Raw genomic sequence first — 69,470 nt, 5'->3', positions numbered from 1 at the left:
CTCTTAACTAGTTAACGTTGTTTACTATTTTTCCGTGTTTTATTATCAGTATTCAAATTGTAACGAGTCAATCGTTGACGAATACTTCCATCTTGTTCTTATTTCTTCGTAGCTATTTTTAAACATTAGATGTTATTTATTTCATAACGTTTGTGGTGGTGGTGGTATATTTAAAGTATGCGAAATAATGAATAATATTTTCATCTAACACTTCTACGTAATCTTATTTACATTTTGTGTTTTGTTACTCGGGGTGTATCGGCTGTCGAAACTCAAAACACAGTAAGGGACATTTTTTTGTAGTACGTTTTTTAGCTTTTTTGGACGAAGTAGATTCTATTTAGTCCAAAAATGCAAAAAAACGTACTGCAAAAAAATATCCCTTGCTGTGTTTTAAGTTTGGACAACCGTGTTGTGCATGGTTAAAATTACTGTAAGGTACAGACTGCGACGTCGACTGTAAATGACAACTCCACCGGCCCGTAAAAGCTACCCGGTGCACTCTCACCCGCCCAGGGTGGCGATGCCGCCATGGTGCCGTGGAATTCTCCGCTTTTCTTTCCCCGCTCCGCCGCGCCGTTGCGTTGGCCAGAGGTCCCTAACATTTTTACCAACGTTTGATAATTTTACCGCGGCCCGCTAAAGGGGGCGTTGGTTGTTCATAGTTCATATTCTTTTGATCGAATAATTAAAAAAATGTTTGATTTAAAGATGCCTTAAAAATTTCATTTGGTTTCACCATAAATTAATATAAAGTGATTTAACATTTGAACACTAAAACGCTTAATGAATAAGAACCCCGAGCTCGTTTCTTTGCAACGAGACGGTTTCATCTGGGGGATAATAGTAGACAATGAGACTCGAAGTTTATTGCTTATGTCCAGTTTATTCCGATATTTTGTTTTGGTCGCTATCACTGCATAGAGTTTGCTTCTTATTGATAAGATGTCGGAAATAGCAATAAAGATTTGAGTGCTGTGGTGGCAATCTCAAGGTAAACCGCCATGACTATAATCCAGAACACCGGCAGAATTATTGTCGCGAACGTAGTTTAAAGGCTGCCGTCATTTAAAATCTCCAGCATTTGATCATCTTCTTGCACAGACATGCTAGTTTCGTCTGGTTTGTTGATAAATGGACAGCAGGTCCATTTCTTACCAGTTTGTGGGTCTTTTGTGGTTGGGATTACCGCTCGAACTCTTTTAAAAGCAAAGATCGTGCACCTAGCTGGGCCTCAGACAGTCCGGTATCATTTGATCCACAGACCGAGAGTTGGGGACAACTGGGGAAGGCGATAAATGTCGATATAGTTTGTATTTGAACCGACAACTCGGTCATTCAAAATATGCGGAATTTCCACTCGTTTTCTGGTCAGACGACAAACATGCAATAAATTACGAGTACGTACATACATACACACACGTAATGTGAATTGTCAAGCTACGTATCTCTGTATTGCGTTGTAATAACTCAAACATCAGCTTAAGTACGCGCTTACCGCGTCATGTTTATTGAACTTTATTTTCACGTTTGAATGATTGATGGCAGTTAAACATCAGATTTACTCGCGGCAATTGGCTTTCGTAGGTTCTTTGTTTCAGTCGCTGCTTTGCGCGCAATACTTAAATTTAAAAAATCCCTAAACAATCCTTAATGCTCATTTTTTTATACAATACTGCACAAACTGCGTACGTACAGAGTAATAAGGGATTCCATAAATTCGTTTTTCAGGCGCCTACTCGTAATTTCCCATAATACACTTTATTTGTAACACGTAATACCTATAATTACGGTTTTAGGGTCGTCTTAATTATTGAAAAGAAAACATTATTTTTTAATTTCGAAAATATGTCAGTTACGACAGTTAGTCAAGAGAACCACGTATGCGGCAAAACGTTATATGATAGACGTTCGAATGGTGATATAAGGAAAGAATGCAAGGCTGAGATAAGCATTATCGATCAAATTAAGAAAGGTGTGTTTAGATGGTTTGGGCATGTAAATGTAATTAGTGAAGAATGAATAGATAAACAAATCTATTAGGCGAATGTGGTTGGTAATAGAAACAGGAAGATCGAGGAAAGCCTGGCGTGGTCAAGTATTTCGAATACTCTGATGTGGTCAAGCCAGGAGTTGGAATAATCGGCGTGTATGTATGAGAAGATATATAAATGTGGACGAGGCAAAGATTATGTGCAAAAACAGATTGGTGTCGCGTTCTATTCTCTCTGCCTACTCCTGCAAAAAGCGGCGTGACGGTTAGCGAAATGTTTGTTCCTCAGACTAAGTGGATGGGTATTGTCAGTGGCGTGCAGAGTTTTTAATCAGGGGTTGGGTAAGGATAAGGCATAGTAGGCACTGGTCGTGTTTCTATATGGAACGTGAGTAATCTAAGGTAGGCACTGCTTTTTTGTCTATATAGAATGCACGCCTCTGGGTATTGTGTGTACTAAGAAAATGTATGAATGTGTGGTCCACTTTAGGTAAAAGTCATTATATTATTATACACGTAGTGATTTCTCGCCAACTAATGGTGCTTATTTTATTAAAATATATTCGTTTATTTTTATTCATTATTCTTAAAACTGATATAATTGACGTTAAATTGGTCGAGTTTAAAAATCCATATAATAATGAACAAATTATTCAATTTATGTGTCTACAGCTGTTAAATGAGATACCCGTGCTATTATTAGGTGTCGGTTATCGAGTTACCATTCAACTAGTTACAAGCATTCATTTTACTGCAAACAATAGCAATTTCATTAAGTTTCTTCAAAACCCTTATTCGCACCCCAATGGTACATAGGGCACTGCATCATATGAACGCAGTGTTATCTTGATCGTTAACACATGAAGGAAAGGTGATCAGCCATCCACTTCAGGTACCAGTCCAGGGTAATATTAAATAAATATTAGAGTGAAAAAATCATTACTTTTACATATCTTTAATATATTTTTAATCTCTGATCGTGTCTGACCCCTGTCTCTGTTTGAATAATTCCTGTAAATCTAAATTAGGCAACTTTTTTAAAAGTATTTAGTTTGGAGTTCTAGCTCGGCTACATCACACAGACTCTCATTCCGTCTGCGGAGCACTTGTCATGGTTGTATATATTACCTACAATAAATAACACCGCCTATCTACAAAGTTTCTCACTGCTCTTAGTGTATTTTTTTTAAGTATTGTTCATTTATTATATTCATCACTTTGTGTAATGAATACGCGACGATTTATCGGGTAAATTTTCTTAGAGGGGGCTGAGACACGAGAAACCCCAAAGTATAGATATTATACTTTGCAATTATGAGATCGTTCAATGAAGAATTGTACAATGTGTCGATAATGATGCTCACAACTTAATTTTCTTTAAATTCAGGTAACATTTGAGGTAATTGATTTTTTGCTGAAAGTACCGTTTTTGTAATGCAAAAAAAAATCCAAAAAAAACATATGGTGTTGAGAAGAATATAAATATATATACAGTCAAACCTCTATCTATCGTTCCTCGAATAATCGTTTTCCCGGATGTGTCGTTTATTTCTTCTATACCGACTTAATTTCATACTAAACTAATCGGCATCGATCGTTTCTCTATCACCATTTACCGCATTTATCGTTCGAATTAAGCTGTATATTTGATACATTTTGTCTGTTTTTTTTACATTATTTCCTATTTTCTTACATTCAACGGCAACGTATGGGATAGAAACTATCGAAAGCTTGTGTAACCGATACCAGAAGCCGAAAATATACTATTGACTTACGAAAATAAAACATTTAAAAAACTAAAGTATTTTTCAAAATTCTATTCAGGTTTGTATTTTTTTTAAATAAATACATTTGCATCTGAAACATGTATTCTTCTTACAATTTCAGCCTACGAAAGGTTATGCAGATTGGGAGGACGGTATCTTTACTCGGTCGTATCTATTTGCGTATTGACCTCTTAATCCCGCATTCATTGTTTTCCCGCATTCATAGTTTATTTTAATAGGTCCCTTTAAAAACGATAGATAGAGGTTTCACTGTATATATATATATATATATATATATATATATATATATATATATATATATATATATATATATATATATATATATATATATATATATAAATATATATATATATGTATATATATATATATATATATATATATATATATATATATATATATATATATATATATATATATGTATATATATATATATATATATATATATATATATATATATATGTATATATATATATATATATATAAATATATATTCTTTTTTATGCCACACGTATACAATATACTAGAATTTATCAACAATTAGGTTTAATCTTAATAAAAAAAATTGTATCATCTCCAATTAGGAGTTATTTTTAACATCTCAACATAGATAAAGAAGAATATGGAAGTCTGGGCATTTACAAGACTTTAATTAAATTAAGTGGTCATATTATATGGTAAGCGTAAGTAAAAACTGAAAATGATGTTTCTCAAATATGTGAATATAATCCGAAATTCGGAACTCGCATACAAATGAAAAAGTTTTTGCTTTATAGAAGCTTTCCTTAAAAAATCCGCCATAGATATCTCTAATGAACTTTCGCATACTGTTTTTCTGGTTTGATCAATAAATCTTGAAGTTACAATTTTTTTAGTAGTGTGGTTGTCAAGCATGAAACCAGCCTATGACGGTCGTAATCCCTGCAAATGCCCAGACTTCCATATTCTTCTTCGTCTATGTTGAGATGTCAAAAATAATGTAGGTAATAAAGGATAAAATTTGACACCATACAATGTATATTATTTTACACATAGACACACATTACACGAAATAGTGTCTAGATTGGCCAAGGCTACTTGGAACAATTGGCCTACGACCTCATGCCCATGGTGGCATTATCGTTCTTTCTTCTCAGGGTCAAATCAGTTTAATACAGATACGAAATATTTTATCTCGTTCGGAGGTAACTAGCTGTGTTACTGGATATTTTACATTTGTTACATTTTTTTACTACAATTTTTTTTCTCCGGCTTTGTCTTATCCACAACACAACAATTCGCTCACTCCTTTCAAGAACGTCATAAATAAAAAAAACTTGATTTTTCAGGAGAACTTTTTTTATGTTTAAAAATATAATACAAAGTATTAAAAATAAATATCAAGCCAATTATTGAACTTTTTACTGTGCAACAGATCTTTTTAGGTAAAACCTGAAGGTTTTTTCTCCATTTGAAAAATATTTAGTTTATTCAAAAAAATAATTAAACTATACCTTTTCTTCAAAATGCAAAAACAACACTTTCTGACCTGTAGCGGGTAAATATTAAGTTTAAAATATGCCTCTTTTGCTGGGATATAGTACATTTTCTGGACATTCCGAAAACATGCACAACTTAAAATTGACGATTTTTGATTTATGACGTTCTTGAAAGGAGTGAGCGAATTATTAAGTAATCGCGTGTCCAATTAAACTATTGTAGATACATACATCGGATGATGTGACAGCCTCTTGAGATGAAGAATCCACTAGCGGCGATTAAAGGAATAAATGTATTAAATCGTTATAATGTGCGGCAAATGTATGACAGATGTTAGAATGGTGAAATAAGGAAACAGTTCATGGCTGAGATTATGGATAAAATTGAGAAAGGTTTGTTGAGATGGTTTAGACGTGTGGAATGAATGAGTGAGGAAAGAACGGTAATACGAATTTATGAAGCAAATGTAGTTGGAAAAAGGAGCAGACGATGACCGAGAAAAACTTGACATGGTCATGTATGTCTAATACCTGAAAGTGGTCAGGTCAGGAGTCGAAATAAGCGGCGGGTATGTATGAGGAGATGCATGAATATGGAAGAGGCGAAGAAAGTTTGCCTAGACAGACTGGCGTGGCGTTTTATTATCTCTGCCTACCCTTCAGGGGGAAGCGGCGTGATGGTTAGTTAGTTAGTTAGTTGGTTAGTTAAATCGCTATTAATCTTCATATTTTGAAAAAAGCTGTTAACTAATAATTCCTGAGGAAAAGTTTGTTGTTTTCCCTTTTTTGTACTCGGGTTATTTCTCCAAGAATGTAGCGAGTATGAATTTTTGTATTTTTCTTGTAAATTATGAAATTTAAAAGCGGTTCTTATGGTACAGAACTCATTTCATAACTTGATGTTTTCAAAAGAGATGTTTTTATGAACTCTTAAAATTGAAATTCTTTAAAAAAATTGTTGGCTAAAAAGTGTTCAGTTCACTCAATAAAACACGCTTTTGTTGTTTGCTGATTAATTACACTAACGGGCTTTTGATTACAAACTTAATTTGGAAATTCTAAATATAATAATTGTTCACTGTTTTAGTTTTATGTATTGAATGTTAAAACTGTTCATGAATGTTGTAGTTAGTTTCGCCTCCATATGAAGTCACCAAACATTCCCCACTAATTTTAATTTTAATTTTATTTTATTTTATTTGGAAATCCAACAGAACTGTTACATAAATCCACTTACATTAACGAGTAACACGAAACAGGTATTTGCACCATTCCAGTTACAAAATTTCACATTTGTTATTTAAAATAAATACCTGGAAGAGGGACGGGAGTAAAAGGGGAAAAGGGGAAAAGGGGAAAAGGGAAAGATCAAATACTCAAGTCAAAGACAAATTATGTGAAAATAGGGACACACCACGATATGAATATCGACTTATATCGACTTACTATGTAAGCGATCTTAGTGCTGGCATGTCGAGTAGAAAATTCCCATATTCATCGTTGACCAATTTTGATGAACGATGAATATAGAAACTTTGTTTAGAGTTTGTTCTACTCGTGGGAAGCGCTAAGGTGTCTGTTTAAACTAACCTTTAGTTCAAAAATCAATACGTTTATAGTATTATTACAGCTTATGGATCGGTAATTATAACTCAATTAAAAATCAGTCAGTTTCAAGTCGCTATGACAGTACAAGAACAAGTGTATTCAGTCTCCTTTGTATCAATCTCAAAAGGGTTGGGTTCCCGCGTACACCCCTACTCTGCCCTATAACAGCGTTTAGGGTCATAGTTGAAGTTGAGAGAAATATTGCGCCGTTACAATATTTTTCTAATTTATCAATCATATCATATTGACATTCTGTGTTACTAATTATAATTACATAGTTACATAGTTATATGTTGGCTTGTAATATCGCCTAGAAACGTTTGCTTGTACCGCTTTCGGTCTTCCCTTAATGCTGATTACCACTAATGATTTCGCCAATACAGCCTATAAATTAAGTTTATTTGAGATACATAAATATATTAAGCGACTGATGCCTACATTATGATTACTATTACCTGCACGAAATAGTGCCGTATATCAATCATTCGAACATCTTACAATTTTGAAGTTAGGTAACAAAATTTCCCGTCCTGGGGCTGTGTATTCCAATTTGGGAGTCGAGAGATGCGAGCGCTCATCGCAAAAAGGTACTTAAACGTTGCGTAACCGCTGTAAGGAAAATGTAGCTGATGAATAGGTCCTTCTAACGATGTTCCGAACAATTAATGGGCTTTGGAAGAAGTACGGACGTGAAATGTGGCTAGAATTCCAAACCACAATTATTTGAGAAAAATATTGCGGGCGCGGCGTTTGACAATAACCCAGTGGACTAATAACTCGTAAACACAAAAAATGGAATAGCTAACTTAACTATTGAACGAAAGTTATCAACAACATTTTGAGTATGTCTAAATACTTGTTCACAAAATCTGGATTATCTCCAATTACAGGAGTTATTTTCATATTATTTTTTGACATCTTTGATGATATGTCAAAAAATAAAGTTATCAATCTAATGTATTTCAGTGCTACATATTTAAGCTGAGATAAGCATTATCGATAAAATTAAGAAAGGTGTGTTGAGATGGTTTGGACATGTAGAACGAATGAGTGAGGAAAGAACGGTAAAACAAATTTATGAGGCGAATGTTAGCGGGAAAAGAAGCAGACGAAGACCGAGAAAAACATGGCACGATCAGGTATGCCAAATACTTGAAAGTCAGGTTAGGAGTCGTAACAATCGGCGGGTATGTATGAGGAGATGCATGAACGTGGAAGAGGCGAAGAATGTTTGCAAGGACAGAGTGGTGTGGCGCTCTATTCTCTCTGCCTACCCCTGCGGGGAAGCGGCGTGATGGTTAGTTAGTTAGTTAGTTTTTAGACAGACTTAATATTAGATGATTACTTTTGGCAGACTGTGCGCAAAAGGTATCATCATTCGTCCCATATTTATAGGGAAGCCGATCATACCTTAACATAAAGCACATAATTTTACTTTTATATTTTTTTACAAAAAAATTAATAATATATAAATGTTAGTATTAATATATGACCACTTACTGAGATTTTTATGTCTACCTGTTTCGAGACGGACCCGTTTCTTCATCAGGACAATCACTACAACAACATGCAAACAATACTACCCATTCACACACTTACAACTACGAAAAATGTTTATCACATGCGATTTTGGTTTATTTTAATCTTTGGGTGAACTTTTGGTAAAATATAATAATTTTTATTTACGCAATGTTTAAGATTTGAGCTCTGGGTTTTGATCACAACCATATCACGCAACGATATGAACTTATTCAATCCGATTTTTTTTTTCATAAAGCTTAATCCTGAAATTGACGTTCTTAGTACAACTTGACATATGTACAGATGTCCTAAAGGGTTATGACAAACTGATCTTCCCTTTTTAATTTTACACATATTATTATAGTTGAAATAGATTGTAATATTTATCTTTTGGTGGTAATTCACAATTACATATAACATGCAGCGGTAAAATATATTCTCATTAACATAGAAATCCACTGAAATTTTCTAAAAGTCTTATCCAAAAATTGAGGCTGTTATTACAATGGTACAAACAGATATTCTAAAGAGTTATGATGTTCAGACAAGCCGCTCATACCTTAATTTTACTGAAATCATTATAAGTTACATAGATTCTAAAATTTCAATTTGAGTGGCAATTCATAACGATATCATGCGGTGATAAAATATAAACACCTTAACCCGGAAATTCACCGAATTTTTCTAAAAGTCCAATCCGAAAATTGACGCTCTTATTACAGCGGTACTAAAAAATCCCAGTTATGTTCCATATATCGCTATGTAGTATGATTGTCATTGAGCTCGTGTAACGCCATTATAAACATATTGTTTGAGGATATGAACTCAATAACATAGTAAACTACTAACTTTTTATACCTCAAACTAAATGGAGAGGCCTACCAAAAATGTGATATAATAAAATCAGATTTGAAAACCATTCCTTTAATTAGGTTTTTAGCAAATTTCGCTCATTTTCCAAGTTTTTGGGCTTAGATAGCTTTTCATAAATTGAATCACTAAAAAATCAGACAAACAACACTTACTCAAATTAAATGCTGAATTATTTTGATAGAAAATATCCTTGATATTATAGAATTTCTGAGAAGACTTTCCACCAAAAAAAATCGTTTAATTTTTTTGCAATACAAATATTATGCCAAAAATATTATTTTTAAATATGCTAAAAGAAGCTACGTGTAATAATGGTAAACTTAGTTGTTTTTTAAAGTAATTCTATGGGAAACCACTTAAGAGCTACACGTGTAGACTCAATTCAACCGTCAAGAGATTTTTTTGGAGAATTTCAAATCAAACATTTAAAACGTACTTAAATAGATAAAAAATTAAGAAAATTATATCAATTTACAAACGACAATATATGAATATACACGTTTTCCTCCGTGGTGTAGCGATCAGCGCTTTTGGCTTCCGTGGTAGACATCTCGGGTTCGATTGCAAGAGGGGGGGGGTCAAATTAATATAAGCATTTTTAAGCTCCAGTTCTCTCTTCTTCTCCGTCTTATTCCTCATTGCTGAGGGTTGTGACCCTTGCGGTAGTAATGACTCTTCTACAGTTATCACTTGACTGTGCTGCACATAGCGCTCCAACCACTGAGGTGCCTGCTGCTGCCTTAATTTGATTGGTCCATCATGTGGGCCAATAATTATTTTATGTTTCCCTAGACTGGTGTCTGAAACGTAAGACTGATTACCTCGTTTACACACAATAAAAAACGATCAAAATAACTCTGCTTATAAACGATGCAGTGCCCTATGCACCATTAAATGTGGTTAAGGGTTAGAGAAATAGAGAAATATATAAATAACATAAATAAGAAATTATTTTTTGACATCTCAACATAAATGAAGAAGAATATGGAAGTGTGGGCATTAACTGGGCTTTCGACCATCATAGGCTGGTAAAAGTGATCACTTTACACGCGTGTAACATTCATCAATGAAACCCATGATTGACAACTACACTACTCAAATTCTTGGAACTTCTATAAATGTACACATATTGTTCAAATTCGTAACAAAGTGCTTGAAATCACTAGAATTTCACTAAAGACATCAGTAATGAGATTTAGAAAAGCTTTTAATTAAGCAAAAACTTTTTCATTTTTATGTGAGGTCCGAATCCTGAATTATATTCACATAACCGAGAAACGTTAGATAATATGCTTTTTAATTTAAATTTTTAGCTTATAATTTGACCAGTTAATTGATAATAAATTAAATAAACACGAATATTACTTACCATAAATGCATACGTTAATATATAAAAAAAAATCCCTTACCGCACCCCAATGGTGCATAGGGCACTGCTTCATATGAACGCAGTGTTATCTTGATCGATTACACATGAAGGAAAGGTGATCAGCCCTCCACTTCAGGTACCAGTCCAGTGTAATATTGAATAAATATTAGAGTGAAAAAATCACTTATATTTATTTAACCACCCTGGGAATCGAACCCGGGACCTCCAGAACGGTAGCCGAGCATGCTGACCATTACACTACGGAGGCGGACGTTAATATAACAGAATAAAAAGTATTCATTGCAAACTATTATTGGATTAAAAGTTCTATTTTTAGTAAAACTGAATAGTGTGATTGAATAAATGGGAAGAGATGAGTTCATTCAAGACGTAGTTACGTCTTGAAAAGTTAAGCTAAAGATGCCTTTTAGAAGGAACAGAGGGTTGGGCGAATCTAATATTTCTTAAAATTAATGAGAGAAGACAACCTCACACCTCGGTCATAACGAATCGATACAACTTCTTGAAGCTCTCTCCACAAAACAATGAGACAATTGGAGAAGAAAAAATTAAGTGCTTTTATTTTGAGGCGGAGAAAAGTTTTGGGAAGAAAAATGGATTTACAGCACTTAACGCGTACATATATCATGCTTTCCTAAGACTTATTTTCGTATTCGATTTCACAAATGACACTTAAAGTGCCAGGGCATGTAGTGATGATTTGAATATATTGCTAAACAGGATTTATTAAGTTCACTGAGCGATATTTCTAAATCTCAAAAGTATCATTTAGTTAGATTTTTCAAAATAAATTTGTTCTACTTCTATAAGTGATAAACGCGAATATTTTTTATTTACAACATTTTGAGTATGTCCAAATACTAAAACCAGCCTATGACGGTCGTCAGCCCCGTAAATGCCCAGACTTCCATATTCTTCTTCATCTTTGATGAGATGTCAAAAAATAATATGTTTTATATTTTAACAGCAGTGTTAAATTTGTGGTATGGTAATATAACACTCTCCTTATCATTCATCGTTCACGTGTAATACCACTTTAATAAACACTATTTATAGTGTACGATGAATGATAAGGGGAGTGTTACACACATATATATTAAATAATTTTGCTGAAAAGGTTACCATGAAGATTATTCTTAATTACCAAAAAAATAATTTTACAAAATATTTGTGTATTACATATAACTAAAACGAATTTTAACTAAATAACCATCATGCTGCTTCCCGCAGGGGTAGGCAACACCAATCTGAGTTTGCAAACAATTTTCACCTCTTCCACATTCATGCATCTCCTTATACATACCCGCCGATTATTTTTAATCCTGACCTGACCAATTTCAAGTTTTTAAATTACTTGATCATGCCACCTTTTAAATCGAATTTACAATCAGTATGATTCATGTTTGAATGATGAAATAAGGAAAGAATGCAAGGCTGAAAGCATTATCGACAAAATTAAGAAAGGTGTGTTGAGATGATCTGTGTTAGGAAATATGGTAAAACGAATAAATGAGTCGATTGAAGATGGAAATAGAAAGACAGGTCAGAAGACTGAATAATTGGCGGATATTTATAAAGAGATGCATAAATATGTGTGAAATCATAATCTTTCTGCCTTCTCCTACAGCGGCGAATTGGCAAGTTTACATATCGCTCACTCCTTTCTAGAACGTCATAAATCGAAAATCGTCAATTTTCAGTTGTGCATGTTTTCGGAATGCCCAAAAAATGTTTATATTCCAGCAAGAGCGGCATATTTTTAACTTAATATTTACCCGCTACAGGGCCAAAAGTGTTGTTTTTGCATTTTGAAGAAAAGGTATTGTTTAATTATTTTTTTAAACACACATTTTTTTTTTCAAATGGAGAAAAAACCTCCAGGTTCTACCTAAAAAGATCTGTTGCACAGTTAAAAGTTCAATAAGTGGCTTGATATTTATTTTTAATACATTGTATTATATTTTTCAATTTTAAAAACGTTCTCCTGAAAAATCAAGTTTTTTATTTATGGCGTTCTTGAAAGGAGTGAGTAATATATATGGGGTGTCCCATAATCCTACATATTCCTTTTAAGGGGTGTTAGGCTAGCTTATGACTCACCAAAAAATGAAAATATGAGCTCGGTAAAAGTGCATTAGTTTTCCAGATATTTCCATTTTTATGAATTTCCCGAACATCTACGCCTTAGATCAGTTTTTTTAGTGCCAATTTTAGAATTTTTCATATTTTGTTTCATTAAACTGAATAAGTATTCTTTTGATCATATAAAATAGAAATACTTAAATTAGACAATTTTAAACAAACCAATTTTATTACTCAGCATTTTGAGTACCTATATAAATATATATTAATATGTGTTTCTGTATAAACGATAAGGAGAGCTTATATTACGTATTTTTGGTTGACGCAATACGAACGCCATGATTTCAGAGTGTGGCGTCCCGACCCTCGCGTCTCGGCCGGAAACGAGGATCGTCGGAGGGAAGGACGCAACCTTCGGCCGCTGGCCCTGGCAGGTAAGGAGGAGCCTATATAGCCTATTGTTCTCTTATCGGTATTTTTTTTCAGCGTCGATTTTCCCGCTACTCTTTCCCGAGCAGGAAATTGGATTTTATATTTCATTTTCAATAACAAAATAAATATGTAAATACGCACCGACGGGATGGGCTATTGGGATAATCCGCAAATTCAAAATTCAACAGGAGAAAAACCTTTTCCAGTCGAATTATTTGTTGATTGAGATGCTGTTTATTTTGTATACGGTAAATAAGGAAATGAATAATATAATATAAAACTAGGTCTGGGAAAAAGTTAATGGCCTTTTTTAAAGTAAAATTTAACTGTGTTTCTTATGGTGTGAAAATTAATCAATTTAACTTCTGTATATTGAGAGATGCCACCGTATTTGATCTGATGATAGAATGGTTATTCTGAAACCGGTAGTCATAAAGTCGTATTTTTTAAAGTGGTATTACACATAGTGAACTATCAATGATCAGGAGAGTATTCGACACAGGAGAGCGTTTCGGAATAACCATTCCATCATCAGGTCAAATGAAGACAAAAGTGAAATTTTTACGGTCTGCCATTTATACGAAACTAAAATTTGAAAGAGAAAGAAAAGACAAATGAATTGCAACTAGCTATATTTTTAAAAGTGGACCTTAATTTGTTTAATAAAATGGAGAGTGTTTAATTTATTTTAACCAAATATGCTTCATTATTATTGACAAAGCTACGCTTTTTTTCGGGTATAGCCATGATGCTATCAGTGAAAAAGTTCCGTAGATTTTGGTTGGAAAAAAGAGGTTTTCATAGGCTTCTTTTAAAAGTAGCTGAATTCCATTTAAAGAGCTCTGCAGAGATCGGAACACGCGATAGTCAGAGGATGCTGTGTCTAGACTTTACGGTGTTTGCATCAAAACTTTCCAACTAGACTCACCCATTTTTTGAAATGTCATTAAAGAAACGCGTGGTCGGGCGTTGTCATGATAACACTTTGTCAACAGATTATGGCTTCACGAAATAACTCAATTAAATTAATGTTGTATTTTCATAAAAAATACTCTTTTTAATTTTTTTTTAAATGTAAAAAAAAAACCAATAATCTGAGTAACGTGACAAATACATAAATATCAAACAAATACGTATTGAATCAAAATCATACCTCGTTTGGTTAAAGTAACATCATAAATAAACCTTTATAAATTTCTTCCATTATCCACAAAGTCATTTAATAATCAAACTTTAAAAATTTTTTTTTCTTACTTTATTATTTGTGTTCCAGTCTTGTTAACCTTAATCCCATGTCCTAAAATGAGAAATTAAAATCACTCATCGGGAATATTATATGTATATATGATTTATGTATGTAATATGTTTTGAAATAAATAAATAAATAACTTTCTATGAAAATAAAAGCTATTCTATGAAAATAATAAATATTAGTGATTTTTTCACTGTAATATTTATTCAATATTACCCTGGACTGGTACCTGAACCTTTCCTTCGTGTGTAAACGATCAAGATAACACTGTGTTCATATGAAGCAGTGCCCTATGCACCATTGGGGTGCGGATAAGGGTTTTATTATTATTATTATAATTGTATAATGAAAGAGAATATTTGAAATAAATTCTAAATTAAAAGTACATATGCGATTGCATGACTCATTTTAGATAAATTATCAATGAGTTATCAAATAATTTGATAAAAAAAGAATTTTAAATGTACCCTTTGGTAGGGTTAAATCAGAAACGACATATACATTGCAAATCGTAAATATATTTTGTAGATTAAAAGCATTGTTAACATTGTGGTATGGTAATATAACAATCTCTTTATCCTTATCATTCATCGTTCACTTTGTGTCTTACACAAACAAAACGATGAATGATAAGCAGAGTGTCTAATTGTGAATTTGTTTAAATATCAATAAATAAATGCATATTTCCAAATTCAGATATGATAATTTGAACACATCTTTAATTTTTAAAATATGTTTTCCAAGTAACGTTTTATGTATGTAATAAAATATCACAGTAAATATATTGTAAAGTAATAAATCTATAGATAATAAAATATTGATGCTCTCCTGGAAAACATCGTTAACATGGTTTGTTTAAGTAAATCTTCTTAATTAGATTTTAGCTTTGTACTGACCATATAGTTTTGTTTTATATAATAAAACAAAACTGGCTTTTTTGGTGTTCATTTTGTTTGACCAGTGACCGGGTTATTTATTAAATGACATTGTTTGGTTTATTCTCAAACTCATTAGTCAAGAAATATGCATTGTGGTGATATCATAAAATGGGCAATTAACATTTGAAAAAGACAACCGGACATTGAAAGTTTTGCGCACATGTGTGTTTTTAATGTAATTTATACCTCATTCTCATGTGATTTTCATAAATTAAGTTTTTGTTTTTTTATTGAAGTTTTTAAATCATTAAAGAATTTTTATTTTCTAAGCTCAGACATTTGTAACATAAAAAATATTATAATAATTTTTACTGTCCCCATTTTAATTTATGTAGATCGAATAATTTATTTTATATTTTCCCTAATGTCAGTCAATTATTGCTTTTGTTTTTATCCTTTCTCCATCTCCTCTTATATTCTTTATGTATTGTTATTATAATGTGTTTTGTTTGTTAGAACCAAAACCATTTGTAAACGAGTGAAGGCTTTATAAAAAAAACTCATAAATAAAATTGCTATCGTACCGAAGGTCCTATGTTTGATTCCTAGATCAAAATAAAAATAAGTGATTTTCCAAACTGATAATTATGTAATACAATGCTGGACTGGTACCTATAAAAATGCTGATTGTTTTTCCTTCGTGCATTTGACGATCACGTTAATATTACTTTTTAACTATGCAGTGCTCTATGCACCATTGAGTGGGTTAGTAGAAGAAAAACATTAAAATAAATATTTTCACCAAACAATATTCGGTGAGGTGTAGAATAGGACGATTCAAGTTAATGAAAAAGAAAATGCATAAAATGAATAAATAAATTACACTTATTTATTACCATACGTAAGTAGTTGACATTTGAATAAAAATTATATTGAAATTCTCTACTATTTGATTATTTATGTATTGTATAATTAATGCTGCCTGGTCGTTCAAATTCTTTCAAAATTGAATAAATAATGCACAAAAACTCGTACATATGTTTTAAAATAAAATAAGATGTTTTATAACCTTCTTTTCGTGATATTAAATTGATGTATTTATAAACCGTTTGGAAATTTATTAGTAGTATAATGAATAGGCTGATTTTGATGTATTTTTATAACATATATATATATATATATATATATATATATATATATATATATATATATATATATATATATATATATATATATATAATATAAATATATATATACCCGATGTAGTGCCCTATGCACCATTTGGTGTAGATAAGGGTAAGAAAAAGATACGTTGCAGTGCCATAAGTACCATTAACCAGAATTAGTTAGGAAAAAGGGTAAACAATTATTAAGACAATCTTATTCTTAAGTTTCACCGAACAAAATTAAAAAAAAAAAAAAAGTCGTTACAATAACTACAAAAAAATATCCTTGAGTGCATCCAATGTAAGGAAATCAACACTTACTAATCTACTTCAAATTTTTAATAAACAAGAATATTGTAAAAATGCTTAAATATAAGTGATAATGAAGGGTGTAAATCTTAATTACTGATATATGAAAGTATTAAAAAATAGCAAGGATATTTTGGACTCACTCAAAATGTTATGTGTCGGGTTGTGGTCTCGTGGTTAGTGTCGCGGACTCCCAAGTCAGAGTTTCTCGGCTCGAATCCACTCTACCACAATTTGATACCTATTTCTAATAATATAAGCTCACAGAAATAGTATGAAATTGAAATATTTGTGTAAATAATAAAAACACAAAAATATTTCTCTTTTTATAAAAAAAATTGGTTTGTTCTATCACGAAATCGTCTAATTTAAGCATTTCCAAGCAAAGCATATTAAGTTTATGCATTACTCGTTAAATCGACCTTTAGTCTAAAGGCATGTTATTCAGAAGAACGCCTCAGAATAGCCATAAAGTGATCGCGGGTTTGATAATTTGGAATTAATTAATTCTCCTGGATCTTCGACGATGATTTCGGGATACGTAATAGGCGAGTGAAGGAGAGTATTGTTCAGCCTTCTAGGGACTATCTATCGATTACCTGTCTCGGCCAGAATGACGAGTATTGCTGGAATATATTTTAAGGACTTTCAGTCGAGTATTTGTAGAAGGCAAACAGAACTTAATTGAAGTTGAATGAGTCTATGATTCTTTGGCCTCTATACAAATATAGAATGAAGTACTAGATTAAAACGTATTTCAATGTGAACGTAAATTTTAGTGGTTGTTGTTATTTATAGATCCAATCTCGTTTGAAACCATCACCTCTATTGTTATATGAAATTAAAAAAAAAAAAAAACTCCCAAGAATGTTTTGTTAAAGACGATTAACGTTTCGACCTTTAGGACTTTTGTGTACTTTAAAAAAATATCACTTAAACCAGCTTATAACATGCCAGCTTATCTAAGCCCTGTAAACGCTCAGACTTCCATATTCTTTTCCATTCATCTTGATTTTTTAAAAACATATATGTTTATAAATAAGTCCTAAATGGAGCGACTTTTAAATCCCTCATAAACGCGTGGAAGCTTATTAAACAAAGTAGAGTGATGTTGTGAATATGATAAAAACAAGAAAACATCTATGTAAGTTAAAAATAAACCTTTTCAGTGAATGTAGTACGTATATAAAGTGATTCGGGAAGATTCTAATATGCATTTCATGAACGTTTTTGCTGATAAATCTTACTGATTTTAACCGTAGTCAAGCCTAAGAAATAGAATGTGCAAGATATTTTTAATTATAAATACGTATAACCGAAATTTGAGTTGTGTGGTTGTCAATTATGGGTGTAATGGTGAATATTACACGCGTATGAAGTGAACAGTTAAACCACCTTATTACAGGTTGTAAGCCCTTAAATGCCCAGGCTTCTATATTTTTCTTCATCGTTGTAGAGATATCAATAAAAAATCTTGGTAGCAAAAGAGTGTAACCTGTATAATTCGGTGACGTCTATAGGCGTTTTAATAAAATAAAGTAATATACCCATGATGTGGTACTCTTGGGGAATATTAAGGACAGAAATATAAAGAAATGAAAAAAAGTTGAATATTAGATTGTGTATTTATATATAAGGCGCCGTGGCGTAGTTGAGTAGACGCTGGACTGAAAAACTGGCGTCGCGGGTTCGATTCCCGCCAATTGCAAAATGTATTCAAGAAAGATTTATTTTCAATTGGTCTAGGTGTTTGTGATGTATTTTTCTCATTTACCTTCCCTGTCCTTATTATCCTCCCTGCAGACAAGCATCTAAAATAGACGCTTTGCGGGTTATTCCTTAATATTTATATATATATTTGTATATATATATATATATATATATATATATATATATATATATATATATATATATATATATATATATATATATATATATATATATATATATATATATATATATATATATATATATATATATATATATATATATATATATATATATATATATATATATATATATATATATATATATATATATATATATATATATATATATATATATATATATATATATATATACGTAGATATTTGTGTGTGTGGAATTCATTTCAATAATGTAACTTTATTTGTAAGTTAATTAGAATATATTATTGTGTGTAGTAATAATAAACAACAAATATTATTTTAGTTGGATAGAACTAACAAAGTTGGCAAAATATCCATTCCAAACATAGCATAAGGGTTTTAAACGTACAAAACAATTTTACAGAAATACCTAGCTTAGCTCTGCCAAAATTTCAGACATTTATAATCAAAGTTACAACGAAGTACCAAGCTACATAAAACCTTATGTGACACTGTGTACCTCTAACCGCACATTACTTTCAATATAAACTAGCAATATTACTCCAGACGCAGAGGTTTTCTTAATATTTTAAGACTTTTACAGTAGGTAAGTCTACAGTCTACATAATATTTCTAAAAGGATTTTCTAACACATGTACCTAGATAGAAGGGTATGCATTACCGAATTTCGGCAAACCGGTAAATATGACTAAATTCCATTACCGATTTTTATAGAAATAGTTATATGTTGCCTAAAAATTCTCCTTGCCTATTAGGTACAAGGATTAAAAGAATATTCATTTCACATGTATTTCGTCAAAATAATAGTAAATGTGGATAGTAAATGATAAATAAATGATGTTATTCTCTAGAAATAATACAATACAATAGACGCATTCGATTCAATATTTTATTTCCATCAAGATTTGCCACATTGGTCATTGATTTGTCTTATTCTTCTTGTCATTTTATAATAAATAAGATACTACTAAACAAAATAGATATTTATTATTATTATTATTGCCTAAGAATTTTTTGTCAAACCGCATACCCTTTTCTGCACATTGTTTAAAATCTTTCTTTTTCAAAAATTGGACATTTTGTGATGACGGCTCATCACATTCACAAATAGCTTTTTTTATATTCTAAAATGGAAGAGGTATTCTCGAAATGCTCCATGACCCGTAAAAATTTCGGTCAATGCATAATTTAATTTAGGTTATTTATGAAAATGCAGACAATTTTGTATCTTTGGGAACAAAATTTTTCCCTGTTACTCGTAAATATAGAAATGTGTCCTAAATACTATGGTTTGAATTTCATACTTCTAATTTTAAAATGAAAACCAGTGCATGAAACAGAAAAAATATTTAAATAATACAAAAATTTAAGAACGCATGAAAAATAGATATATGTAAAATTTTTCGATTAATTTAACAGTTTGAATATAAGTATGGAAATTTTATTAAGACTAAAATTAAATCAATATAAATTTGACAAAGATTGGACAAATACAAGCAAGGCGGAAAGTCATAAACCGATACGATACTTGATTTATTATTCGAAAATAAATAATCAAATATAAATTATGTTATTATCATTGGATAAGAAAAACAAATATAATTTTAGATTTAAAAAAAAAATGAGATTGCATATTCAAAGCGTTTTTCAAAGCTTAAATTCAGAGGTGTAGTCCAATTGCTTAAAATTTGCTAAATATTTAAAATCGAAACTTAAGTATCCGTAGTGTGAATTTTGTAATATTTGCGATAATTTCTGACGAAGTTATGATTCGACTCGTATCTATCATTTTATAAAACTAAAAATGTTGATGTTCCATCGATTCAATTTTATATAAATCTTAAAGGGAATTCAGACAGTTAATTTGATCAGTAAAAGAATTTTAGTATCATTATATTACAAAATAATATCATTATTTAGACATTTGACTCCTTCATGAATAAAACCGGCATTTTTTCAATTTTTTTACTTTTGCAACGCCATATTCCGGTATTTTTGCATGCCCTGTTGTATGGTTTATATAAACAGGTAGATACACATGACGAAATACTCGTGTTTTCATATTAAATAATCTAATTCTCTTTGTAGTAAGGTGTACGCTGTAGGTTTGACACTTAACGTAATGAATTTAGAACCAGCGAAGGGAATAATTTTATTACCCCTGACTTTTGATGATGTCGGTATAATTTTTTTTTAAATGAGCAAACAAGAGCAGGGTTGCCGTGCCGTGGTTAGTGTCTAGAACTCTGAGTCGAAAGTTCTTGGTTCGATCACTCTGTTAAAATTTAGTTTGTATCAAATGCATAAAAGCATGTGTTACAATAGATTTTAAGGCCCAGCATTTGTTGCGTTAAAACTGAATTTTCTCTTAAACCAGGTAAAATTTTACGTTATCGATTTTTTTCTTAAAACGCCGTTTTTGCATTGAACAAAATAATTTTTTTTAAAGATAATTATGTGGTTTTGAAGAGAAAAATTTATTGAATACCATTTAATAACTTTTTGGAGTTTATATATTTTTTTTCTATATTCTGCGTTCTACAATCTAAAAAGCAAAAAATCCAATTTACATTTTTAAAAAAATCGGTCGTGGGCAGACATGTGACCTCTCCGATGGTCTCCGGTGGCATAAATGCGACTTAAATGCTGGGTATTTAGAAATAGTTAAACCCATTTACTGAGTATAATTTAAATTGGATAGATTTTACTACAAAGTGACTTAACAATCATTTGATGAAAAAACGTAATTAATTTGTTTGTGAATGTAAAATATTTATAAAAATGTACATCCTGAAAAATTTACCCATTTCTGTTTGTTGTTACCCACAGATATCGTTAGGGGAGGAAAATATTGACATTAATTTCAATACACAATCAGCCTGTTTCTTTGAACTACGTAAATAAACCCACAAACAAACATAACATGAAAGTAAAAATGGCAGAAAAAAAGATTAAAGGTCCATATGAAAACTGAATAAATATTTAGGAAAACATTCATGATTTTACCAGGGGATAAATGTATTGGAAGGCTTTTTAAGAAAGATCAATCCTTTTAAGTATTTCCAAAAAGGAAATTGGATTTCTTAAGAATCTATATCAATCAAAACTTACTCTTAAAATATACAAATATTTTTTATCTCATTTTCTTGACATAAGTTTTTTATTTATTTATCAATGAATTCAAATATGAATTATTCATATTAATTAACCATCCTTTGATCATATATGGCTATTGTGAACTCATTGGTTTTAGTCATGCGATTGATCATACATCTACGAGTTCCAAAAATTTGAGTTGTGTGGTTGTCAATCCGAGGTAAAATGGTGAATGTTGCACGTGTGTAAAGTGATTACTCAACCAGCCGATGCCAGTTCATGAGCCCTGTAAATACCCAGACTTCCATATTTTTCTTCGCCTTTGTTGAAATGTAAAGTTAGGAAAAATAATTCTTATGTGGAGAGAAACTAGATTTGTGAAATTTAAACACACTAAAATTCCTACCATAATTTTGGTTTATTTTTCTTGAAAAAGTGTCATTAAAAAAACTGACATCTGATTTGACCCAAATAAGTGTAAATTATTCAATTTAAATTTTAATCTATGGAAAACATCTACTACTCCTATATTTATACATGTACTTACGTAAAAGTTCTCGAAACATCAAAATTTCAAAGGTATCAAGAATATTCTTTATATTCGCGGCAAATGAAAGAATTAGGGAAAAAATGTTATTGAAATGTTTTCTCGAGACATTTCAAGGCTTCGTGAAAAAGTGTTTAGGTATACATACATAGTAATATTAGACTGTTAAAATAGACCTGGTATATATTTCATAAAGAGCTCACTGAGAACTTCGAAAATAAAAACTGTTTTAACGTTATCGAAAATAATTTCTTGGCCTTTGGTATTAGTTTACTAGATCACATATTTCATATTTGTACCAATTCAAATGAAAATATAACGAATAAAAATAACAAATTTTAACGTGATACATATTTTTAATTCAACTGAAAATACATATCGCTTACTCCTTTCAACAACGTCGTTTATCAAAAATCAAAATTTTTCAGTTGTGCATGTTTTCGGAATGCCCAGAAAATGTACTATATTCTAGAAAAAGCAGCATATTTTTAACTTAATATTAACCCGCTACAGGGCAGAAAGTGTTGTTTTCGCATTTCGAAGAAAAGGTATTGTTTTATTATTTTTTTAAATATACAAAATATTTTTCAAATGGAGAAAAAACTTTCAGATTTTACATAAAAAGATCTGTTGCATAGTAAAAAGTTCAATAAGTGGCTTGATATTTATTTTTAATAATGCATTTCATTTTATTCTTAAACTTTAAAAACGATCTCTTGAAAAATCTAGTTTTTTGATATATGACGTAGTTAAAAGGAGTGAGCGATATCACTTAATTTTCTGAAATGTAGAAAAAAATGTACAATATTTTAAATGTTTTTCTTATCAAATTGATGAAAGATTGTTCAAATAATATTAGAATAATAAATACAATAGAATCCCGGTTAATCGAAATAAAAGGATAAGGGTATAAGATAGCAAATTTCTCGATTAATCCGCTGACATTTAAAAAAAGCTTACATGTGTACTAAAATGGGTGGGTAGGCGAAATGAATTTAAAACGATTTCGGTTTTATTTTTATTTTGAAACCATGTACATTACATGTGTATGTATGAATGTAGTTGTTTTCAGTTATAAAACAGAATACTCTTGCTCATATGTTTGTATTTTTTTCAATTCAATTCAAACCTTTATCCACACCACAATGGTGCATAGGGCACTGCATTATACAAACACAGTGTAATCTTGATCGTTAACACACGAAGGAAAGGTGATCAGCCCTCCGCTTCAGGTACTAGTCCAGGGTAATATTGAATAAATATTAGACTGAAAAAATCACTTATATTTATTTGACCCGCCCTGGAAATCGAACCCGGGACCTCCAGAACGGTAGCCGAGCGTGCTGACCATTACAATGCGGAGGCGGACGATACATGTATTAAAATAGTAAATATGTATTACACACATCTGTGTATAAACATTATATAAATGTTTAGAAATTATTTTATAACGATATTTTAAATACATACTTACGTGTTTTTTTTTTATTTGAAGTTTAAAGAAAATATATGAAACATAAGATTTAAATATCTCTTATGATGATATTGAAATGAATTTCAATAAAGATATTTTATGTGTTAATTTATGTAAATCACTGCGTAAGTGTGTTAAAAGTACATATGTTTAATTTCTTGGATTTATTTCCTCGGATATTAAATACGGATGTATATGCCCTGAAAGTAAGGTGAACAAAGTTATTTTTAATTTATTTCCGAAAACATTTTCATTCTTGACTTTTCAATGTTAGAAGTTAACGATCATCCGATATTTTAATCAATATTTTGCAAAAAGATTACCTTTCCAATATTAAAATATATTTTGTAAGACGTGGCGAAAAAACATACAAAATGTACTTTGTTTTCTTTGAAAAAGGCTTTTTATTGAACGAGTAGATAATGTTAAATATAATTGAGCCCCGAATAAATACGTAAGAAAGAGAATAAAGAAACATATATTTGGATTTTTTTGTTGCCGAAATACTTCAAAATAATGAAACGTCGCTTGTTTTTTTAAATGTTATAATATTTCCACGTGACCTTATTCCTTTTATGTTTTCACAAACAGAAGAATAAGAGTTTTCAAATGATAAAATATGTTTGTTTGTTTGAAATGATTTGTTTAAAAAAAGTAAAAAGGCATTGAAAAGAAGAAACAGAGTGAACGGTACACTGAAGTCAGTTAATACAACCAAAAGCTTAATTTTAAGTTAACATTGCAACTATGTTACCATTTTTGATATTATTTTTTGACATCTCATCAAAGATGAAGAAGAATATGGAAGTCTGGGCATTTACGGGTCTGACGACCGTCATAGGCTGGTTTAAGTGATCACTTTACACACGTGTAACATTCACCAATTCTACCCATTATTGACAACCACACTACTCAAATTCTTGGAAGTTCTATATATATGAACCAATTTAGAAACCTTGTTCATGAATCACTAGAACTTCACTAGAGACATCTATTGGTGAGATGTAAAGAAGCTTTTTATTAAGCAGAAACTCTTATATTCGTATGTGAGATCCTGAATTCCTGAGATCCTGAATCCTGAGTTCATGAATTACTAGAACTTCACTAGATGTCTCTAGTGAAGTTCTAGTGATTCATGAACAAGGTTTCTAAATGGGTTCATATATATAGAACTTCCAAGAATTTGAGTAGTGTGGTTGTCAATAATGGGTAGAATTGGTGAATGTTACACGTGTGTAAAGTGATCACTTAAACCAGCCTATGACGGTCGTAAGCCCCGTAAATGCCCAGACTTCCATATTCTTCTTCATCTTTGATGAGATGTCAAAAAATAATATGAAAATAACTCCTGTAATTGGAGATAATCCAGATTTTGTGAACAAGTATTTGGACACACTCAAAATGTTGTAAACCATTTTTGATGGATGGAATCGATGAATGGGGAGAACGAAAGTTGAAAGCCGACTGGAAAGAAACTTTTGATCAAGATTTGGAAATTATTACATATTCTAAACATTATGTTACAATAACGAGAAACATTAATCCCTTTGTCATGGAATGAATGTACAAGTTGAAAGTATTTCTCATTGGGTGAGATAAGGTAGAGATGAAGAAAGATCATGAAATGGTTATTGAACTTTATAATTTTTTGACATCTCATCAAAGATGAAGAAGAATATGGAAGTCTGGGCATTTACGGGGCTGACGACCGCCATAGGCTGGTTTAAGTGATCACTTTACACACGTGTAACATTCAGCAACTCTACCCATTATTGACAACCACAATACTCAAATTCTTGGAAGTTCAATATATGAACCAATTTTGAAATATTATTTTTGAATCACTAGAATTTTTCTAGAGACATATATTGGTGAGATGAATAGATAATAAGATAATTGGAGATAATCCAGATTTTGTGAACAAGTAATTCGACACACTCAAAATGTTGGCTATTGAACTGTTTGTTTTTATTTATTAGTAGTTAGTGAGTGAAAATTTACGAAACCGGAGTGGTCTAATATGTTCACGTATACACCGCTTCTCTTTCTTTTCCGGAGCTACACTTTAATGTAGCAAAGTTTAATTTCACTTTTAATTTTAACTTAATTTTTTTTTCTTAATTCATTGCCTTTGATTTTTATTACCCTTTTTTACAGCCAAATTTCTATTCTGTATATATGTGTTTAACTTGCACCCTTATTGTTTCTGTAAGCTTATTGTTTTCTCATCTAATTGATGAAAAACATTCAAACAATTTGTATTGCATTGTATTTCATTTGTTGTTATATGTTTTTTATTGTTTGTGAACAATAAATAAATAAAATAAATACATTAATAAACCCACAAATCTAAGCGGCGCTGGTTTCCTGTTTGCGTCGGTTTCGTAAAAATAGCATAATTTCGATAACTGTCTTTCTAACGAACTATCACACCGTTTCACCACAGAGGTAGGCAGAATAGTAGGTAGGAGAATAGAACGCTACACCACTCTGCCTTTGCAAACATACATTTTTCGCCTCTTTCACATTCATCTACTTCCTAATATTTACATACCCGCAGATTATTCCAATACCTGATATGACCATTTTCAAGGTCTTGAAGTGTGTACTTGATCATGTCAAGTTTTATTCGGTCTTCCTCTGGTTCTATTACTTACTGCATTCGCTTCGTGAATTTGTTTCACCGTGCTTTCCTCACTGATTATTTCATTTGTCCAAACCAACTCATATAAACGTTTATAATTTAAATTTCACTTGATAAATACCACTATTTTTAAAAATCTATTATGACACGTGTTTTGATGTATTCTGCATACACCGCATGTGAAGCTGAGTCTAAATTTTTGAGTTGTTTCCCTGAGACGTTGGAGGACTTTTTTATCAGCGGAAATTACACGTGTCACAAATAGATCTTAAGAAATATGAAATTCCCAATGAAATTTAAATTTAAAATGTCTAAATATTACCAGCATATGACTGCCGATTCAATTCATTTAATCATCTGTACCTATTTAAATATTCACAAACGAAATGTGACTTTTTTGCAATGTACATTACTATTCAACGAAAATTTCCGTACGGATCGAATCGAATCACACTGTAATGGAAAAACTAAGGTTTTATTCGAAATACATTTATACAAATTGCGGACTGCAACCGCAAGCAATATGTATTCTTTGCATGTAAACAAATTTATACCTCGATTACGATGTGCCTCATTTCTTTGAGAATCGTTCTGTATAGATGTTATATACTTTTCTACGTGTTGTTCTTAGTTCGATTTTGTTGACACTTAACTAGTGATGAGAATAACCGATTACGATTTTGAAATAATTCGGTCGTTTCGGAAATCAGTCATATTCGTTAGTCTTTAGAATCATTTATTGTAAAATGAGACGCGTCTGTTTATAAATGAATTTAATAGCACATAGGTTTTTTATGATTTAATACTACTAGATGCGATAAAGTTGTTTTGCGCGATGACCAATAATTTATTTGAAGCATTTTGAGTGTGACATCTGGGTTTTCTCCTGTTTTTACATTTTTTGACATCTCAATATAAATGAATTTGAATTTGGTAAGCAGAAGCCTGGGTATTTTTAGGGCTTATAACTTGTCATAAGCTGGTAAAGTGATCACTTTACATACTGCACTGTGTTATGAAATTAATCATATATCTAGGAGTTCCAATTTTTTAAGAACAGTGAATGTGAATCATGGGTGGAATGATGAATGTTGCACGTGTGTAAAATGATAACTTAACCAGCCTATAACAGGTCATAAGCCCTATAAATACACATAATTCCATATTCTTCTTCTCATATGTTAAGGTGTCAAAAAAATACTCAATGTATTGTTAATAATAACTATTTTGGGGAAATTGACACGGAATGCAGCCTTAAAGTCTTAATTATATTATCCCGGTATTTATTTTTTAAACAATTTAATCAGTCAGTTGGGAATGAAGGTGTTAGATGTGATAAAATTGACAGTTGATTACGTTTTTTTAAAAATATCGGTTATAAACTATAATTCATTTTCGCGCATCACTCTGCTAAGCCAGACTTCAAACTTAGTTAGAGGTATTCCTTGGTCTGACGACACTCCAAGGATCTGCAACTGCATTGGAAATGCAAATCCTAAGGGCGCTCTAGCGCATGCAGCCAAAATCGCACCAACAAGCTTATTCAAACGAACTGTTCATTGTTTTGAGTAAGTTTGATAAAATATGTTAATCAGTGTACAGATACAAGCACAGTTTTAAATAGTATTCTCTTGTAAATCAGGTTTTGGTAGGATGCAAAATAACAGCATTCAGAATACTGATGAGATTACCTCTCAATGTATTAGACACAATATAGGGTTGATTAAAGTATAGAAATTATAAAAATTTATTACAGAGAAGAGAAAAATATATAAAAAATCTCTAAATATGTATGAATCTGACTGTGTTTAGTCAGTACCAGCTAATAAAAGGTCGTTAGGTCTGTAAAAGCCAATAAATTATATTTTCATCTCAAAAAACTTATTTATATATATATATATATATATATATATATATATATATATATATATATATATATATATATATATATATATATATATATATATATATATATATATATATATATATATATATATATATATATATATATATATATATATATATATATATATATATATATATATATATATATATATATATATATATATATATATATATATATATATATATATATATATATATATATATATATATATATATATATATATATATATATATATATATATATATATATATATATATATATATATATATATATATATATATATATATATATATATATATATATATATTTTTTTTTTACACTGAATTCCTTTCCTTACTTTTTAAAATTTATTAAGTTTGAAATAATACGGTGCAAAAAAAAAGAAGAAAAAAATAGCCGTTTTCTACACCTTTTGTATGTACTAATCATCACTTTGCACATTTTTTGTGTTCTTTTGATTATTCAAGTATTTAAGTGTTATTTAAAAAAAAAATTATGTAACTAGATAATAAAATGAGACATTAAATAAAAAGATACGATACGCAAAAATAATTTTGGTTTTTTCATATCCCGAATTAATTTTTGTACGAATAAAACTATCCACCATGTTTTTTTAGTATTATTTTCATATAATTTTTTTACACTGTGCTGTGTGAATTGTATCTACTTTGTAATTTAAATTAAAGATGAAAGCGTTAAAAGATGTAACAGCTGTTTTATTTGTAGTATACATAAGGAAAAACAGCAGTATTTGTAATTTATGAAAAAGGCTTAAAATTCTTCAATTCAATCAATTCCCTTTCCTCCTGTGAAATTTGAGAATATGTTTTGAAAGTCTCGGGTGGTTTTAAGTTATAAATAAATTGATTTTGACATCACAACATAGATGAAGAAGAAATTAAAGTCTGGGTTACAGGGATTATGACCTATTATAGGCTGGTTAAGTGATCCCTTTATGCACGTGCAACATTCATCATTCTACTCATTTTACCAAGATGTCAAATAAAAAAAAATGGTTCAAAGTGGACAAAACCTAGATTGTGAACAAGAATTTGGACCTTCTAAAAATTTGCTGTATAAATAAATTGCGTTGAAATATTATCTTGCCAGCTGTAGCATGAGAATGTTGTCACATAGTGATTCAATTTTCTTTAAAAAAAAAACAACAGTCAATATCTTTCACTTTTTGGAGGTTTTCAAAACAAAATGGAGGTCGTTTGAGTAAACAAAGTACGCGCTGCAATCTCCAAAGTAGAAAAGTTTTCCACTCGTTTCGGTTTCTCCGCAAGAATTTTATTACGTTTTCATGATGTGCTCGGTACCATTTTATCTTCGAGAAAGAGGCCTATTTGTAGGGTGAAGATGTTCGAAGCTCACAATACTACCCCATTATTCAAAATAAGAAAACAGTATTTCTTTTGATGACTATTCTACAATGGAGTTCGATCTTGGAGGCGTCTTTATTGTTCGCTCGTAATTCCGATTGAAATTCATGATTTTTCTTTGTTTGCCTTTTTGCCGCTTTCTCTAGCAACCGGCAACTCGCAACTGGCAACTGCCTACTCGTAACTTATTGTATTTATTTTTCGCGGCGGATTTGCCGAGCGGATATAAAACGGCGTTTTTATTATCAAAGTGCTTTCAGCTTACCATCTCGACGAAAATATTATTTATACCGTGCTCTTTTTATGACCAATCTTAGCGTAAAAAAGAAAATCCTACATGGTTTTAAAGGTATTTAATGTACTTTACCGTGTAGATGAAAGAAAATCAACTGTAACTGACGTTGCGTAAAATGCGAAATTATTGCAAAGATGCTTTCGAGTATGCCTACATAAGCTTTTATTCTAATGAAATTTACAAGACACAAAATCATTTAAATTTTCAAATCATCAAAAACATTTTGTAATGATGTAATTCCAAAAAAAATAATGTTATGTGTATTGTAGATATTCTTTGAAAATGCAAAATAAGAATCTATTGTTTCTTAAATGAAGGAAAATTAACGTCGGAGCATCCAAGACTTCGACCTGGTATTTGAGTAGATACGTATATGCATACATTTTTATCTAGTATATTATATAAAGATGACTATTTCTGTGAGAAAGCGGCGTGATGGTAAGTTAGTAAGCAGAAACTCTTATATTAGTATGTGAGGTCTGAATCCTGGATTACAATCACGCACATAAGAAACGCCAAAAAATACTTAAATTAGCCTATGACGGCCGTCAGCCCCGTAAATGCTTAGACTTCCATATTCTTCTTTATCGTTGATGAGATGTCAAAAAATAATATGAAAATAACTCCTGTAATTGGAGACAATCCAGATTTGTGAAAAAGTATTTGGACTCACTCAAAATGTTGTAAATAAATTATCTGGTCAAATTATAAGCTTAAATAATAAAAAATAATTTTTTTCAGGCGTTTCTCATGTGTGTGATTGTTATCCCGGATTTGAACCTCACATACTAATATAATAAACTTCATGAATGACAAGCGAAGTAAATAACTTTTGATATTTAACCCTATGAAATGTATTATATATTAGTCATATTTCTAGGATTGGCGTATTGATAGCAAAACATGTAGCCTCTTTGTATCCATGTGAGTGCAATCTGAAGTTCCTCACTTATCTTGAGAGGACACTTTTACTGAAAAGGCCATCCCGACATCAAGGGTCAAGTGCCTCCCGAGGGAATCTCTGATTCATGAAAGGGTTCGTAGGTTTTGTTCACCTTCACTAAAGATTCAACGCGCAACCCATAACTTGTCAAATACATTAAATCACGCCCCATACTCAAAAAGCTCTACTTAAACACTATTGTAAAACAACACATCTTAAAACTATCACTTAACTCTTTTGACAAATGTGCTTCGCTTATTTTACGTGTAAATTTTTGCATCACGTATTGAAGGAGGCTGAACTGTATTCAGAAGTTGAATAAGATATTGGGGTCTCTGAAGAAGGATTTAAACCAAGAAATACATTTTCGATCGGAGATGTACAAATTGAATACTACAATGATTTTTTTCAGGAAGAATTCAGCGTTAAAAAAACCCTTTTAGACTTTTCTCCCTCACTGGACCTTTTGCCTTAAATGCATTTCTGTTAAATAAATCCCAAATTGTAGGGATGAATGTTTTATTTTCGGGTATGTACGAGGAGATGCATGAACGTTGAAGAGACGAAGATTGTTTGCAAAGACATTGGTGTGATGATTGGTTAGTTAGCTAGGAAAATATAAAAATATTTTTTCATATTTTTACATGGCTTGTTAAGTTTATTGAAGAGTTAAGCTAAATATTTTCGAAACTATATTTTTTGCTTTAAACCTCGTTATTTGCCGAAATTCGCTAAATACTCGTAATACAGTATTAACAGAGCAAAGGAGAGATTTCCGTGTCAAATATGATGCTATCACACGTTAAATAATTGAAAACTCACATATTTCACAAGCTATAACTTTTTTCTTGATTCATATTTTGCAAAAAGTAGGTCACGTAAATTTACAGTCGATCCCGCTTAAATGGGATGGCGGTTAATCGGGGCAACCGGTAATTCGGACAAAAAAAAGTTATTTTTATAGTAGATATGCTTTAAAAATGCAAAATGAGAATCTATTGTTTCTTAAATGTTTCTTAAATCTCATCATATTGTTTCTTAAATCTCACAGATTGGAATCCAAACAAAAAAGTAAAAGAAATATGAGTTTATTTTTTGAGACAATACTACTCGTATGAGTAATATACACGATGCGCATAATTTCAATGTTTACTGTTCCGTCGGTGCGTTATGGAAACGCGCCGATATTCTAACGACCCAAAGTTTATTTTCGCGAAAGCTCTACGCTAACATATAGATGGCGCGGGTTTAATGGGCAATTTTCTTCCTTACTTACAAAATTTGACCCTTTCAGTAACGCATTACTTTTTGTTTAATTTATCATTATTTTTTATAATTTATATATTTTTCCAATGATATTACCAACTCGCAACCAGACCACTAAATTTAGGCCAACGTGCCTTTGATGTCGCGGACCGATGGCATGAAATACTTTTTCACCAGCGATAAGAAACAGTAAGGGTAGGATGATCTTTAAAAAAAAAACTAAAAACGCATATCTTTGTCACAAAAACCACAAGAAAGCGCCCTTGAGGTAGCATTTTATGAAAATGGTGGAATACAAATTATTTAAAATTATTATTTTAATAATTCAAAACGTATTCAAAGACGAATATTAATTAATTAATATTTAAAAAAATTTTAATTACATATATTATAAATTGCATATTTGAGTGAAATTTACATCTAAAAATGAAAGAAAATAGAATAATAAAACAAGTGTTTTATTATTCAATTTTTTTTTTCAAAGTGTACATTTTTTTGGCTATTTCATTTTGATGTTGTCATATTTTTCTTTTAAATCTTAAGCACATAAATAATTTCAAGATTAATAATATACATAGTATAGATTGAGCACCACCATTTCAACCCAATTATTATTTTTCTTATATTATGTTTATAACGTACGTATAACGTATAGTAGGTATATTCCTTTCAAGTTTTTGAAAAGGGGATAATTATCACGACTGATTCGTCTTCATTAAATATGGACCTAAGACCGTAGTCAAGTTCTAGTTAGCTCTAGTTTTGTATCGTTTATTTTATGAACGATTCCCAGTGGAACTGAAATAACAGAAAGTTTTTCGACTCAACTTTCGGCTGGTAAACGCGTGGGGCCGTGGGGCTTCCTAATCTATCCCGGACGTCCGGTTAGAACAAGAGTTGTTAGGGAAGTTTCCGAAAATCATTTCGCCTTCCCCCATCTTTTTTCGGCGCATATCCGGTCCAGGAAATTGAATAAAGGCTTTGTAACTGTCAGCGGAATGTATTTCTTTTACTCGTAATAAACGGCGTACCACGTTACCGCATTTTTTTGACGTTGAACGCGTTTTTGTGACAATTTACCGACGCAGAACTAAAGGGCAGACAATTGGGTAAAATATGTATTTTTGTGCAAAAAATTCAAATATTTGTCAAATTTGTATTGTGAAAAATTTCGTAGGAAAAAGAATTATTAAATTGTATTCCAAGCAATGTCTGTCATTCGCTTTGTTCGAAACTGGTCAGTCAAATAGCAGTTTTGATAAAGAAGTTTCCAAATTGATATTAAATCTGACATTAAAACAAATAATTATAAAAAAAACAACCATCTAATTTTTTCCTATTTATTGCATTTTTGACATCTATAGAATATGGAGTTCTGGGTATTTGCAGGACTTATGACCCATCATAAACTGGTTAAGTGATCACTTTGCACAAGCGCAACAGTAACCATAATACTTGTGATTGACAACTTTAGTGCTAAAATTTTTGCAACTCCTTCATAAACGGCTATCCTTTACTTCTCTTCCAACTACATTCCCCTCATAATTTTGTGTGACTGTTCTTTCTACACTCATTTGGTTCACATTCTCAAACCATCTCAATGCACCTGTCTCAATTTTATCGATAACTTAAAATTTCTCATCGCAGCCTGTCATTCCTTCCTTATTTCACCACTCCGACATCTATCATACATTATTTTGTCGCACATTCATCTGAGAAATCAGATTTCGACCGCTTTCAGTTTACTTTCATCCTTATTCTGCCAACTCTATGCTTCAATTCCATTTTTATTTCTAAATTATAGTTCCTGAATTTTCAGGATGCTGGCCGAAAAACTTGTCTTTCCAAGATGGATAATGGTAGCCAACATCAGTGGCCTAGAGCCTTATTAGTGAGCTGACGAAGCTCTAGGGGGTCGTAGAGTACATTACATTATTCACATGGAGGGGTGGACAAGTGCGTGACGCGTGACATGGCATAGTCCATTGTATTTTTTATCCTTTTTGCATAATAAGGGGAGCAATTTCTGCATCCTTTTCACAAAATAATGCATGATAACACGTTTGTAAAAACCATTAAAATAAAGGTTTATTTTTTCTTAAAAGGTATTTTGCATAATCTGATTTAAAAAACAACATTATGCGTGTAAGAAATTTATTTAAGTTTACTGAATGATGGAAAAATGCATCGTTTTTTAGGTAATTTAACTGCAGTATATTACTTTTATCTTTATAGAGATACGTTTTATTTTTAAAATTCATGTTTTAATTAGTAAATACCACTTAATAATGGTATTTACCAAGTAAAACATAAATTAAAAATGGACAGATACTCGTATTACCACAATGTGACTGCCGAATCAATCAATGAAAATCTATTTTTATATTCTTGTTCTTAAAAGAAATATTAAATTTCGCAGGTTTTAGTGGCATAACTAATTTTATTGAGAAATAATTAGAGTGATTTACTATAAAACACTTTATACAACAAATAACAAAATCCAAAACACAAAAAAATTAAACAAAACTTCTTCTAACACATACTTCTAATCTAAAGAATTTTGATTATAACGTATATAGCAATAAAGTTGTGCAACCTGCTTTCATACCCATAAAGTCATTAAAAAATAAATTAATAATTAAAGAGCTATTCATAAATAGCTAACGGAAGTGGGAAGATTTGAAGTAGATCGCATCATCTCGCATTTTATTGGCTGTCAAAAACTTTTTTTATAAATTATGGTGATTATTTTTTTACTATTATATGTGGTATAAATAAAAAAACAAACAATTATTAATACACTAGCCATAGTTAAAAACATTACAGGTAAGCCAAATAAACAAGTTTGTAGCAAAATTTTTAGTGACTAAGTAATGAGTAGGCACTTTTGCCTGTGGTGGTTCTATTTTGGTTAAGTGGACGTGGAAGAGCAAGGAAATGAAAACCGTATTTTACGGTTTTTCCTCGTAATTACGTCATTAATCATGATTTTTTCCCGCCATTTCCGCGGTATGGTACATAGACAAAATCTCGTTTTACACTTTTTGATTAAGAACCTACCATGTTTTATTTCGGTTGATGCAGTAACATTTGTTTTGGAGCTTGATTTTTCACAAAGCGTGGTGAAGACAGGCCATGAGCCCTGAAAATACTTAGATTTCCATTCAATTTAAGTTGAGATGTCAATATAAATAATTCCTTTGTAGACAAACCCAGATTTGTGATCAAAGAATGAAGATACACCCAATTATGGTTAAAAAAAATTAAATCATGTTTTCATGTGTCTCTTAGAATGTAAAATATTTCAGGATGAATCTTACACATGTTTCATGAAAGTTTATACTAATTTATTTAAAAAAAACTCTTCTGAATATTATTTTTTGACATCTCATCAAAGATGAAGAAGACCTTAAACGACCGTCATCGGCTGGTTTAAGTGATCACTTTACACACGTGTAACATTCACCAATTCTACCCATTATTGACAACCACACTACTCAAATTCTTGGAATTTCTTTATATATGAACCAATTTAGAAACCTTGTTCTTGAATCACTAGAACTTCACTAGAGACATCTATTGGTGAGATGTAAAGAAGCTTTTTTTTACTAAGCAGAAACTCTTATATTAGTATGTGAGGTCCAAATCCTGGATTTTAATCACACACATGAGAAACGCTAGAAAATACCATTTTCATTTTTATTATTTAAGCTTATAATTTGACCAGATAATTTATTTACAACATTTTGAGTGTGTCCAAATACTTGTTCACAAAATCTGGATTATCTCCAATTACAGGAGTTATTTTCATATTATTTTTTGACATCTCATCAAAGATGAAGAAGAATATGGATATATTCTCCATATTCTTCTTCATCTTTGATGAGATGTCAAAAAATAATATGAAAATAACTCCTGTAATTGGAGATAATCCAGATTTTGTGAACAAGTATTTGGACACACTCTTCTGAATATGTTTTATGCAACTCTCTTATTTACTCATTCCCACAAAATTGTATAGGCTCTATTTATAAACTTTATTAAATTTTTGTTTTGTTAAATGTACAAAAAAAATGATTTTGTTAATTCCACTAAAAAAAGTAGAATGTTTACAAAACATTTATCTAATACAAGGTTTAGTTAAACACACAATAGATAGGGTTGGTAATAATTAAGAAATAATTGCACCCTTGACGATAAAACAAAATCTTCTGTTTTATTATTCTTGGGTTCCCATCCATTAATAACCCAGAGAAAGAAGACCGATATTTAAATTTACTTTAATTCGAAATGAATAGAATTGAAATATTTGCCAGTGTCGTTCGCGTTTACAAGAAAATTTAATTATTACGGTGCCCTTCGGCTCTCGGAGTCTACTTGAAAAAGTAATTACACAAAAAAATAAAACGAACTCCGCAGAGTGGTACTCACTTTCTTTTGCGTAGATTAACGAATATAAAGAAAACAATGACCATTTTTCGTTTTAAGTAAAACATCACTGTAATTTTAAACTAACTAACCATTAATGCCCCTCAAATATAAAGATTTCAGTAACGGATTGCGAATTTAGATTGTAAATTTGTATGTTAAACATGCTATTAATAGCTGGAATAACAACTAAAAATCCATTCTATTTGCATTGAGTTATGCTTAAGAAAAAATAATCGTTTCCCAAGTATATGAATTTGAATTAAGTATACCACATTAATCTAATATATTTATATTGAATGGCGGACTCAGAGTTGGGTTTTTTAATGACTTTATAAATAAAAATGTATTATTCTGATGTGTGTCATGTCAGGTCCCCCTGACGTCGACTATCAGCTTAATCAGTTTTAAACAGCGCCTTGATAATCCTGAACCCCATCCAATCTCATTTATTCCGGAGTCAGGAGATTTGTCTTCTGCGCACACCTCGTCGACCTTCTATTTTGCTTTTTATGATTAGGGAATGGTGATTTAAGAAATATTTTTTCACACCCTTCAAGAAACGTCTGAGACGTTATTTATTATCTTACATTGAAACTCAAACTGTCCAGTTAAAATAAATGAATCCCGAAATCCAATATGTTGAATAATGTGTTAATTAAATCACGTAATATGTCCACACTTGAAGTCATACATGATACCTTTTTCTTCTTTTTCTTTATGAGCCCTCTGACCTCCACTGCTGGATATAGGCCTCTTCCCTTTCTTTCCTTCCTCTCCATTTTCTCCAGTTCGTTTCTGCTTGCAGACAATTTTTAACCCCCATAGCGACTATGTCGTCGGACTATCTCTTTTGGGGTCTTCCGACACCTTTTTTGTTCTCCTAAGGTCTCCATCATAGAATTCTTGGGGTCCATTTTGATAAGATAAGAAGATGGATCTTTATTTTTTTATTTTATTTATTTCAAAATATATTGCAATACATAAATCATATACACATATAATATTCCCGATGAGTAATTTCAATTTCTCTTTTTGGGACATGGGATTAAGGTTTACAAGACTGGAACACAAATAATAAAGTAACAAAAAGGTTTTTTTTTTAAATAACCAAAACTAATACTAATACATGGTAAAATATAAAAACAATAAACAGATGGATACTTGATATCATTGATCATCAATTTATTCGCTTAAACTTTCTATGCAAATGAATGAGAGCGCAAAAACTAAATATCTCCGCCTGTCGTAGTTGGCGGTGACTCCTCGTCACTCTGCTCGCCGTAGGAACGAAACGGCGGGAAAACAAACTAAAAATGGTTCTTAAATGAAAATGGCGGGTATTTGCAGGCGACGAGACGCGAACTTTCCCGGATATTAAACACCACTTCACAACATCAACAGGACCATTATTCTTCTTATCAAATCTTTCCAAATGGAAATGTTGCAAATGCATTTTTCAGACACGTTCACGGAATGTTACATACGAACCTTTTCAGAGGCATAATGAACTCGGAGAATTGAGTAGATGAATACGAAAACGTACTCTACCACATTGAAAAAATATTTTTACTTCTTTTGAAAATATTTATTTAGAAATATTCTCTCGTATGATGATATGAGAGAAAAATGTTATTTTTAAACGTAACTGTTTCCATCGTAATTAAATTATTATATAATGTTATGTGTTATGTGATGTTATACCTTAGAGGAAGATTTGACTTTCCCCTTAAAACATGATTTCTCTCTACAAATTGTTAACTATTCAAGCCATTTCATCCATATTTTTTTATCTTTCAAACAATACTTGTTTTGTATTTGAATACAATATTAAACATATTATGAAAGTAAAACCGATATTTTCTTTGCATGAATATAAGGTTCTGTAAATATTTTTGAAGTACGAGTTATACCCTTGTTTTCTTGGCATATTATGCTTAAATATCCATCTATGCCATCTAAAATTCCTTCATCAAATAAGCGAACACAATTATTTACATATTAATTAGAATGTGATGATAATAAACCATACATATGTTTATCTTGAATCAATTGAAATGTCGAATACCCTTTCATAATTATACTCAAAGCAGTACATGGAATGACTATGGGGAGATTTTAAATGCTAAGTAAATAAATAATAATAATTGTTAATATTACGGTATAACTTTACGGAATAGGAGTAACGGTATTGCGTTTAAACATTAATAATAATAATAATAATAATAAAACCCTTATCCGCACCCCAATGGTGCATAGGGTACTGCATCATATAAACGCAGTGTTATCTTGATCGTTAAACATGAAGGAAAGGTGATCAGCCTTCCGCTTCAGGTACCAATCCAGGGTAGTATTGAATTAATATTTCAGTGAAAAAATCACATATATTTATTTGACCCCCCCTGGGAATCGAACCCAAGACCTCCAGAATGGTAGCCGAGCGTGCTGACCATTACACTACGGAGGTGTTTTTTTTTAAATTTTTAAATTTTTTTTAATTTTTTTATTTTTTTAAACGTTATAAAATGGATTAAGGAGGAATTTTCAAAATTCAACTTCAGAACGCGGACGTCCATGCAAGAGGTTGGCAGTACCTTCACGCACTTTTTTTGTTTTTGTTTTAATATTATGTATTAGAATTGAACATTTTTTTAGAAAAAATATGGAAAAATAATCAATTGCAACCTCTGAGGAGATAGGAACAGTGCCAACGGGCCACTAACGCGTCCACATCATTTATATGGATATATTTTTAATCTTTCTATGTAAATACTTTTCATCTTTCAATAATTCTTTTCTTTTCAAAACCATATCTTTATTTAATTCGTTTAAAAAAAATCTATTGCGTCAAATGTTACCTGGGTTTCAGGAAACTTAAATCGCTGTTTAACGTATGTAAGGCATTAAGAGAAAATAAACAATAAAAAATGAAATATTCTCAATATTTTTAATATTTAAAGCATTTACTTTGTGGTTAGTCATTTTAACTTATTTGTTTTACAAAAATGTTAATAATATTAGTATATAACCACTCACCGAGATTTTTATGTCTACCGGTTTCGGGACGTACCCATATCTTCGTCAGGACAATCACCACCACAATATGCAAACAATACCACCCTTCACAACCAAAGCACCATTTACACACTTAAAAGTACACAAAATATTTAGCACAAGCGATTTTTGGTCAACCCGAAGATCAACATGCACTAAATGTTTCAGCCCAAACATGCGTTACGAGCCGAGATTAAACATGCACTATGATTACACATATTAATAAACCAGCTTATATACTCGACCAAAAATCGCACGTGTTAAACATTTTGTGTAATTTTAAGTGTGTGAATAGTGCTATGGTGGTGAAGAGTGGTATTGTTTGCATGCTGCGGTGGTGATTGTCCTGACGAAGAGACGGGTATGTCTCGAAACCGGTAGACATAAAAATCTCGATGAGTGGTTATTTACTAATATTTTCAACATTTACAAAAAAAAATACAGTTTGGGTATGTCCCAATCCTTGTTTACACCCTTGTTTCTTTACTTGTTATTTTTACATTTTGACATCTCAGTGAAGATATAAATGAATATGGAAATGTGGGTGTATACAGGACTTATGACCATTTTATACACGTGTACCATTCACCATTCTATGCAAGATTGACAATCATATTTCACTACACGTGCCAGTTTGCGCCAGTATCAATGATTGCTTTGAGTAAGATTTTTATTTTGAAGAGATTCATTTTAAAATCTTTACCGAATTGATTACATTTATGGTACTCAAAACTAGTTGTGTTTACATTTATAAACTCAAAAAGTGTTTATATAATTAAATCATCACGATTTTCCATAAAGATAATGCCAAATCAATTAACAACGAACATCTACTTTTGACGTTCGATATTTTTTAAAATTACGTAATTTCAAACCCCAGATTTACGATAGTGCGTAAAAAAATCATCTTTCCACGTGATCATATTTCCCCGATATTATACCGTATTTTGAATACGGTATAATATCAATTAGCATAATATCGAGGGAAAATGTTATTTAATATATTTCTATAGTTATAAATATTATTTTAAGAACGAAGTTTCATATTACCTATTTATTTTGTAACAAAAAACATACCAAACATTATTTACTGAACGTAAAATTTACGTGTTATTTGAAAAACTGACGTACAACTGATTTATCAGAAAGAATTAAAAAAATATTAAATAATTTTCAAGCCAAAATTAATAGACAATATGGTTAAATACCAAGGTTTTAAAATTGATATTTTTGTTAAATTTACGTTTTTATACGGTTTATTATTTTATATGTTTTTTTTTAACTTACACCGAACCCAACGGTGCAAAGAGCATTCTATCGCATTTACCAAAATTTTTCAATCATTTATGCTCAGTATATTTTTGTAAACTGAGCATAAGTGCGGAAGACATTTGAAGGTGTGAAGATGGCGGAAATAAGGAGCTAAGTATAAGGAATATAACTACAATATGGGAAAGAAAACAGAGAAGGGATAGTCGGCAGAATATATGGAATACCATCAATGCCTAGGGTAAACGTGGTTGTACTTCCTTATTCCTACGGATAAATTGACGTTTCTTGGAGGAACTGTATTTCATAACTATTACTATAATTTAATAACTACTTGTAAATAAACAGTTTTTTCAACATTTATAATATTTGACCAGTAACCGGGTTTCGTCGTTCCACCTTATATTTTATCCTATAAACGGTTTACAAAAAGTATTTGTATTTAGTTTAAAAAAAACACACACACACGCACATATATGCACATATACGCATATAAATAAATATATATATATATATATATATATATATATATATATATATATATATATATATATATATATATATATATGTATATAAATATATATATTTATATATATATATATATATATATATATATATATATATATATATATATATATATATATATATATATATATATATATATAACATATATATATATATATATATATATATATATATATATATATATATATATATATATATATATATATATATATATATATATATATATATATATATATATATATATATATATATATATATATATATATATATATATATATATATATATATATATATATATATATATATATATATATATATATATATATATATATATATATATATATATATATATATATATATATATATATATATATATATATATATATATATATATATATATATATATACATACGTACTTTTGATTTTAAGGCATTGCCAAAAGTTCGTGTGATCGATCATTGTGCCTTCAAATAATTTCAAATGGTAATTTAAAATACATTTCCAATATCACAAATATATTTTAAAATATAGCTTAGTCTACTACAGAATATAAAAATACATTTGTTGATGTTAAGGTACCGTTTTTCTTATTTTCACATTGTGAACCAGAAATACCCTTGTAATTTCGTTACGTTTGTAAATTCAACGTTTCAATTTACTCGTTTAAGAATTCAAAGCTGTCATAGACTGAAGGTTGGTATACAATAAACCTGAATAGGGGTTGGAAAAGTATTGACTGTCATCAATCAAGCTTTTCTCTTTTATTTTTTAAAGATTTTTCCAAACTCCCACCCCGCCCGTCGTGATTAAAGAGCCTTTTCGCACCTTCGAAAACATCGATTGAAAATTGGAAAACTTTGGCTAATGAATGCGATGTGGTCCATCTATTTGGCTAATTTATTTAAAAAGGTTTTCCTTTGATCGAAATATTATTCTGAACATTTTCGGGAATAATTTAACTCGTTTGGGTTTTTCTCTGTTTTGATAAGGCATTTTGGCATAAGTACAGTTTAACCTCGAAATAAGGGACTAATTGGGGAGAAGGAGTGTCCGTTAAAACTAAAACTCGAATTTATAAAAATTTGTTAAAAATAAATCACATTTTTCACACATCCTCGTTTTAATTTCGGTCATACAACGATTTTCTACACATTTGTCTGAGGGAACGCAATTCAACGGCGTTCCCTCTGCTTTCATCCTTCCTTTGCCGATTTCATGTTTCGCTTCCATATATTAGTATCGGTACCAGTATTCAGTTGTGAACCACCAGTTTAGCTTCCATGGACACATTTTTATTTTCATGGACGTATTAAACGACTAAATTATAAACAGTTTTTTATGATGGTGCTTCATTACCAAAGTTGCACAAAGCGATTCTGTGCATTGTTTTTGAAAAAGACCTTTATTAAAGTCATAAAAATATCATCCAATGCAAACCTTCACGAGTGATCTCCATTTTCGCCCAATCTTGCTTCTTTTGAACGTTTATTATCAACAACCTAATCAGTCAATTACTAAGTAGCTACTGGCGACCAGTGGCGACCAGTGGCGTGAATTTCATATTGGCACATAAGCAGTGCCTACCCTAATGAAATACAAAAAAATTGAAAAAAAAGTTGTCTCAGTTATTTCTCCACGACAAAACACGTATTGTTTGAGCCATGACAGATGAGTTTAAAAAATGAATAATAAATCGCTGTTTTTCTACTGCTTTCCCTGATTAAAAATTCTTTTTACGATACTGTTGGCGACGTTATAAAAAGGTCCATGTTCAAAAATACAGCGATGCCACAATTCACTAACGCTACCTTTTGTTCGATTGTTAAAATATAAAAGGTTATCCTTTTAAAGATTGAAATAAATAATATTAAATATTAGTTTACTCATAATTAACTATATGCTACATAACTCTCTAGCAAGGCATCACATCACAGTACAACCGTCATGTCAAATCGATTTTGTAATCATACTAATGGGCTGTCAGTAGACTGAGTGAGATCAGATGGAGGCTGTATACATTCAAACGGATTTCATAAATATTTTTCAGACGTACTTGAAAAAATATTTTTCAATTATTCCATTTATTTATTCAATCTTACAAAAACAGTGTTTGAACACAAATATATTGTTCTTTCTGTCTAAAAAAAATTCTGTCTCGTCGTGCCCGAAGTGTCTATAGAGAAACAAATTGTTAACTCAAATAAAAATTCGTACATGTATACAAATGTATATGTCATTTATTAATTTATTTATTTTTGACTGTACACATATTTACAATTTTAATTTTGAATAATGTATCCTTACTAAGTTTACTGAGTCGAGGTCAATTTACAATACTTGTTTATTAAAATACTTGGTAAGTAATTTTTATTTTTTATTTATTTTTATAAACATAAATTTATATATTTATTAAAATCACAATTTTAAACATATTTAAAAAAAATATGCAGAGGCCCACCAAGCCACCTTGTATGTCTTGTCGGTGGAGTTTTATAAGATTTATAAAAAAGAAAAAGAAAAAAACAGGGTTCGAATTTTAAATATCTTTTAGTCTATCTCCCCAACACACAGTTAAATTGACTAGTAAATATATTTTTTAATGTTTGCGATAAAACCAATATTTAAAAAAAAATAAAAATAAGAAAAATGGATGAAAAAATTGTAAGTTAATCAAAATTTAAATATTCCCGATTTGACAAGCTTTTTTGTTTGTTTGGGAAAAAAAAAAGATAAGATATGTTTTCAAAACGTCAATATAATACTGATACATCATCAATAACCCTGTCAAGATTACGTATTCATTATTATTTAAAAAAAATCCCAATCCTTTTAAGGATACATGGTACCATTACCAGTTTATGATGAATGAGATTTAGTATAATATTGCATAGACTGAGTACATGGAGTACCTATACTGTACCTTCTTATTTCGTCTGAAATGATTCTCGTACTTATTTGTTAAAAGGAAAATGGTCCATTGAATATTGGCATGTCGTTTATCATCCGGTTGTGTGATATGTCATCTCGGGTAATCGATCTCATACCCCGTCCTTTAGCGGATACGCAAAGGGTGGCTCTTCAAAGAAATTTCTTTTTAAGTCACTCTCATTACTTCCTTAAGAACCCATATTTTTCTTTTATACTTTTAATAGGTTTTCCCTTCTTTATAAATCAAGTTGGACGTTAAACAAATCAAAGTAGACCAAACTACATCTATAATTATAACTCTTAACCGATTTAACTTGTTTTATTGTTTTGTCAAGGAATAAACAAGGTATCATATTTACAACATTTTAAGTGTCTCCAAATACTTCACAAATCTGGATTATCTCCAATTACAGGAGTTATTTTTTATATTATATTTTGACATCTCATCAAAGATGAAGTAAAATATGGAAGTCTGGGCATTTATGGGGCTTAAGTGATCACTTTACATACGTGTAACATTCACTAATTCTACCCATTATTGACAACAAATTGACAAAAAATAATAGGTATCATATTATTAATATAACAGCAATGTGCTCTTGAGGTGGTATTTTACAAAAATGACGAAATAAATTCACCCAAAACTGAACAGCCATTCATTCGACTCCATGCGGCACAGAATGTCGATATCAATATAAACAATAATTAAAGATAATTAACACTAGTCATGAAAAATCATTCATCAAAAGTATCATTAACAAATAGACTGGCCGTAAATGTTCTTCGAAAAAACTCAGACGGAAGAAAATCATCTGAAAGACTTCAAAAGCGATGGTGTGACAGCTGGCAGTCCACATCACAAGAGAAGAATAAACGACAGATCTGAATTTCTATAAGAAAGAAGAAGAAGAAGAAGAAATGAACAAAGAAGACGGAGATAAGGAGAAGGAGAGAATAAAAATAATACTACAGCACAATCTAAATATTATGCATTCGTTTATTTATTGGTGTATTTTCCAAGAATACCATATTTGATGTTTATAAAGCATCAACTACAATACGTAAACGAATTAATATTACCTTCATCTCAAGTTTCACAAGATTTGTTTGAAGTATTCACGTTACTGAAAAGAAACGCAGGATCAGTAAATTGATAAAATATCTCGAATTGAGTGTGGCATTCTAATATGTCTCAAACCCCTGGGCTGACGCCGTAGTATTTCGTAAACGAAATTATTATCGACTGAAATTGAAAATGAATACGCATACACTGAGGTATTTATCAAAGCTTATTTTGTGTAATACACGAATTGGTTTTTGCTTTGATGTTTATTACTTACGTTGATAATTTACGCTTTGATCAGTTCCATGGAAATATATTTCGATCCGGGAAATATCAATTACCTGTGTAAGATAATACTATTTTTCGTTCTCGAAATAAAATTCTCCTTACGAGGTTTTGGTTGGTAGATTTATTCTATTTGATTAAAACATTAATACGTGTTTAATGCTTTTTACTAATCGAATTAATTTTTTAAATATGTAAATATATATATATATATATATATATATATATATATATATATATATATATATATATATATATATATATATATATATATATATATATATGTATATATATATATATATATATATATATATATATATATATATATATATATATATATAAATATATATATATATATATATATATATATATATGTATATATATATATATATATATATATATATATATGTATATATATATATATATATATATATATATATATATATATATATATATATATATATATATATATATATATTTATATAGATATATATATATATATATATATATATATATATATATATATATATATATATATATATATATATATATATATATATATATATATAAATATATATATATATATATATATATATATATATATATATATATATATATATATATATATATATATATATATATATATATATATATATATATATATATATATATATAAATATATATATATATATATAAATATATATATATATATATATATATATATATATATATATATATATATATATATATATATATATATATATATATATATATATATATATATATATATATATATATATATATATATATATATATATTTATATATTGTATATAACAACAATAATAATAATAAGAGGTATGACGGTCGTAAGCCCCGTATATGCCCATACTTCCATATTCTTCATTCCAGTATTTTTAGTAGCTTAAGATGAAGCATTTTTTTTTTGCATATGAAAGAAGATGGATGTTCAAGCATTTCAGGGCTTGGAACCTGGCGACACTCTTTTGGCGACATTTACTATTCTGGCCATTATTTAACATCTATAAATTTAAGACAGATAAACGTACTATTGTTCGATTGCTTTCATTTGTTAGTTGTAATTCTGATTGTCGTGGAATTTCGGCTCTCGGTGCTACCTTCAGTTGAGTATATTATGGCATTCTTAATTTTAACTACATCGGAAATAAATTACAAGAGAATTGCAGTTTTAACATCTACTAAAAAAAATTAATAAAAGTTTTTTAAATTAACATGTATGGAGAAAATCCAAACCGTACACTTCAGCGTTTTCACTATCACAATATGTCCTAGAATCGGTTCACTGATTTGTTGTACAATAAATTAGCACCGCGCAGAGAACAAACCTTCTTCGCAATGACCATAGTTTGACCTCAGAGTAATTAGTCCGTTTACGACCAAATAAAAGTTAACGAGAACTGTCTGACCAAAGGTTCCGTTGCGTCCAAACTATTGCGACAATTTCCGGAGTAAGTATCATACTATTATACGAGGATGATCACCAAATTGTATTTGCTTAAAACAATTCCTATGTACAAACAATGAGAAGTATTCAGACAATTTCTGCGTCCGGAAAAAAAAAACATGAAATGAAAGTATTGGTTCCAAATATGTTTTTACATCAATTGAGTTTGAAATGCCAAAAAAACGAAGTTTATCAAAGTAAATTAAATTATAAGCAAACAAAGGAAACACTTTTTCCTCACTAGGCATAGTAAATAATTATTCTGAGTAGGCAGAAATTATTTTTATAAGTCTCAGTAATGTTAATGATTTAAATTAAGAAATCTCATAAAAAAAATATTTGAAAATTTGAAATAAAAAAAAAACATTATTTATATCTCAACAAAGATGAAGAAGAATATGGAAGTCTGAGCATTTCGTGGCTTACAACCGTCATTGGCTGGTTTATGTGATCACTTTACACACCTGTAACATTCACCAATTCTACCCATAATTGACAACCATATTACTTAAATTTTTAAACAGTAAAACTTTACTAGAGAAATCTATGATGAGATTGAGAGAAGCTTTTCACTAAGCAGAAATTCTTTAGTATGAATATGATGTCTGAATCCTGGATTATATTCACATACTCGAGAAACGCAAGAAAATATCCTTTTCATTAATATAAAAAATACGATAAAGTACTCAATATTAATAACCTTTATAAAAACTTAATAGTAAAAATGTCTGAAAAGTATATCAATGAAATAATAAAAGTTCGTGAAGTATCTATGAAGCTTTTAAATGAAATAAGTCCTATTTTCTTGCGGCTTTCCACTCTGGTGATTCAAGCACCCCCTCGCCCCATCTTAGTGGCCAGATGATCAGTTCATTATATCATTAATCGTAACGATCATCCCCTTGGAGAACCACTACCGTACATTAATATGTACATGGGCGGTATTTGTATGAGACCCACATACTAATAATACGACTTAGACGTGGCTAAATGGAATTCTTCCATGCAATTTAACCCTTAATACAAATATATCTTTATTGTAGATCCTCATATTAAGCGCTCAAGTACGATTATCGGCTAGATTTATTGCGGGACTAATGATTTTACTCTCCTTTAACGACTGACCAGTTTTCCGATCACGTTTTGAGAAAATATTCATAAAATTAATAATACAAAGTACATTTTCCCTTAACGTGATTAGGAATAAAGAAAATGAAAAATATTTTTTTTTGAATATTTTCCGCAGATAATTTGTGGTACATTTTATAAAATCTTTATAAAATTAATAGACTTTGTTTTCACCACTTTTTTTATTCATATAATTCAACCTACCGGTTTCAACAATACATTTAGGATTTTTGGAATGTGTGGAAGTTTTTTTTTTGTGTAAGTATTATAATATTTTTAATGTTTTTTTAATTTTTTTTCATATATTTAAAATAAACCCTGATGATGACAATGCATTGTTGAAACCGGTAGGTTGAATCATATGAATAAAAAAAGTGGTGAAATCAATGTCTGTTAATTTTTTAAGATAAAATAAAAATATATTAAGGATCTCAACTTGAGATATAATATTTATAGTCTTTTTATGAAGGAAAATGAAAGTCTCTCAAACACATCTCAACCTGGTATTTAGATGATTACTTTATTATTTATTTTTTTGTTGGAGCTAAAATGATTCGTAAACAAGTGGAGGCTTAGTGAAAAAATCCTATTCGCCACTGGATTATTCACCCGACGGACATATCAATATAAAAGATGTCTCAATTTGAGATGAATGCATATTTTAAAAACACTAACAATATTGTAAAATGTTAGAATATTCGTTTACATCCGTTTCTTATAAGGCTGTGAAGACCGATTAATTTTTTCCAGTTATGTGGCTCTAATATTTCTGATGTGCGCGACAGTTTAAACTGTGCCTAGTTATGTTACTGAGGTATCATTAATATAACCCTAATATGGTATTCCTGCTGTGCGCAACAATTTGAACTTTGCCTAGTTATGTTACAGAGGTATCAGAAATGTAGTCCAAAAATTTCAGTTGTGCGCAACAATTTGAACTTTGTTACAGACGTATCAATAATGAACCCTAATATTTCTACTGTGGGCTATGATTTAAACTTTGCCTACTTATGTAACAGTGGTATAAAAAATGTATCCCTTATAATTCTGTTGTCCACGACAATTTGAACTTTGCCTAGTTATGTTACTAAAGTATCAATAATGTAACCCTGAATGGTATTCCTGCTGTGCACGATAGTTTGAACTTTTGCTAGTTATGTTACTGAGGCATCGAAATGAAGCTCTAATATTTCTGTTGTGCGCAACAGTTTGAACTTTGTCTAGTTATGTTACCGAGGTATCAATAATGTAGCCTTAACATTTCTGTGGTGCGCAAACTTTGCTTAGTTATATTTCTGAGGTATCAATAATGTGGCCTAAATATTCCCGTTGTGCGCGACAATGGTCGGATTCCCCCGGAATGTAATCCAGAGGAAAAGTTGTGCGCTAATGCCTCAAGTGACAGACACTTTTATTTACATTCGCGTACGTACAATGTGCTTTGTTTTATCAAAGAGATGTGGGCAATTAATCACCCAGTAAGTACGGAGGCATCCGACCGAACGTTAACGCTGGAAAATATGTGAGATAAGAGGAGAATTTTGCGCGACACAATAATAAAAGGACCCACACGCTGAAATTATACATTACGAAATAATTGCTTAGTGGCGTGGGCCATTTTATTTCAAATTTCATTTTAATTTTATCATCACTTCGCATATTCCCAAATGACTAGGGGGTAAAAATATTTTTTCAACCCACGCGTTTCACCCCTTTGCCTTTGTATTTTTATAATTGTAAAAGAAGTTTATATACGCGTGAAATTTTCATTTAAACTTTTTGTAAAACAAAGTAATAATGAAAATACCACCTCGAACTATATATAACTACGAAATCATAATTTTTAATAATTAAAGATATAATATCATTTGGGTGCTATTAATAAATATCATTTTTGTTGTATTTACATATATATATATATATAAACCCTTATCCGCACCCCAATGGTGCAAAGGGCACTGCGTCATATAAACGCAGTGTTATCTTGATCGTTTAACACATGAAGGAAAGGTGATCAGCCCTCCGCTTCAGGTACCAGTCCAGGGTAATATTGAATAAATATGACAGTGAAAAAATCACTTTTATTTATTTTACCCCCCTTGGGAATCGAACCCGGGACCTCCAGAACGGTAGCCGAGCGTGCTGACCATTACACTACGGAGGCGGACAAGGGAGGTGAATATTGAATATAAAAACACGACGCAATTGATTTATTTATTTGAAAAATAATCATTATGCTCATCTGTTTTAATTATGTTTGCATGTACATTTATAAACGTATTTATAATATATATTAATAAAGTTCATAAAATATCAATTGAAAAAAAGATACCCACTCATTTCATTCTAATTTGAAGAATTGTTGTAGTCTTTGAACATGTCAGTAGAAAGTATAGTAGATATATATATTTTTTAAATTTATGTTTTATGAGTAGAACGTACAATGAATTTATTTTTCGTTAAATTTGAAAGAATTCGAAGGATATAAATGTATTTTTTGTTTTAGGTTTCTGTACGGAGGCCATCTTTCTTCGGGTTCTCCAGCACCCATCGCTGTGGAGGCGCTCTCCTCAACCACGAGTGGATTGCCACAGCTGGACATTGCGTGGATGAGTATGTCATTTATCAAACTGTTTTTCTAATGTACACGATAATTTATAACGGTTTCATCCTCAGTCAAGGGATTAAGTATATTTTATTTAAAAAAAATTGTTTCCTAGTAAAAAATATTTTTGACATCTCAACATAGATGAAGAAGAATATGGAAGTCTGGGTATTAACAGGACTTACAACCTGTCTTAGGCTAGTTAAATCAGATAAATGTGTATCACACATGGGACATTCACTATTCTACCCATGATTGACTACCGCACGACTTTTTTTTTAGTTTTGGAAGTCATAGTACATTTATGTATTTGATCAATCTCATGAAAAGATCAACGAGATATCTATCTACAATAATTGCTATTAATGTAATTGATAATACTCTAAGCCTGTATTATGTAAGTGTCTTCAACATATTTGACCATAAAATTAATAAAAAAAAATAAATGAATAAAAATATTCGTCGATACATTCATATAAATAAACATAAAAAAATAATTATAAAAATCCTCGTATTTCAGCAATTTTCAGTTTATACTGTGAATAATTTTGAGAGCTATAGATGTCTTCATCAACAAGTGAAAATACAAAGTATTTTTATATTATCGTTTGTATTTTCATCTGTTGATGAGTATGTCTGTTATATTCTCGAAACTAGAGGTGATAAAATTACTCTTTTTATTTTTTTTTTACATATTTAGTTTTTTAAAAAAATAAATATATACCATTTATGTAATATTTATATGAGTATATGAATGTAAAGATTGTTGTTTATTTAATGGCATAAGTTTTGTAGAATGGTGCTTGGATAGAACAGGCTTCGAGTTAACATCGAGTGACATCTCTCAAATCTTCCATCGATACTACCACGAACTCATATACGAACCACCTAGTGAATTATTTAAAAAATGTGAAGTATGTTGGTTTTTCCAATTATATATACGGTTAATAATCCATTGTCTGATATAACGAATAATAATTTTAATAACAATTAAGTGGGAATTCCTTTTAAATGCATCCGAGTTAAAAATCTCGTTTTATTTTCTGTAGAAGTCTGTTAAAAATATAAAATTTCACTTGAGTCAACAAGAGAGTATAATTAAGGTACTTCGGAATTTGTGTTTTAACGCAACATAAAATAATGAAAAACAAGTAACAATTTATCGAACAAGGTATTCGTGTGACCGCAGCTGATATTAATGACCAAAGTTCCCGTAAGATGTACGTTTTTGTACTGTTAAGTAAACAACATCCGTATGTTTGCTAAACTCTTAAGAGAACTGTAAAAAAAAGTTTACAAAATAAGAACGAGTGTATTTGAGTAATTCATGAATATAATTTTTTCGTTAGTTTAATTTACGTTAAAAAGTAAGAGGAAGAGTTAAAAATAAATTCGTTTTGAAGAAATGAAGAACACTATATTTTATCAGTATGTGTTCAAATAAACTGTATAATTTTCATCGTAAAATATTTTTTAGTAAAAAAAAACAGAATAAATTAATGTAAAATGATCAGTAATTATTTTTCGACATCTCAACATAATGAAGGAGAATATGGAAGTCTGGGCATTCACAGGGCTAATGACCGTCATAGGCTGGTTTCAGAGATCACTTTACACACGTACATTAATAAATTCTGCCCATGATGGTTCAACTTTGAAACATAGTGCCTGAATCCATAGAATTTTACTAGAGACATCTATTGGTGAGATGAAATAAAATGCCCACACTTCCATATTCTTCTTCATCTATATTGCGATGTTAAAAAATAAATTGAAAAATGACTCCTATGATTGGAGATAATCCAGGTTTGCGAACAAGTATTTAAACTCACTCAAAATATTGTAAATGATTAGTAATAATGAATTTCATTTTTGGCCAATTCAATTAATAGATGAGATTGATATTGACTTGTATATTTTAATCAAAGTCTTATGTTGACCCTCCATCCATTTGTCGGTTGACCCCGTATCTTTATACGTTTGCATGATCCCTTATTAATACAGGGTGTACGTGACAGAAAGCGGGATAAGAAGGGAAGTAGAGGGTGCGTGTGACAGTGTAGACAAATTTACAAGGTTTCGCCAGTCTCGCAAGTAATGCCGCAGTTTATTCACTAAAATAATTCAAGGGATTTGTTCCTGCCATTGCGGCAGGGTGAAAAATAATAAGGCACCATGTGACGCCTAAGGGTGGGTTCACAATGGAAGACAATATCGGGCACTACGTCATCCCGGGTATTACAGACAAAAGGGAGAGTCGTAACATTTTATTGTTTTCACGTTTATATTAAACCGTATTTTTTCCTGAAAGTTTTTAATGAATCGTGTTGGCATACGTATATAACATTTATTGAATATAAATTTATTCATTTTTTTTTATATTGCGGTTGTTTATATACAAAGTTATGCTCACAAAATTTTGTGTGTTTGTCTTAATCCTTGTTCGCGAATTAAGGAGTTATTTTTTAATTTTGACATCTCAATATAGTCATAAACTAGTTTGAGGGATCACTTTAAATACGAATAACATCATTTTACCCATGATTCACACACATACTAAAATTTTTGGATTCATACGTCCCTTCACGTGTGAGTTAGTTAGTGATTTTAGAAAGATTTTTTATTTAACAAGGACTTTTTTATTTATTTATTCTTATGTATGCAAGATCCTTATGGAATTTTTTACACCTGAAAACATGAATAGAAATTTTTCAGAATCTTGAAAATTTACCAATTTGACAAGGACATATAATTTTACTTCACAATTTGACCAGGTCGTAAGTCTTGTAAATATTAAGTCTTCAATTATTTTCATTCTCTATATTGAGAGGTCAAAATGTCAATGAGATGTGATGAATTATCTTTTATTAATAAAATCCTCCAAATGTTTATTTTAGCTTAATTGAAATACACCGAATTGATTTTAAATGTCATATAGCAGATGTTACGACTGCGATTTTAAATAGTATTATTACTTAATGTGCTGAACATATAAAATATTAATTAATATAGTCTTAGAGATTCAATATCACTTTGTTTTATTTGAGAGTTGACTGCTGAAATACCCTTTTATTGATCAAAATAATAAGAATCTAAAAAACAGTAATGTTTGTTGAAAATTTATACTGAACTGTTTTCATGAAATTCACCCCTAAATACAACTCAAATTTTTTGTAACTATTGATGGTTGAAGTGATGAAGTCTGCATTCGTTTAGCATTATAATGTTTAACACAAAGTCTTTAAAAATAAACACAAACTCAAACACTAAGACTCCGCCTTAATCCAATACAAGTTATAAAATGATTGCAAAGTCTTTCGTTAATAACTGTGCTTCTGCTCTTAAGGGCGGTTATTTCGCTGTACAGTTTGTGGAGTAGAACTATATTGAGGATGGGGAATAAATACGTTGGATTTGCAAATTATGTTAATTAAACATTTATGCACTGTTAGATTCCCCGGGCGCCCATTGCTTTCTAAAACTTTTGAGTAATTTCGCATTCTGGCTAGAAAGCATAACATACCGCTGTGAAAATAACTCGACTACTTTAAATCCCATGTAGTATCAGTAAAAACTACCAGAAATATCTTCTTTACCCAATGGTGTATAGGGCACTGCACTGATTGTAAGCAATGTTATCTTAAACGTTAAACACAAGTAATAAAAAGTTGATTATTCAGGGTAATATTGAATTATTATTATGGTGAAGAATGTATCATTTGGTAAATGTACAAAATTTTGAGCGTGTCTAAATATTTTTTCACAAATCTGGATCATCTCCGCTTAGGAGTGATTTTTTACATTTTTGGATTCTTAACATACATGAAGATGAATATTGAAGTCTTCACATTTACAGGACTTACAACCGACATAATCGTGTTTATTAAAAAAAAGTGTTGCATAAGTAAAAATGAATGTAGAAAAAAACAGTACAAAACAAAAAATACATGAAAAATAAATGAAGTTAAATTCAAATTCAGTACGATTTTTTAAATTATTTTTTGGCAAAGAAATCGCACAACGCCCGATTAAAAAAGTACTGCGTTGATTTGATAATTGTTTCCCTCTTTATATTACGTTATTTATAATTGAGGTTCAAAAATGTGCTGCTTAAAAAGATTTTGTTTTGGAAAACTGGAGTAGAAAAAATGTAAAAAAACTAATTTTCTTCTTTTATATTATATATTCGGATAAAATAATCCATAAAAATAGGTTTTTAAATAACTTGAAGAAAAACATAACAGTTCTTCAATTTGTGAAGTAATCTACAATTATTTAAATCAAGTTTCATATTTCATGTTATTTGAACTAAACATATGCATAAAACAAATCAGTGAGCAAAAGATGAATGGTGGTAACTTAAAAACAGTAAATGGGTTGAGTAAAAATATCATTTTGCAATGAATGACGTAATGAAATAACTTAGAAATTTAAAAATAAATACATTAATAATTTGTCAACCATTGCCGCCAAAGATATTTATATTTACATTTTTTAAAGCTTAATTCTTGGATTAAATCCACAAAAGTAAAATATGCGATCGTCGTTAATCAATTGCATAGACAAAATAAAAATATCAATTAACATAATGCATCTTTTTGTCAGGTTGACATAGTATAAAAAGTTGTTCGAAAGTAAAAGTCAAAGGTATATTGGCAAAATTTTATATATTATAAAGTCCGTCAAGTGAGAATTCAAATTAAATAAATAAGCTGAAGATTCTTCTGATAATGATGGAAAAACACCATATTAATGTCTAACGATGATTTTTATTAGTAAAACATTCAAATAACGTGATAAATTCACAATTAGCATTTAGAGCGAATGAATTTAAAATAGAGTTTGCTATGGAAAAATAAGTTTTTACTATTTTTTTTAGTTTTCTTTGTGTTATTTGTTAAAAACATGAATTACAATTCAGGTTTTTTATTCTTTTTATTCGTATTTGAATTTAAATATTGTCAAAATTTCAAAGCCATCGATCGGTGAAAAATAGTCGGAGATTTGAGAGTTAGAACAAACGATCATTTACATTTTCATTTATATGCAGATAATTTTAGTAATATGCGATTGTTTTATCTTTTTATTTGATGGAGGGAGTTTAATTTTTTTATCATCATAATCATGAAAATATTGCTCATATCGTATTGTAGCAATTCGAGCAGGAAAAATAAATAAATCTGTCATTGATTGAACTTTAGATTTATATCGTTTGATAAAAACGTGCCTGCGATAGATTTTTCTCATTTATAAAAGAACAATCTCGGATAATATTTTTCCTTTCCCATCTTTTAATACAAATCGTTTTGATTTTCTTTCCAAGTTTTTATTCTAAGGACAAAAGTTCTTAATTTATTCATTTTGAATATAATTAATCATAGCGTTTGATGCTTATTATTGGGTTTTAGAAAACCTTGTAAAATAAATCATTTTGCATTTAAAGGCTATTTTTTTAGTTAAAAACAATGAACATACACACTGATATGAACAGTTTATAGATAATTTTAAGTATATAATCTACATTTTTTTTATACCATATGCTTTTTTTTGTCTAAATATGCTCAACTTACCAAGAGACAAAACGAATGAATTAGTTTACGTTTTTATATATGACTATCTTACTTACTGAAAACTATCACGCCTCTTCACTGCAGAAGTAGGCAGAAAGAATAGAACGCTATGCCACTCTGTTTTTACAAACATACCAAGTTTTCCTCGGTCTTATCTATGTCGCTACCAAAACCAGACATATTTTTTAAATTTTATTTTATGTTATTACTTATATGCAAAATAAATTTTACTGATGAAAATGGATCAAAAATGTATTTTATCCTAACATGCATGTGAATTAAGATATTTTTTTAATATAAAAACATCTGTAAATGGAACTGTACACACATATTTATAAAGATACCTTTTTGTATTATATTGACAAAAGACATATTAATTCATTTGATTATGATATGAACAAATATTATACATTTTGAATGCTTCTAGGCATAAATAATAATTTAAAGGCAGTTTATTGAAGCCATATCATAATTGTATGATTGAACTATTTCTAGTCAACGTAACTCTTAGAATGACTGAAGACGATACACAACACTTAGTTGTTCTGTGAATCCTTACATGGGTAAATTAATGATATTCTATATACATATAAAATACGAATCGAACCCTTATCAAATACGGGCAAGTAACCGATATTAGATACTTCAGGGTATTTATCACTAAACTTTGATTACAACCATCATTCAAATATCATTTTCATCTCAACTCAAATAACAATAATTCGTAACCGCAATCGATTCAAATATTCCATATTTGTGTCGCCTACTTTCAAAATTCGCCAGATCCATGTAAGTCAATTTTACAAAAAAAAACAAAATTCTCCGGGTAATATTAATGTTTCAAAGACTTGTATATCTTTGATGAAATTAAATGAATAATCCCTATTTTTTTAGATTTTTTTTCAGTATTTAAAAAAAAACAAACCGATAATGACGTCATATGAATGTTTGACCCATCCCCGCTCTGTGATTGGCCGATACGGGTCAGAAGGCAAGTTCCATGAATATAGCGGAATTTGAAATACAACGCTATTTTTAAGTATTTTTCAGCAGGGTTTTCAAGTATATAATTTTTTTTTAAATGAAGCTTAAAATTGGAATTCCGACAGAGTATTTATTTTTAAGTGTTTTAAAATTAGATATGGTAGATTCTAAAAATAGGCGACACATTTATGTTATATTACTTCCAACACAAAATATGTACAAGCTAGTTTCGACTTAAAAATATCGAGCCCCACATATGGTTTATTTATAAAGTATATCATACAAGTAATTTGAATTGTACAAATATGCACATATGTACATGTACGAGTATATACTAGTACATGTAATGATTATGTTGTTTGAAATAATATCGAAATATAAGATTTTAAGTGTGTCCAAATCCTTGTTTACAGATCTCGGTTCCTCCATTTTTATATTAACATTTCAACATAGTTGAATAATATGGATGTCTAGGCATTTACAGGGCTAACGACCTGTCATAAGTTAGTTGAAGTAACACATATGAAAGAACGTGTCTATAAAAGTGTGCTAGTTAATCATGGGAAGAATAGAGGATGTTACATGTGTTTAAAGTGATGACATGTCGTTATCCCTGTAAATACTCAGATTTCCATATTTTCTTTCATCACCTTTGTTGATATGTCAATATTATATCGAAATATTTCACGAAGGACTAATTTTTTAAAAACAAATTCTAGATTTGCTCCTCTTTGGAATTCCAATATTGAACTAAAGAATTTTTATAAATACCTTTTCATAGACGAACAAGTCTATTCGTATATTTTATGAAATACAATTATATTTTGTGAAAGTTTCTTCCAATTAAAACTAACTTATTTCAATCATAAGTGTCGCCGATGAGTTACATGCAGTTTTTGAAATGTAAATACAATTTTCTAATTTTTTAGTATGTGGTTGTCAATCATGGTAAATGTAACTCAGTGTATAAAATGATCTCCGCAAAGCTCGAATAGTCGTCGGTGGATTTTTTTTTACAAACGCAATCTTGTTTTGATTCAAATAAATTTATGTAGACTTATGAAATGAAAAGCTTCCTCACCCCTGGCATTGAACTTTTGATTACTCACACACCAAAACCAATAAATCATTATTATTGGATACTAGATAATATATAAAAACTGAACATTATAATTTACCTAGAGCAATAAAACATTTATAATATAAAATATTCAAGAATTAAAGGTTAAGATTCAACATGTTTATTAAGTAAAATTATTTATTGGTAATATGGAAACATTATTTATTTATTTATGGTTCGCAAACAATAACAAAAATTTATTGTAATACAGTTCAATATAATACGTTTAAATATTATTCATCAATTGGATGAGAACACAACAAACCTATATAGAAACAAGTTATATCACAAGTTTATTTTGTATCGAACCCGAGACCTCTAGCACGGTAGTTAAACACGCTAACCATTACTTGCAGTGCCCTATGCACCATTGGGTGCGGAAAAGGGTAAGCAAGAATTAAAGCATATTCATATGTAAAAATATTAGAAATGTGGTCGTTAAAAACAGTAATAACAATGAACAGTTGTAAAATAAAAATAATAAGAAGTAAAACCTAAAAGGTAAATTAAACTAAGCTGTAAGATTAAAGTGGAAATACATTATAAGAGGAAAAAATCATAAATTTTCAAAGTAAAATCCAAACATTTATTTATGGCGAATTGTAATTGAATAAGATTTTATCAATAAGTGAAAGAAAAACAGAATTATCCTCGAATAAAGTACGGGTTAAGGGCGCCATGGATGTTCTAGAAGAAAATAGGATTTGCAAGCTAGAATAAATCATCACTGAAATAACACAGCCTCCCTTGGTCCTGCAGGATGCGTACATCTTTATTCCAGGGTATATGTTAAGCGAAACCCCAAGAGCATCCTAAATAAACTGGATTTCCCAGCCAAGCAGCAAGGCACCCCAAGGAATACGGCATCCCCATGAAAATAAAACATATTTCTTATTTTGTATGCATACATCGAAGATACATGAGTCTCCGTAAAGGAATCTCTCTTGTCCATACATATATTAGACTCCTGGAACATGTGCTATGCGAATTTATTGCTAATAGTATTTTTTAAACAGAATCATTTAAGTAAAATATAATACGATATTATCCAAATAAAAATAAAGCTTGTAATAGAAAAAACGTTTATGAATTTAATATATTATAAATACTTTTGTATGAAAGAAAACCTTTTAAGTGTGTTCAAAAAAGTGAAGAATCCCTGAAAATGTATTAAATAAAAGAATCTGGTCAATCTATAAGCGGTATAAAAAGTATAAATCATGTTTTCAGGCGTTTCTCAGTGTATAAAAAAATCCAGTTAGGATCTTACGTTCAAATAAAAAGGTCTCTGCTTTATATTATAAAAGCATCCCAATCTAACCAAAGATGGCTCTTGTGAACTCACGTTTTGTGAACACACAAAAATTTGAGTAGTGTGGTAGAATGGTGAATGTTTTACGTGTGTAGAGTGATCACTTAACGTAATAAAAAAAATATATATACAAAGATAATATGATTACTTTTTCACTTTGCTTTCCACCTATCTAACTAACTAACTAACCATGACGCCGCTTCCCCGCAGGGGTAGGCAGAGAGAATAGAACGCCACACCACTCTGTCATTGCAAACATTCCTCGCCTCTTCCACGTTCATGCATCTCCTCATACATACCCGCCGATTATAACGACTCCTAACCGCTTTCAAGTATTTGGCATATCTGATCGTGCCATGTTTTTCTCGGTCTTCCTCTGCTCCTTTTTCTAATTACATTCGCCTCATAAATTTGTTTCACCGTTCTTTCCTCACTCATTCATTCTACATGTCCAAACCACTACCTGTCTGATGATGTCAAATAAAATAAATGTGAAAAAAAAACTATTGTATATGGTTGTCATTTTACTTTGTGATCAGCTATATTTTTGCACAATAAATAAGCTATATTATAAGTTGAAATAAAATAATCTATTTTGGCGTTTAATTTGTAGAATTCCATTTTAATTTATGTATTAATTTTAAATCAAACACATTTTTTTTGAGTCCACTAAGTTGTATTTTATTAACAAAAACACATTACAAAATTTATATTGTGACAATTGTTTCGCCTTGTTAGGGCATTATCAAACGAATGTTTGGAACGTTTGATAGTGCCCTAACAAGGCTAAACAATTGTCACAACATAATTTTTTTTGTTGATAAAATACAACTTAGTAGACTCAAAAAAATCTGTGTTTGATTTAAAATTAATACATAAATGAAATAAAATAACTTTGTTTATTGATCCACTCACTGTTTATGCACAAAAGATATTTAAAAAGATAACATGATTGGTTTTTCAGCCTGCTGCTGTCCCAAATACGCATAAGGGTGGGAGAGTACGACTTCTCCAACGTCCAAGAAGACTACCCTTTCATGGAGCGCGGCGCCGCTAGGAAGGTCATTCACCCAAAGTACAACTACTTCACGTACGAGTATGACCTCGCGCTGCTGAGGCTAGAGTCACCCGTCGCCTTCGCGCCGCACATCAGCCCGGTCTGCCTGCCCGCCAGCGACGACTTGCTAGTAGGGGAGAATGCCACTGTGACGGGGTGGGGGCGGCTGTCCGAGGGAGGGTCCCTACCCTCGGTGCTTCAAGAGGTACTCCCTTATGTTTGTGTATGAAAAGCGAACGTTTATTTTTCTCTTTAGAAAAAGCTTAATGTACAGATGGCTCGGTTTTTAAGAGAAGCCTACGTTTAAAAATATACAATTTCCCGTTTTAAGATACAACACTCCGGTTGGCTTGTACTGTTTTAATACAGGATGAGGCGTGGTAACTTCCTTATTTAAAAAAAAAACATAGCACAAAAGTTTTGTCAGTATGGTTTTTGTTCTTTTTTTTTTACAGCAGCACATTGAAAGTTTCATATTATATTACATATTTAGTTTAAAAAAAAGTTTTATATTATTTTGTTCTCATCAATGCGCTAAGATAGGCGAATTTTGACATTTCTATCTATAAGTTTTTCTAGCATATCTGTGCCTATGTCAGCATTAGCAGCAAGTATATTGTCATTTAGCTAACCAAGAGTCTTTAAACGATTTGTGTAAATTAATGTTTTAAGTTAATAGCGCAGAAAATAGCCACAAGAAGCTAAATCTGGGGATCGCGCTAGCCACTGAAAATCGCCCCTAAGAGAGATGCACCGTCCGGGAAGGTGTTTCGGCAAAAAAAATAATGAAAGTTTGTGTCATGTGAGCCGTTGTGTCATCCAGTTGGAACTACACATCCCTTACATGTCTTTCTTCGAGTTTAGGTATAAAAAAACTCGAAGAAATGGATATGACGACGATGTTTTCGACTGTCGACGTTTTCAGGCATCCTGATGGTTCTGGAAGGCTCTGGTCCATCTTGTTTCTTTTTCACATTACCAGTATCCCTTAACGTGTCCACCCATATTGTAATGTATGATAACTGATGCAAAAATCAATTTACGATTTGTCACACGACCTGCAGGCGCGATATTGAATTGTTTTCTGAATGCACGCTTGCGATGAACGGGCGAAGGAAAAGTAGGCTTTCATGGCGAACGCGCGCCCTTCGTTCGTTCATGGCATGATTGACACTAAACTAACCTAAAAATAAATTGAGATCTTGTGCTTTCAAACGCGTTAAAGGAACGCGTTCTAAAAGTAACTGTTTTTGTAGCGAGAGTTTAAAAAAAGGTAGTGACCGCGCCCCACCCTATTCAATTTGATACAATTTGTAAACATTTATACATATGGCAAATTTATTATTTTAGTTTCGCTTTGCCTCTCCAAAAAAGAGTCTGAGCTCTTGTGCTTGGAGAGAGACTTACACTAGAGGTTTATTGTTTTATTTGATTAATGTTATAATTGTCTTCTTCTTTTAATTTATGTATTTTTAAAGATTTACATGTAATAGGCATTATTTTTTTATTTCTTTAAGGTATTCTCTTATATTTAGAGGTACTCTCTTATGTTTGTTTATGAAATACGAACATTTATTTTTCTCTTCAGATAAAGCTAAATGTGCAGATGCCTCGGTTTTTAAGGGAAGCCTACGTTTAAAAATAAACAGTTTCCCGTTTCATACAACGCACCGGTCGAGCTGTCTTGAAAAAATGTAACGTTTTGTGGCATTTAACATTCATATTAAATAATTTGAAAAATACGTTTTAAAAAAAATCCATTCGCACGGAAGTGTTTAGGCGCGATGGCCTAGTATCTTAATCCCGACTTGAGTATTTAATTTCTGCATAAAAACTGAGTTGTTTTTAATTTCTTTCAAAAATAATTACTATAAATTGTAGAGCGCCCTTGAGGTGGTTTCTCATGAAAACGGCTTTAAATAAATTGGCCAATAAATAACAACAATACCAAAAATAAAACATAAACGTCAACATTAAGCATAAGTTATTTCCAAATAAAACTATTTAAAACTATTTATTTCCATATAATATTAAATAAATAAGTTTAATAATCCCTTTATATCTCCTTGCGATAATATCCCGTGAGGTGTCATAATTTAATTATTTTGATTTGTTTACATAAAAAATACAAAAATTTTACTGTGGATCACTTGTTTTTTAAATGTTTTTTTTTGGCAAATTGTATATCTCTAGATTTCCCTTATTTTTTTGCAAAATTGACTTAAACCACTTTAGTTTATAAAAATCCATTCATCTTTAGTCAGAAAGAATGTCTGGTTTTTGCATTGAAGAAGCTTAAATCTTTATAAATAAATCTATTTTGTCCTCAGTATTTAAAATATTTGTTTGTTATTAGGTTCAAGTGCCCATCGTGTCCAATGAGCGTTGCAAGAGTATGTTCCTTCGCGCTGGTCGTCACGAGTTCATCCCGGAAATCTTCCTTTGCGCTGGCAACGAGAAGGGCGGCCAGGACTCCTGTCAGGGAGACTCCGGCGGACCTCTCCAGGTTCGAGGAGCCGACGGACGCTACTTTCTGGCCGGCATCATCAGCTGGGGAATCGGCTGTGCGGAGGCAAGTCTGCCCGGTGTGTGCACAAGGATATCAAAATTTGTCCCATGGATATTGGAAACAGTCACGTGATAACAAAAAAAAACTATACCAATTCTAAATCATGAATTTATCAAGTTCACGTCAGTGTAAAGCAATTTGTTTCTTAAATAAACGGAGAGTGAATAAGTGAGTCCAAAAGTTATTTAAAAAAAAACAATTGATGCAGATGGACTTCTGCTTGCTGTAGCGGATGATTGCTGTAGGAGCTTTTAGTTTTGAGCTTTTATTTCTAGTATTGTTCCTGCGTTATTGCTTCACTTGTGTATCTAGCTCATTGGTATAATACTACGATACTACGGGCATGTGAATATTCCAATATAATATTTAATAAAATCTTTGTTGGATCACAATTTTTATTATACAAATTATCATTCCTTGACTGCATGAACTTTTTATTCATCAATACCTTGTAAACACTGAATTGTGTTTCAAATGTGAAAAAAAGAGAAGACTGTAAGTATTTTAATATTATTAAAGGAACTTTTGTCATAAAGTGACGTGGTGCTAAAAAGGAATATGAAATTGATAAAAAAAAATTATATAAATTTGTGTTCGGAAATTGATGTGATTACGTTTTTATATATAAAGTAAAAAGATACTTGTATTTTTGTGTTATGAATAGAAATAATAATTTATAGTTAAAAATATGAAATTTTACATGCATTTTAAATACATAATTCAAAAGTGTGCTTCATATTTAAAACTAATACAAGACAAACTTTGATTGAGGTTGTAGAAGATTTATGCGTTTATGAATTTTTAGTTCTTCATCCTATGTATCATGTAAAAAGTCCTTATTTATATTTATAAATAGCCAATAGTTTATCATATTCTTGAGAGTTGGAACAAAGGTTCCAAGATTGTTTTTGAACATGAAATTACAGTGATATATAATATGTATTTATTATCAGGTGAATTAGGTTCGGTTCTTGGGTTTACGAGAGATAATCCCTTAAATATTCCGGTTATCTTAACATTTCTTGCCTTTGATCCCAAAAACCGACACTTAACATAGGTCTTCCACATGGTCACGTTTTCTTGATCTAAAATACAAGGAGATTTCAGTTCAAGCACTTACATACATACTAAATCCTTGACGACATTCAACCCAAAACATCTATTTCAAAACAAAATTTAACTCAATTTATTAAAGGCTTATGAAAAAAATATCATTGAAATTCGATACAAAAATTCTTTACGTATATTTTTTTAAGAATATAATGTAAAAACGTAAAATTCTCATGTAAAAATCCTGCTTTGAATTAAAAATATAAACACGAAATAAATTATATTTCTGAAAACAGTTAATTGATTTCAAATACATGTAAATTAAGTTATGTAACCCACTTTATATTATTTATTTTAAAATCGCAACTTGTTAACAAAAATGTACTTATTATTGTAAATAATAATAGATATTACAAAATAATTTTTAAATGTAAATAAAATAATAACGTATGATTGTTAATTTTACCATGGATATAACAATTATATAATTTTTAAATGATGTTCGAGCATTGTGTTAAAATATTGTTTTAAAAATTACTAAGTAAAAATTTTCGTACTACATATGTAAAAATGTGAATTAGTGTAGATAATAAAGATATAGCGGGTTATTTTTTATGTTTTATACAGTTTGTTTTTATTCTAATTTAAGAGTGCTTTTTCACATGCTTTTTCACATCAGAAAATCATACATTATGGAAACTAAAATAATTTCTAAATTTGCTGGTTAAAAAAATATTTAAAAGAGCTTGCATGTATAAAATCAGAACTTTAAGTGGTGTGATTTATTTCGCTAAATGATGTTAATTTTATAATCTTTTTGTAAATAAAATAATATATTTATAAATAAATAAACATATTTCCTTGTTGATTAATGTATTTAACACAGTAATAAATATTTCGTTGGTTTGATGACTGTAAAATTGAATGACGTCAGTGCCTATTAATGTGGTGCTTTGTGTTGAATAAAAAATGAACGAGAAACTTTATTTTTTCAATATTTATTTTTAAACCCTATTTCACTGTAACCAGCGCTTTTATTTACAAACTGTTTAAATTATGAAGTGAAACTAGAAAGTATACGCTGATCGAAGACTGTATATTTTTAAACTCTCGCGGAACGAGGGATGAAGTTCGCACCCAAGATGAAATTTTTACGTATATATATATCTTAAGTGTTTTTCTTTGAAACAACTTCGCCAACAAGGAACCGGGAATAAAGTTTTGTAAGCTCCTACTACACTTCGTAACTGAGACAATAAATATACCTGACGTTCTTACAACCGGATCGTTTTTTTCGGAAAAGTATACAAAATGCATAAATATAAAAACAGGTGCCGTTTTTCCAAACATTTTAGAAACAAGTATAAATTTTATAAACAGAAAAACGGGAGGAAAAAATATCATCGCTTTGTAAATAAATATTTGATAATGGCAAGATTACGTGCCTATTAAATTACATTTTTCAAAGGTGTCTCAACTTGATATGAAACAAGTATCGTTATTCCCTTTTTTCTCTCTTTTCAGGAGATCTCATCCTTAGGGTGAATAATCCAGCATTTTTTTTCTAAAATTTAAAAAGGTGAATAATATTTTAAATTTTTATTTTTATTTTTTAAATATTATAATATATTTTGTATCAACTTTTTCAGCGACATACTCGTATGCATGTATTTTTAAGTACCGTAATTTTAACACAACCTTAAATTATTTTTTAATTAAATTTTAGTAAAATAATCAACTTATGGACTAATCATCGCATCGCTTCCCCGCAGGGGTAGACAGAGAGAATAGAACGCTACACCAAACTGTCAGTGTACAGAATCTTCGCTTCTTCTACATTTATGCATCTCCTAACATACACGCTGATTATTCCGGCTTCTGACCTGACATTCAAGTGTAAATTTAACCACGCTAAGTTTTCCTCGGTCTTCCTCTGCTTCTATTACCAACCATATTCTCCTCCCAATGAATTATTATAACCTAATATGTTTATAATATATTATTTGATTGTATGGAAAATATATCAACCTTTAAAAGTAAATGGGGTATATACTAGTCCTTAACTAGACTACCTTCATCTTCAATTAGTCTAGATAATCAAGATTCTGCTGTAGTTGGGGATTTAGGAGTATTTTGAAATTATTATATGATATAAAATCCTTTTGATGTTTTTTTTTCTGGATAATGTGGACTTTTTCCTCAAGTGTATAGAGAGGTAATGTAATAAATTTTGTTGAACCTCTCCAAGAGAATATTGTCAGTTTATATCAAAGCGATCTTCCGGCAGCACTTTGATAAAGGTCCGCGTTATCATATCTGACTTACTAGGAGAGCAGCTTTTGTAAGAGTTCATTTGTGCCGAATTATTTACTTCCCTTATTAAATTTTATATTATGAGAACGTAAGGCTAAGTTAACACCACTTTGCTGGGAGCGTTATTATTTGTAACGTTAGCAGAAACAAAATAGAAAGCTCAGAATATGATACGCGTCATCGTTAGTCGCGATGAAAGGCTCGGAGAACCAACGATCCGGGTGCGTTTTAAAGTGAATTCAGTTAAAGGTAACATCCCTTTATTTCGGTAATTTTACCTCCCAAAGGAAAACAATATGCCGGTATTTTGGGGGAAAATGTTTTTCATTCAAATTTTTAATTTTTTCAGTTAGAATAAATGAGAAATTTTGATGAATCGTTAAAAAATATTTCGTAAATATGTTGAGTTTTGTTTGTATTTATTTTTGTTTAAATAACTGCTAGTACATTTAAGTATGTACATATCTCTACAAGTCCCAATAAAATGCTCTATAATAAATGGCCGTTACTTACATGAAGGCTAAGTGATCACTCCTGCCCTTCAGGGACCAGTCCAGCGTAATATTAAATAAATATTAGAATGTAACATCACCAATATTTATTTACACCTCCCCAGGGAATCGAACTCGGGACCTACAGCACCATAGACAAATATAGGCGGATATATGAAAATGATTGGGACATCAAAACTAAGAAGGACAAGAACGATTTGATACAACTTAATCAATCAGAAACTAAAATGTGGTCTTGTCAAAAGTCTACGTAACCGGAGGGCATATATGGTTTAATGTACAGAAAGCTAGGAGTATCAAGATAGACTCTCTATCTAAATCTGCAGTGAAATCGCGTGATGGTGGTAAGTAGTAGTAGTTTTTGAAACTGAACATTGATTTAAGGCTGATAAAAATGAGGTGATCACTTTCTTTTTTAGATGCTTTACCAAGGTATTATAAAATCGTAGTATTTTATTTAAAGCATGCAACGTTATAAATTTCATTCTTCCAAAGTCAGTGAGCGAAATGGAAAAGTAAACGAACCGGAACGGTTTCGTATATTCTATTTTAGACAGCTCCGGTTTTCTATGGCAACCATGGTAGAACATCATAAACTGAAACGGTATACGTCATTCCGGTTTTATAAATTATAATATTTTTAATAAATTTACAAGATAAAGAAATCAATTTTTACTTCAGACGCTAGTTGTCTAGCTTCTCAACTTCTTAGTAAATTATTGGATTATATTACTAAATACAACTGACATTGCGAAATTTTCAGTGTAGACAGACAAAATAGAATGTCACACTTGTTTATGCTACATATACCCTTACATCCCTAATTTTCACACATGTGCGTTTAGTTGTAAGATCCCCAAATGTTACATATTTTCTAACGTTACCAAATTTATTGTCATGATTGATTTATTTCCATTGGTATTTTTAATCCCCAATTTGATAACAACGTTATTTCCTTAGGAATAGTTTTTAGACATTTATTTTATTTTACCAGTGACCGGGTTTTTCAACGCCAAAACCCAGTCACTGGTGAAATAAAATATGTATGGAATAAACTTTGTTGTTTTTTTATATTTTATTTTTACATAAAATGCTGTTTCACCAAGAAATGTCAGTACAAAACTTTAGGTTCATAATTGAAAATCGAGAAAATTTATTTGAAAATGATTAATTACATATAATACCATATATCATATTGAATTGAGTTACATAACGAAAATTAAAAGTTACCGTGACATGTTTTACTATGATATGTATTTTTTACCGATAAATAATAAAGATGATGTAACGTGTATCATACTACTATAAACCTACATTTATTTTTTTTAAATCTTTTAGATATTGTTTTTAAACTTTCGGGACTTTTGTGTAAAGCTCTAAGTGATAAATGTGCTTATAATGTCAGAAGATTTTTTTAAATTTTAAAGTTAAAAATGATCAATATTTGATAGTAAAAGACATTGATAGTATGGCAAAAATTATGGAAAAAAATTATTTTATAAGTTTTACAGAAAATATAAATACATAACAAAAAATTCAATTTGTTTACGAAACTCAAATGTTTCGGTTGTAACACAATTCCACAATTTTCATAATTCTGACATCTGTAAGCTCTAACTACATTCGGAATGTTATCTGAAATTTCGTGAAATCGTATGCCAGGAACTCAGAAAGATGGCACAGTGCCATAGCAATTAGATTTACCATTTTAAAAGCTTGTCGCTGTGACTTTCTTGTGTTTCCCTAGGCCCTCCCACTAGGCCACTGAGTAATGGAACTGGGGGTTCCATAACTTGGGCTCGTTGATTTCAACCCCTCCATACAAATATCAATCTTAACAGCAAAAACACATGATATTTAAAGAAAGAAATCAATTTCATTAATTGATTCGGTAATCACTTTGTGGTATACGTAGAATAGGTATGTCCCTTTTTAATTTTTATTTTACTTTGTAAACACCACTATTTCTTATAAAATATTGTGACATGTGTTCGATGAGTTCCACATCATTTGGTATTAAAGAA

The 69,470-nt window shown here is 30.4% G+C and overlaps 1 protein-coding gene across 1 annotated transcript; it reads left to right on the top strand.

Annotated features, from left to right (window-relative positions):
• Positions 1 to 13,067: 13,067 nt before the first annotated feature.
• LOC148299897 (serine proteinase stubble-like) lies at positions 13,068 to 65,586 on the top strand. The gene is made up of 4 exons (XM_088275520.1): positions 13,068 to 13,163; positions 50,861 to 50,967; positions 60,910 to 61,207; positions 63,359 to 65,586. Exons 1-4 carry the CDS (start codon positions 13,068 to 13,070, stop codon positions 63,641 to 63,643), a joined length of 786 nt encoding a protein of 261 aa, XP_088131646.1. The 3' UTR covers positions 63,644 to 65,586.
• Positions 65,587 to 69,470: the final 3,884 nt, after the last annotated feature.

Source organism: Brachycentrus maculatus, unplaced genomic scaffold (genome assembly GCF_059751285.1).
Source record: "Brachycentrus maculatus isolate JH-2025_06_01 unplaced genomic scaffold, ASM5975128v1 h1tg000902l, whole genome shotgun sequence".
NCBI classification, from domain to species: domain Eukaryota; kingdom Metazoa; phylum Arthropoda; class Insecta; order Trichoptera; family Brachycentridae; genus Brachycentrus; species Brachycentrus maculatus.
Note: the sequence above shows the minus strand (reverse complement) of the source record. Positions and strands in the feature narration are given on the sequence as shown.

Bases quoted from the DNA above. Each gene is read 5' to 3' on its own strand.
- LOC148299897 (XM_088275520.1), top strand. From the start codon at position 13,068: ATGATTTCAGAGTGTGGCGTCCCGACCCTCGCGTCTCGGCCGGAAACG. The intron at 50,968-60,909 runs GTATGTCATTTA...TTGGTTTTTCAG, and splicing joins GCTGGACATTGCGTGGATGA to CCTGCTGCTGTCCCAAATAC. The intron at 61,208-63,358 runs GTACTCCCTTAT...GTTTGTTATTAG, and splicing joins TACCCTCGGTGCTTCAAGAG to GTTCAAGTGCCCATCGTGTC.